The 61,878-nt window shown below is 48.0% G+C and overlaps 4 protein-coding genes and 1 long non-coding RNA gene across 6 annotated transcripts; 3 read left to right on the forward strand and 2 right to left on the reverse strand.

The window, feature by feature from the left end:
• The first annotated feature begins 6,726 nt into the window (after window positions 1-6,726).
• On the forward strand, window positions 6,727-18,950 carry LOC147965897 (uncharacterized). Its single transcript, XM_087530651.1, has 6 exons — window positions 6,727-6,773; window positions 17,914-18,087; window positions 18,180-18,288; window positions 18,372-18,440; window positions 18,555-18,659; window positions 18,769-18,950. The coding sequence occupies exons 1-6, from the start codon at window positions 6,727-6,729 to the stop codon at window positions 18,898-18,900; spliced, it is 636 nt and encodes a 211-aa protein (XP_087386777.1). The 3' UTR covers window positions 18,901-18,950.
• Window positions 18,951-31,651: 12,701 nt separating this feature from the next.
• On the forward strand, window positions 31,652-35,282 carry LOC125530654 (uncharacterized). Its single transcript, XM_048695043.2, has 4 exons — window positions 31,652-32,067; window positions 33,023-33,102; window positions 33,192-33,250; window positions 34,571-35,282. The coding sequence occupies exons 1-4, from the start codon at window positions 31,789-31,791 to the stop codon at window positions 34,873-34,875; spliced, it is 723 nt and encodes a 240-aa protein (XP_048551000.1). The 5' UTR covers window positions 31,652-31,788; the 3' UTR covers window positions 34,876-35,282.
• A 2,460-nt stretch (window positions 35,283-37,742) lies between these two features.
• Window positions 37,743-38,803, reverse strand: LOC125530655 (uncharacterized). Its single transcript, XM_048695044.2, has one exon. The coding sequence runs from the start codon at window positions 38,640-38,642 to the stop codon at window positions 37,935-37,937; it is 708 nt and encodes a 235-aa protein (XP_048551001.1). The 5' UTR covers window positions 38,643-38,803; the 3' UTR covers window positions 37,743-37,934.
• Window positions 38,804-46,486: 7,683 nt separating this feature from the next.
• Window positions 46,487-51,773, forward strand: LOC147965898 (uncharacterized). The gene has a single exon (XM_087526987.1). It carries the CDS (start codon window positions 46,627-46,629, stop codon window positions 48,571-48,573), a length of 1,947 nt encoding a protein of 648 aa, XP_087383113.1. The 5' UTR covers window positions 46,487-46,626; the 3' UTR covers window positions 48,574-51,773.
• Window positions 51,774-55,365: 3,592 nt separating this feature from the next.
• LOC125514411 (uncharacterized) lies at window positions 55,366-58,926 on the reverse strand. Of its 2 annotated transcripts, XR_007286431.2 has the most exons (3): window positions 56,440-58,807; window positions 56,248-56,354; window positions 55,366-55,991 (listed from the first exon to the last, which is right to left on the reverse strand). It is a non-coding gene; the product is annotated as an uncharacterized LOC125514411 (long non-coding RNA). The 2 variants fall into 2 exon arrangements; XR_007286430.2 differs by having other exon boundaries at window positions 55,366-56,354; window positions 56,440-58,926.
• Between the last annotated feature and the right edge of the window lie 2,952 nt (window positions 58,927-61,878).

Raw genomic sequence — 61,878 nt, forward strand, 5'->3', positions numbered from 1 at the left:
CGTAAAAAGGAAGTTTTATTTACCACACAAGGAACTGCTAGACGGAGTGGAAGAGGAGGCCGAGCAGTTCGATCGTCCATGCCCTAACTTGGTGACGGAGGACACCTACGGCGACGGCGGAGAAGACGATGTCCGCGGTCGGCGTGAAGACGGCTGTCGGTGTCAAAACCGGCGGATCTCTGGTAGGGGGTCCCGAACTGTGCGTCAAGGCCGGATGGTAACAGGAGACAAGGGACATGATGTTTTTTACCCAGGTTCGGGCCCTCTCGATGGAGGTAATACCCTACTCCTGCTTGATTAATATTGATGATATGGGTAGTACAAGAGTAGATCTACCACGAGCTCAAGGAGGCTAAACCCTAGAAGCTAGCCTATGGTATGATTGTTGTGTATGGAGTTGATTTCCTACGGACTACAACCCTCCGGTTTATATAGACACCGGATAGGGTTAGGGTTACATAGAGTCGGTTACAACGGTAGGAGATCTTGAATATCCGCATCGCCAAGCTTGCCTTCCACGCCAAGGAAAGTCCCATCCGGACACGGGACGAAGTCTTCAATCTTGTATCTTCATAGTCCTGGAGTCCGGCTGAAGGTATAGTCCGGCTACCCGAACACCCCCTAATCCAGGACTCCCTCAGTAGCCCCCGAACCGGGCTTCAATGACGACGAGTCCGGCGCGCAGATTGTTCGGCATTGCAAGGCGGGTTCTTCTCCAAATCTTGTGTACCTGGAGGAATAATGTCCGATTTTTGTAATGTAGCGCTCCTCAGCTTCCACGCCCAATAATGGTCGTTTTCCACGTGTCAAACGAATGCGAAAAGCCGGGGCGTTTTTACATCCACACTCCCAGCCGTATAAACGAGCCGCCTATTTAACGGGATGGAGATTTAGGTCCAAACCACATCTTCTCCTCTCCGTGAGTTATCATCAGAGCGCTTCCAGTAAAGGTCCATTCCAACATGACCAGCTGTCGCAGCTCCTCCCCTTGCCCCTCCAGTCCCAAACCCGGGGGCTGGGAGAGTTGCACCATCCCGCATAGCGAGTTAGCGTCGCTTCAGGCCAAGGGATTTCTCCCTCAGGCATACATGGTCCCGGTCCGAGCCGGTCTTGCCACCTATAATGGCGGAAAACAAGCGGAGAGCACCCCCAATCCTTCTAAAGGAGAGCGGGTGTGCCTCGTCCCCTATCTAATAAGGGGACTGGGATTTCCAATTCATCCATTTCTCTGCGGGCTTCTAGAGTTCTACGGCCTCCAGCTGCACAATCTCACGCCCGCCTCCGTATTGCATATTGCGGGTTTCGTCGCCCTTTGCGAGCTATTTTTAGGCGTTGAGACTCATTTCGCACTGTGGAAGAGGTTATTCTGCCTGGTGCCCCGTTCTAAAGAGGGGTCTATATACCAAGTGGGCGGAGCCAAAGTATGGCGCATCGCCGAGACCGGATACCTATCCGGAACCCCAAAGAAGGCGTCCGAGGACTGGCCTTCGGAATGGTTTTACATAGATGACGTCCCGCTACCGGACCCTATCCGGGTCGGTCTCCCTGAGTTCAACAGTGCTCCATTGAAGAAACGCTTGAGCCGGCATCCGCGGAGCTCTCAGAGAGAAAGCGACAGAGACGTCCTTTACCTGATGGGCCGGATAAGACTGTTGGCTCATTCCGGACTAACCATGATTGGAGTCATGGCCGCATGCATTATGCGGGGGGTGCAGCCACTTCAATATAGAGGCCACCCCATGTGGGATTTCAACGGGGAGGATGACGCCACCCGTTACGGTCGCAAGGGGCCGGCCTCAGCTGCTGCTCTAGTAAAGATCTTATCCTCTTTGTACAAGGGAGAAAAGGAGGAATTCCTCCGCGTCAACCCGCAGGCCGGATTTACTATGTACGATCCTCCAAGTTGGGTAAGTGAGCAACTGCACTTGCCCGTTTGTTTTATACTCCCACGGTTAGATATGTAGTCTAACGACTTCAATGCAGGAACTGCGACAGGTGGTAAAGGATATAAACAGCCGCCCTCCACAGCCCGAGGACCCAGAACGGTCCCTCGATCCGGACTCCGAAGAGGATCCGGACATATCAGTGGAGCTTATCGACGGGGTGTTCCATCAGCTAAGCAAGGACAATACCTTGGTAGCCATCACGGCTGATTACCCAGGGTTAATCCCGGCCTCCCAGGTGACAGAAACCGGAGTCTCATTCCCTTGAGAGAGATTCCACTCTCACGTATTCTGGTGTTTCTGACGACAACTGTGTTTTGCATGGGAGATTTTCGAGGCAGGAGGCCGAACCTGCGGCGGCTAGCCAACGAGGGGCCGCAGGGCCCCGTGGGGCAAAAAGGAATGTAGTCCGGACTGAGATGCCGGCGCAAAGGTATAGCGCACCCTCTGTTTCCCTGGTGTTATTCTGTCAGGGCATATTAACGTTCGTGCTATCTTCAGAACGAAGAGACCTCGCCGGACTACATCCGGAGAGGTTGCCAATCGCGCCTCCACCAGCCAGGCTCCAGCGTCTGGCCAGGAAGCGGAGGCGAGCACAAGGCGCGCACCGGACGCTCCTCCGACAGAGGATGCGGACATGCTGTCTGCCACAAATTCTGAAGTGGAGAGTGCCATGAACCCCAGGCGTCGCCGGACAGTTCTACGCGACGCTTGTTTCTCCCAAGAGGCTTTAGATGCCTTTAATTCGGGAGATGCGTACCTCCGTGCCGCTCAAAATGGTTTAGCCAGAGCCACGGAGCAGTATGTAAAAGACATACGGGTAAGAAAATTTTGGTCAAATATATATATACCAGTAGCCCCCGAGACTTGAAACAGTTAGAACAACTGATTTAAGGATCATTTAATATGCGGGTTCTTACAGAGAAGAATACTGTACTGTCCCAGGAGCTGAAAAAGTGCAAGGCCCAACTAGAGGCCGCACTAGCCGCAGCAGGGGAGCCCAAAGAGACCCCCTCAGGTAAGATACACTTCGAAAGATTAGTATTGTGCGGTGTGGGTGCAAATCTGACAAATCATGTTGCAGATGGCGCCGGACTCGATCCGGAAAAGCAACAACTCTTACGCCGGCTAAAGGCCAGTGAGAGTACGTTGACAAAGGTGAGGCGAGAGAAGAATGATCTTCAGGATGCCAACACCAGGCTGGACGTCGAACTTAAAGATGTTCGTGGCCAGCTGTCGGACTCCACGAAGGAGAATCAGCGGCTTCGACGCGGCATATTTAGTAAGTGCTTGAACGAACTTTGAAAGAAGAGTTCGGCGAGGAAGTCGACTAACAGAGGAATGTCTGTAGGTATGCTCACAGGTCGTCCTGCAGAGGAGATGCCCGGTTCTACGGGTGACCTTCTTCCTGAACTCATGCAACTGCACGAGCGAATTCGGCAGGCGATGCGAGGCGTTGCCCAAGCCTTATGGCCTGCCCACTCCATGCCCGAGGGCCTTGGAGATCTTGTGGAGAAGCTGAAGGGAGCTCGGCGGCGCTTCCGGTTGTGGAAGATATCGGCCTGTCGACAAGGCGCTAGGGAGGCCTGGGCCATGGTGAAGACCCGTTTTACAAAGTCTGACCCAAACCACATGGCCGAGGTCGGACCAGTGGGGCCTGATGGGAAGGAGATCCCTGTAAGCTTAGTATACGGCCAAGTAGAGTTAGCCGCGAAGTATTCCCAGCAGGACTGTAAATTAGACAACATGTTAGATGGTATAGAAGAGGAATACAATCAGTCAGAATGACTATGTAATTTTGAATTGACATGTGCAATGCCTTCTAGCCGGATTGTAGATTGTTTGTCGTTGCCGACCTTTCCGCTTCAACCTCGGGACCTGACGGTCCGGAGTGTGTCCGAATACCATAGCGATTATATAAGAACCGTGGTATGCGTGGAGACCAGGCGTAGGGGTCATTAGTGCTTTATCAGACAAGTGCCCAACTAGTTATGTTATATTACATGGTTAGTAAGAAACATCTTCCAGAGAGAATAGTTCCGTTAAGGGTTCCTTTCGCTGGGAGGCATGCCCTAAAGTGCATGTCCGGACTGCGTAAAAAGACGCAGAAAAAAGCATCTGGGGGCGCATAAAATGAGTAAAAAGATCATCTTTTATCTCACCGACCGAATATTCCCTTAAGAACGCTAGCTTTCGGCTTCACCCAGTCTGAGGTACACATCCGGCTGACCCGGCAGTAACAATCGCAAAGGTGCTCCCTTTACCGCCTAGCCGAACAATCGGGAACGTAGGGGTAAGCACAGGAGCCAGGCAACCCAGCTTGGCCAAAACTTAAGTCATATCGATGCATATAATGGTGAAGAAAAAGGTACATGCGGAAGTTTGACGCATGTGTTGGGCATGAAGCCCGTATAAATAAGCTTCTGTTAAAGAAGCCCCCAGGTTTAATGAGCGCGAGTGGCGCGTCACTAGATGAGCCTTTAAGGGCTATAAAAGAAAAGAGGGGAAGGAGAGAAATGTAAGACAGAAAAATGCAAAAAAAATGGACAGAGGAAGGAGACGAACACAGAGTCCGGCGCTAGGCATAGAATCTTCGGAGGCGGGTGGCGTTCCATGGGTTCGGCTCGAGTCGGTTATCCGACGCATCTCGCAGGCGGTACGCCCCGCCAGTCAGGACTTGGTCGATTATGAATGGACCTTCCCACTTGGGCTTGAGTTTGTCCTTTTTCTTATCCGGCAGGCGTAGAACTAGTTCGCCAACATTGTAATTTTTGGCCCATACTTCTCTGCTTTGATATCTTCGGGCCTGCTGTTGATAAAATGCGGAACGGGCTTTTGCCACGTCACGCTCCTCCTCCAGGGCGTCCAAGTTGTCCTGCCGATCGAGCTCGGCTTCTCTTTCTTCGTACATGCGCACTCTAGGTGAGTCATGAATTATGTCGTAGGGCAGAACTGCCTCTGCGCCGTACACCATAAAAAATGGTGTGTATCCGGTGGTGCGATTTGGCGTGGTCTGCAGCCCCCATAGCACGGAATCGAGCTCCTCTGCCAAGTGCGTGTTAGATTCCTTGAGGGACCGCACCAGTCTGGGTTTAATGCCGCTCATGATAAGACCATTTGCACGTTCGACCTGGCCGTTGGTTTGTGGGTGATAGACGGAAGCATAATCAAGCTTGATGCCCATGTTTTTGCACCAGAGTTTTACCTCATCGGCGGTAAAGTTTGTACCGTTATCGGTTATGATGCTGTGGGGGACGCCATAACGGTGTACAACCCCGGATATGAAGTCTATCACAGGTCTGGATTCGGCCGTTTTAACAGGCTTGGCTTCTATCCATTTGGTGAATTTATCCACCATGACCAGTAAGTATTTTTTCCTATCGGTCCCACCTTTAAGGGGTCCGACCATGTCAAGCCCCCAGACCGCAAAAGGCCAGGTGATGGGTATAGTTTGGAGTGCGGTGGGTGGCATATGGCTTTGGTTGGCAAAAAGTTGGCAACCAGCGCATCGTTGGACTAGGTCCTGAGCATCTGCCCGGGCCGTCGGCCAATAAAACCTGTACGGAAAGCCTTTCTAACAAGGGACCGAGCAGCAGCGTGGTGACCACCGAGTCCGGCATGAATTTCAGCCAGAAGGTTCCGCCCTTCCTCTTCGGAGACGCACCTTTGAAGGACTCCGGTAGTGCTTTTCTTATAAAGCTCTCCCTCATGGACTCTATAGGCTTTAGATCGCCGCACTATGCAGCGGGCCTCGTTTTGGTCCTCCGGGAGTTCCTGCCTAGTAAGGTAGGCTAGGAATGGTTCTGTCCACGGGGCGATGACCGCCATTATTACATGGGCTGAAGGTGTAATTTCATTGGCAGAGCCTCCAATTGTGTCAGATTGTTCGGCGTCGAGGGGTGCGGCTGGGTCCGGGCTGTTATTTGCGGGTTCCCCCTCCCATGCTACGGATGGCTTGAACAATCTTTCCAAAAAGATGTTGGGGGGGACTGCATCGCGTTTTGCTCCGATGCGTGCCAGGACGTCCGCTGCTTGATTGTTTTCTCGGGATATATGGTGAAACTCCAGCTCTTCGAACCGAGCTGACATTTTTAGGACGGCGTTGCGGTAAGCTGCCATTTTGGAGTCCTTGGCGTCGAAGTCTCCATTTATTTGGGATATCGCGAGGTTTGAATCCCCGCGTACCTCTAGGCGCTGGATACCCATGGATACTGCTATCCGGAGACCATGTAGGAGGGCCTCATATTCGGCTGCATTGTTGGAATCCGTGTACATGATCTGGAGCACATATTGGACTGTGTCTCCTGTGGGGGACGTCAGGACGATGCCAGCCCCCAGTTCGGCCAACATTTTGGAGTCGTCTAAATGCATAATCCAGTTTGAATATGTGTCGTACTCTTTAGGGAGCTCGGCCTCCGTCCATTCTGCGACGAAGTCGGCCAAAACTTGCGATTTAATAGCTCGCCGTGGCTTATAGGTTATATCGAACGGGAGAAGCTCGATGGCCTATTTTGCAATCCGGCCCGTTGCATCGCGGTTGTTGATAATATCGTTGAGTGGTACTTCCGAGGCTACTGTTATGGAACACTCTTGAAAGTAGTGTCGTAGCTTCCGGGATTCCATGAATACCATGTATGCAATCTTTTGATAATGCGGGTACCGTGATTTGCATCGAGTGAGGACAGTGGACACGTAGTAGACCGGCCTTTGAAGGGGGAATTTGTGTCCGTCTGTTTCCCGCTCGACAACGAGCACTGCGCTGACAACTTGGTGTGTTGCTGCAATGTACAATAACATTGGTTCACCGGTGATTGGCATGGCCAGCACTGGGTTTGTTGCCAATATGGCTTTTATTTCATCAAGTCCGGCCGTGGCGTCATCCGTCCACTTGAAGTGTTCGGTGCGCCGAAGGAGGCGATAAAGGGGTAGTGCCTTTTCTCCCAAGCGGGAGATGAAGCGGCTTAAAGCCGCCACGCATCCGGTTAATTTTTGTATTTGTTTGAGGTCCTTTGGGATATCCAATTGTGACAAAGCTCGGATCTTGGCTGGATTTGCTTCAATTCCTCTACCGGATACAATGAAGCCCAAGAGCTTTCCGGCTGGGATGCCGAAGACGCATTTTTCCGGGTTGAGCTTGATGTCATATTTTCGGAGGTTATCGCACTAGTAGAAAACAGGGCTATGGTCCAGGCTGACTCAGCCCATTAGTCCCGGTTCAGTGTAGAACCGGAACCAATGTGGGCATTGGTCCCGGTTCGTGAGCCTAGGGGGGCGGCCGGGCCACGTGGGCCATTGGTCCCGGTTCGTCTGGACCTTTTGGTCCCGGTTGGTGGGATGAACCGGGACCAATGGGCCTCGCTCCTGGCCCACCACCATTGGTCCCGGTTGGTGGCTTGAACCGGGACCAAAGGCTCCCCTTTAGTCCCGGTTCATGCCACCAACCAGGACCAATGAGGTGCCTATATATACCCCCTCGCGCAAGAGCAGAGCATAGTGCTCTGTTTTTTCTGGCCGAGGGGGAGAGGGCTTTGTGGTGCTCTAGCTCACCTCCTATGCACATGAGGTGTTCGATGGAATGCCCGAGCCACACTACTTAAGCTTTCTCCTCTCGAAGCTCGACCTCCAAGCTCCATTTTCCTCGAGATTTGTACACTTCTATTAATTTAGACACTTAATTATATATAATGCACGCAGATGAACCGGCAATGGATGTACGGTGACAGACACACCCGTGAGTACATTAAGGGCGTGCATGAGTTTCTCGATGCGGCTGAGGCAAACAAGCAGAATGGTTTTATGTGTTGTCCATGCACTGAATGTGGGAATACGAGGTCTTACTCTAACCGGAAAATCCTTCACTCCCACCTGCTTTACAAGGGTTTCATGCCACACTATAATGTTTGGACGAGGCACGGAGAAATAGGGGTTATGATGGAAGACGGCGAAGAAGAAGAGTACGATGATAACTATGTGCCCCCTGAATACGGTGATGCTGCAACGGGGGGAGCTGGTGAAGATCAAGAGGAACCAGACGATGTGCCCAATGATGCTGCCACGGGTGAAGCTGCTGAAGATCAAGAGGAACCAGACGATGTGCCCGATGATGATGATCTCCGCCGGGTCATTGTCGATGCAAGGACGCAATGCATTAGTCAAAAGGAGAAGCTGAAGTTCGATCGCATGTTAGAGGATCACAAAAAAGGGTTATACCCCAATTGCGAAGATGGCAACACAAAGCTCGGTACCGTACTGGAATTGCTGCAGTGGAAGGCAGAGAATGCTGTGGCTGACAAAGGATTTGAGAAGCTAGTGAAAATATTGAAGAAGAAGCTTCCAAAGGATAACGAATTGCCCGACAGTACATACGCAGCAAAGAAGGTCGTATGCCCTCTAGGATTGGAGGTGGAGAAGATACATGCATGCCCTAATGACTGCATCCTCTACCGCGGTGCATACAAGGATCTGAACGCATGCCCGGTATGCGGTGCGTTGCGGTATAAGATCAGACGAGATGACCCTGGTGATGTTGACGGCGAGCCCCTCAGGAAGAGGGTTCCTGCGAAGGTGATGTGGTATGCTCCTATAATACCACGGTTGAAACGTCTGTTTAGAAACGAAGAGCATGCCAAGTTGATGCGATGGCACAGTGAGAACCGAAAGAAAGATGGGAAGTTGAGAGCACCCGCTGACGGGTCGCAGTGGAGAAAAATCGAGAGAAAGTACTGGGATGAGTTTGCAAAGGACCCAAGGAATGTATGGTTTGCTTTAAGCGCGGATGGCATTAATCCTTTCGGGGAGCAGAGCAGCAATCACAGCACCTGGCCCGTGACTCTATGTATGTATAACCTTCCTCCTTGGATGTGCATGAAGCGGAGGTTCATTATGATGCCAGTTCTCATCCAAGGCCCTAAGCAACCCGGCAACGAAATTGATGTGTACCTAAGGCCATTAGTTGAAGAACTTTTACAGCTGTGGAATGGAAACGGTGTACGTACGTGGGATGAGCACAGACAGGAGGAATTTAACCTTAAGGCGTTGCTGTTCGTGACCATCAACGATTGGCCCGCTCTCAGTAACCTTTCAGGACAGACAAACAAAGGATACCACGCATGCACGCACTGTTTAGATGACACTAAAAGTATATACCTCGACAAATGCAGGAAGAATGTGTACCTGGGCCATCGTCGATTTCTTCCAACCAACCATCAATGTCGAAAGAAAGGCAAGCATTTCAAAGGCGAGGCAGATCACCAGAAGAAGCCCGCCATGCGCACCGGTGATCACGTGCTTGCTATGGTCAATGATTTACACTACGTAATCTTTGGAAAGGGTCCCGGTGGACTAGCTGTTCCGAATGACGCTGAGGGACACGCACCCATGTGGAAGAAGAAATCTATATTTTGGGACCTACCCTACTGGAAAGACCTAGAGGTCCGCTCCTCAATCGACGTGATGCACGTGACGAAGAACCTTTGCGTGAACCTGCTAGGCTTCTTGGGCGTGTATGGGAAGACAAAAGATACACCTGAGGCACGAGAGGACCTGCAACATTTGCACGAAAAAGACGGCATGCCTCCGAAGCAGTATAAAGGTCCTGCCAGCTACGCTCTTATGAAAGAAGAGAAAGAAATCTTCTTTGAATGCCTGCTCAGTATGAAGGTCACAACTGGCTTCTCGTCGAATATAAAGGGAATAATAAATATGCCAGAGAAAAAGTTTCAGAACCTAAAGTCTCATGACTGCCACGTGATTATGACGCAACTGCTTCCGGTTGCATTGAGGGGGCTTCTACCGGAAAACGTCCGATTAGCCATTGTGAAGCTATGTGCATTCCTCAATGCAATCTCTCAGAAGGTGATCGATCCAGAAATCGTACCAAGGCTAAGGTGTGATGTGGCGCAATGTCTTGTCAGTTTCGAGCTGGTGTTCCCACCATCCTTCTTCAATATCATGACGCACGTCCTAGTTCATCTAGTCGACGAGATTGTCATCCTGGGGCCCGTATTTCTACAGAATATGTTCCCCTTTGAGAGGTTCATGGGAGTCCTAAAGAAATATGTCCGTAACCGCGCTAGGCCAGAAGGAAGCATCTCCATGGGCCATCAAACAGAGGATGTTATCGGGTTTTGTGTTGACTTCATTCCTGGCCTTAACAATATAGGTCTCCCTAAATCGCGGTATGAGGGGAGACTGACTGGAAAAGGCACTCTTGGAAGAGACTCAATAATATGCAGGGACGGATATTCTTGGTCTCAAGCACACTACACAGTTCTACAGAACTCTACCTTGGTGACCCCGTATGTCGATGAACACAAGAACAGTCTGCGCTCCAAACACCCGGAGCAGTGCGACGACTGGATTACATGTGAACACATCAGGACTTTCAGCAGTTGGTTGGAAACACGTCTCAAAGGTGACAACACTGTTTGTGATGAGTTATACTTGTTGTCCAGGGGACCATCTTTGACTGTATTGACTTACAAAGGATACGAGATAAATGGGAATACATTTTACACGATCGCCCAAGATCAAAAGAGCACCAACCAAAACAGCGGTGTCCTCTTTGATGCAGCAACCGAGAGCGGAAAGGACACATATTATGGTTACATAGTGGACATATGGGAACTTGACTACGGACCTGATTTTAAGGTCCCTTTGTTTAAGTGCAAATGGGTCAATCTGTTAGGTGGCGAGGTACAGGTAGACCCACAGTACGGAATGACAACAGTGGATCTGAAAAATCTTGGGTACACTGACGAACCGTTCGTCCTAGCCAATGATGTGGCACAGGTTATCTATGTGAAGGACATGTCTACTAAACCGAGAAAAAGAAAAGATAAGGAAGCGAATACATCATACGATGAGCCAAAGCGCCACATAGTTCTTTCAGGAAAAAGGGACATCCTGGGAGTGGACGGCAAGACAGACATGTCTGAAGATTATGAAAAGTTTCATGAAATTCCTCCCTTCAATGTCAAGGCTGACCCAAGCATCCTGATAAACAATGAAGATTATCCATGGTTACGGCGCAATAAGCAAATGACACAAGCGAAGAAAAAGTGAAGACTTTCTCCCGCAACTATTATGATGATACCATGCCAAATTTGTAACAGACGAACATGCTACCATTGTCCGTTTTGTACATGCACATGCTATGTGGGTGAAATTATGATACCATCCCAACTTTCAACTTTTTCAGAGTTCATTTGAAATGCTTTCATGTCTTATGGTTCAAGGTTTTATGTGTTGAGGCAAATGGATCAATATGTCAGGAGGCGGGGTACAGGTAGACCCATAGTACGGTATGACAACAGTGGATCTAAACAATCTTGGGTACACAGACGAACCATTCGTCCTAGCCAATGATGTGGCGCAGTTATTGTCCGAAACTTTGATACTTCGAAAGTGATTGTCCATTTTGTACACGAAGTGCATCAAGTTTTTGTCATAACCCTCTCTACTTTTTGGAACATGCTATGTGGGTGAAATGATGATACCATGCCAACTTTCAACCTTTTCAGAGTTCATTTTTAAATGCTTTCCAATTTCAGAGTCATTTAGCTCAAAGAATGAATTAATAGCAAACAGAATGAACTACAAAACTTTTATGGAAATAAAAACAATCAATTAAAATATTATGTTATGATCAACTAAAATAAAACTATAATATTCTTCAATAGCAAAAAGAATATAATTTTTGTGACCCAAAATCAAACTATAAGTATTTAATTGTAAGTGTAAATAAAAAATAAATAGCAAAGAAGAAAAAAAATTCTATTTTTATAGTAAAGTTATTCATAAACTAGTGATTCACACAAATTTTTAAAAATTCAAATTTAAACTATTCAAAATTTAAAACTAATGGCACTAACAGAAAGTTTATAATTTTTGTGACCTAAAATCAAAAAGAAATCACTAAAAAACTATAAGTATTTAGTTGTAAGTATAAATAAAAAATAAATAGAAAAAAATTCTATTTTTCTAGTAAAGTTATTCATAAACTAGTGATTCACACAAATTTTTAAAAATTCAAATTTAAACTATTCAAAATTTAAAACTAATGGCACTAACAGAAAGTTTATAATTTTTGTGACCTAAAAGGAAAAAGAAATCACTAAAAAACTGTAAGTATTTAGTTGTAAGTAGAAATAAAAAAATAAAAAACCAAAAAAATGTAAAAAAGAAAAAAGAAAAAACCAAAAAAATGCCTCCTACTGGGCCTCCACGGCCTGAATACGACTAGAAACCCTACATGGGCCAGGATTCAGGCCCGCAGAAGGCCCAATAGGCCCACAGGCAGTAGCAAGTTTAGGCCCAAAAGCCTGCATTAGAGAGGAGCTCGAATGGGGAGGCACACCCGCGCTTATAAACTAGTGCCGGCGCCCTTCAGCTAGCGATGTGGAACTAAACTTTTGGGCGCGGGGCAGCAAAGGCCATTGGTCCCGGTTGGTGGCACCAACCGGGACTAAAGGTGGGCATTGGTCCCGGTAGGACCGGGACCAATGCCCACCTTTAGTCCCGGTTGGTGCCACCAACCGGGACCAAAGGCCGCCGCTTCCCGCCCTTTGGGCTGCTGAAAATTGGCCTTTGGTCCCGATTCGTGGCACCAACCGGGACCAAAGGGGGGCATTGGTCACGGTTCGTGCCACGAACCGGGACCATTGCTCTGGCTATATAAGCCAACACTTGCGAAATTTTGGCCAACCGCTCCCATTCGTCCCGACGCCCCCAGGCCGTTCGTCGTCGTCGTCGCCGCCCCCCGCTCCCCGTCGCCCCGTGCCGCCGCAGGCCTTGTTCCCGTCACTGCTTGCGCCGTCGCCGGCCTCCTCCTCGTCGCTGCGTGCGCCATCTCCGGCCCCGGCCCGCGCGCCCCGGCCCGCGCGCCCCCGTCATCGCCGTCGCCCTGCCCCGCCCCATTCCTCGCCGCCGAACGCGCGCCCCCTGCCCCGTCGCCGTCCTCGCCGCCGAACCCGCACCCCTGCCCCTCCCTTGGTCCGGCCGGCGCCGCCCCTCCCATGTTTTTTCATATGCTTGTTTTTTTCAGATTATATATATATATGTATATATGTTTGTATGTTCTCTGTGTATATATGTATATATGTTTTGCTTTTTGCTTTTTCATATATTATATGCTTGTTTTTGCTTCAGATTATATATATATATATATATGTATATATGTTTGTATGTTCTCTGTGTATATATTATATGCTTGTATTTTGCTTTTTTATAAAAATGTATATATGTTTTTATGTTCTCTGTGTATATATGTTCATATATGCAAAAGTTAGGTTTAAATATTTAGAAAAGGATTATCTATATATGTTCTCTGATTTAGTACATTTTAGGTTAGTTTCATTTTTAGAAAAGTTTTATATATTTAGGAGAGGAAAAAGGAAAATAAGAAGAGGAAAAAGGAGAAGAAGAGGAGAGGAAGAAAAGGAAGAGGAGAAGAAGAAAAAAATAGAAATTTTTTTCTATTTTTTCTTCTTCTCCTCTTTTTTTCTTCTTTTTTTTCTTCGATCTTCTCCCCCTCCCGATAGGAAAGTTTTATATAGAAAGTTACAATTTTAGAAAAGTTTTATATATGAAAAAGTTACAATTTTAGAAAAAGAAGGATAGGAAAGAAGAAAATAAGAAGAGGAAAGAAAGAAGAAGAGGAGAGGAAAAGAAGAGGAGAAATAAATAAGAAGAAGAAAAAAGAAGAAAAAGAAGAGGAGAAGAATAAAGGAATAGTGGAGAAGAAGAGAAATTCTCTTTTCTCCTCTATTCCTTTCTTCATTCTATTTTCTCTTTTCTCCTCTATTCCTTTCTTCTTCTCCTCTTTTTTTTCTTCTTTTTTTTCTTCGACACGTGGGGGGGGTCGAGAACGCCGGACATTCATGAGAGAGGCGAGGAAGAAGGGGAAGAAGAGGGAGAAGAAGAGGAGAGGAAGAAGAGGAAGTCTTCTCCTCTATTCTTTCTTCTCTTTTTTTTTCTTCTTCTTCTTCCTCTTTATTTTATCGGGAACGAGGGTCGTCGAGAGGTCGAGGAGTGGTAGAGGAGAAACCCTAAATAGAAAGTATCGTCGGTGTGAGATACATGTACCGTCGGTGTCGGACACTACACCCACATCCCACAAGTGGCCCCACGTCACTTGTGGGACGTGGATGTAGTGTCCGACACTGAAGGCCACATGTATCTCACACCCACGATACTTGCTAGCTATTTAGGGTTTCCTCTACCGAAAAGAAGAGGAGAAATAAATAAGAAGAAGAAAAAAGAAGAAAAAGAAGAGGAGAAGAAGAAAGGAATAGTGGAGAAGAAGAGAAAATAGAATATATTCTATTTTCTCTTTTCTCCACTATTCCTTTCTTCTTCTCCTCTTTTTTTCTTCTTTTCTTCTTCTTCTTCTTCTTCTTCTTATTCTTATTAGCCGGAAGTAGAGAGAGGTTTCCTAGTGTCAAAGTATTGAAGAAATCCATTCCTTCATCATTAGCCGGAAGTAACCAGGGCATGTTGGTATGAAGTTCTGCAAAGTTATTCTGGAATGGAGTCTCGGATAGAATAATCCGCCTTTTGGTACGAATTCAGCAAAGGCCTTCCAAATAGCGATATCCGGAAGGCTCTTGCTGAACTTTGTACCAAAAAGCGAATTATCCTATCTGGGACTCCGTTCCAGAACAACTTTGAAGAGCTTCGTACCATCATGCACATGTTACTTTCGCCTAATGATGAAGACATGGTTTTGTTGAATCCCTTGACACTAGGCAACCTCCCGACCCCTCGGCGATCCTATCGAACATGAGAGGAAGAAGAGGATAAAAAAAGAAGAGGAAGAAGAAAAAAAAGAGGAGAAGAAAGAATAGAGGAGATATTCTCCTCTATTCTTTCTTCTCCTCTTATTTTTCTTCTTCTTCCTCTTTTTTTTATCGGGAACGAGGGTCGTCGAGGGACATAGATGTAGTGTCGTCGTTGTCGATATATACCCCCTCCCGATAGCTTACTATGATTAGGTAGCTAGTTCTACGTTTGGCACTAATATATCCTAATATATCCATCTGTCATGTTTGAATAATAATTGCCATGTTGTAAATATTTGTAGAAACTATGGACACCGCCCTAGACGAAGCAACAAAAGAAGCGTTGTTGAGGGACATAATCGCAGAAGGAAGTGATGCCATCTCATTGTTTCTCAACAAAACCGATGGTCTGAAAGGAGAGGGTGAACAAGCTGGCTACGGTGACCTAATGCCGGTGCAAGAAGAAGAACATGAGGACGGCTCCGGTGACCCAATGCCGGTGCAAGAAGGAGACCGTGATGACGGCTCTGGTGACCGAACCGAGTCCGGCCAGGTATATATATTAGTTAAGCCTATGCTGACTAGCTGACTGATGCATTCATTGTTTTGGTATGTACACATATTAATTAAGTCTTTGTTCTTTTTTCTAGCCCTCCGAATCGAGCACAACTTCGGTAAAGAGACGAGGCCCGAAGAAAAAGTTGAGCTCGGATGAAAAGTTTGAGATCATAGCAATCGCGCCCGACGGCCAACCTATTGAACCCCTCCGGACAAAGAGCACATTTGTTGCTCAGTGCGGGGTTCTGGTTAGGGACAAGATCCCGATAAGCATCCAGCAATGGTTTAAGCCGGCTACAGAAGACCCTGAGGTGTCTTATGTCAATGATATGCAGAAAAATGATCTTTGGACTGAGCTGAAGTCAAATTTCACCCTACCGCCTGAGGATAATCCAGAGAACCCAGTTAAAGAGAAATTAATCAAGTCTTTTGCTCTGAAGAGGATGGTAGAACTATTCAGGAGGTGGAAGAAAGAGCTGAATAAGTTTGTCGAAAATAATGAGACACCAGAATTCAAGGGCAGATATGAGAAGATCAGAGATCACTGGCCCGCATTTGTGGCCCACAAGACATCAGAAAAGAGTAAGAAGATGTCGGCGACAAACAAGCAAAATGCTGCGAAGAAGAAGCTTCACCATCGCACGGGGTCAGGTGGCTACCTCGTAGCCCGGCCTAAGTGGTCCAAGACTGAGAATGATCTGGTTCATAAAGGGATCGAACCAGAGACAATTAACTGGCCAGACTGTTGCCGGACTTGGTTCTTCGGGGCTGGCGGAACACTGGACCCTGTAACAGGGAAGTGCATTTGGATGAACGATCAAATGGACATACCAGTCAGTAAGCTTAAGCAGTATATCGAAGCAGCGCAGGAAGGGGCATTCTTTCCAGACAAAGAGAACGACGAGCTCACGATGGCCCTCGGGAATCCTGAGCACCCTGGACGGACACGAGGCACGCCAGGCTCCATTCCGTGGAAGGTTGGGTTTCCGGACGCAGGCGGTTACAAATCCCATGAGAGGAGGAAAAAAGTGCAGCAGACCCAAATACAGGCGCTGCAAGCAAGGGTAGACGCGATAGAGGAACGAGAAGCAAATCGCAGCAAACGTACTGCCGAAGCCTCCCCCGAAGCTACCCCACCATCTCAGCGCAGAAGCAGCGTGGCTTCCACCGAGCTGCTTCAGCTGGAGCATGACTTGACGGCTCCTGCCAGCTATCCCGTGGATGCTATAACGGAGTCTCAAAACTGCCACCTTATGACGCAATGGATGAATTTGAAGGTCAAGGCGGCTGTTGGCTCTGTTTATCCTACTGAACCCGGCGCAACTTTTCACTGCCGGCCGATTCCAGAAGGATATGCTAGGGTGATAGTGGATGAGATAACAGAGGGATTTGAGGACCTCCAGCTTGACCACCCTACCGGTGAAGGGGAGACTCGGCTGGGGTCTGCTCTGAAGACTCCATGCCTATGGCGGAAGGAGCTCATCAACCTTCCGAACTGGACGCCACCGCCTCCTCCTCCTCCTCCGGCGAGTCAGGGCACTCTGCCTCCATCGCCTCCTCCTCCGGCGAGTGACGATCAGGGCCCTCGGCCGGCTCCTTCTCCGGCGCGTGGCGGCACTCCGCCTCCTTCTCCGCCTGCGCCGACGCGCCCGAGCAGCCAGCCTCCTCCTTCTCCGCCTCGTCAGCAAGGGCGGAAGAGACCTGCCGCCGCTCCAGCTGCTCCGGCGCGTCGTAGTCCTTCTCCTCCGCTGCTTAAGCAAGTAAAGAAGACAACCGCTCCGTCTGCTCGGTCGGCGTCTAGCAGTACAACCAGAGGCGGGAGGACATACAGATTCGGTCCTTCTCTGAAGACTCCAGAGAAGTTACCATATGAGAGGACCCTGGAGGAGAACGCCGAGATCGCGCGAGAAGAAGTGAGGAACTTCTTTGAAGGGGTGAAAGCAAAGAAACATCCACCTCCGGAGGAGAAGGTAGATCGGGTGAAAGTGAAGCGCACTCTGGCTGCCCTGACAAAACCACCGAAGTCTGATCCGCCGAAAGGAAACTATGACCGCATTATTGGAAAGGAATTTGCCGAAGCGGAGCGGTCGGGAAGTACTGTCAGTGATCAAAGGCTGAAAGAACGACGAGCTGGGAAACAAATTGCCCAGCTCGGCGAACAAGCGAAGCAATCGTGCCCCCCGCTCAAGGTGCCTAGCCACAACGTCGATAATGATCCGAGGATGGTGCCCGGTTATAGCAATCTTGCAGATTACCTGCCCGACGAAGTACATTATGAACCCATGGAGGTGCAGATACAAAGATACGAGTACGGGAAGCCTCTCGTCAAAGATGAAAGATCTCTATCAACGATGATGCGAAGATTGCACGATTGGTACTTGAAAATCTGCAGAGACTCTGGGGGGAGGAGTACTTTGTATGCGAGAGTTAAACCGGAGCATGACCTCGTTGGAATTGATCTGTTGCCTGTTCCATTTGAGGAGTTCTATCAGTTTTTCAATCAATTGGCCCTCGATAAAACAACGGTCGCCTGCTACTGTCTGTAAGTAGTACTACTTCTGTCATTAAGTTTCTCTATATAGCTTAGCTCTTTCATTGCATGTATTTATAATCATCCTCACTATATTATGCAGATTGAAGATCGCCGAATTGAAGAAAAGACAAGTCAGTGATATTGGGTTCATTAACACATATCTCATAGATGCAACTGAGGTTAAACTTCATGCCGCAGCTACCGAGGCCAACTTGCTACGATCGTTCATAATAAATCAAAACAAAGATATAATACTCTTTCCTTACAACTTCAGGTGAGTGTTACTGTCTTGTGCGTATTCGGTTTCCCTTATATATTAGTCAAGGTTATAGTAATGTAATTGATGAGTTATGCATGTGTGTGCAGTTACCACTATATTCTCCTAGAGATTAAGCTTGAGCAGGGAGTAGTAACCGTCTTGGACTCTAAACGAAAAGATCCCAAGGAGTATGCGGACATGACTGAAATCCTCAAGAAGTAAGTTAAATCGATCATTATCCACCATATCAGCAACTTTGTTCATTTCCTGATATCAAGTAATTGTTTTCTTTGTCCAGCAAGGTTTGGAGAAAATTCACCAAAACAGTTCCGGGACTGCCGAAGGAGCTGGAATTTAGACACCCGAAAGTAAGTACTATAGTAGCATGTTCCGCGCATCTCCTAGTGATTCAAGCGCTAGTTTCATCAATACCATTTAGCATTCTTGCTTATCAGTTTGATTGACCTCTATTTCTTGTAAAGTGGTTGTGGCAGGAACAAGGGAATGATTTCTGTGGATACTACATCTGCGAGTCCATCCGCCACACGACCTATGAGCGGGGCGGGTACTCTAACGAACAATATGAAGTACGTAAATAACAACATTCACAATTTTATTTTATTACCATCATTTGTGTTGAGTTTCATTCATTTATATATATATATATATATGTATTGACCCCCTTCTTCAAATTAGATGTTTCGGAAGCGGGATGAACTCCTAGCACCAGCTCGCATGCGAGCAATTCAAGAGGAATTGGCGGCATTCTTTCTTGACCATGTGATCCCTGAAGACGGAGAATTCTATGTGGACCCTGAGTCTGTATGATTATATTTGTAAGAGATAATTATTGTATATATGTAGCCGGTAGTGTCAGATAGATATACGAGAACTTGTTGTTCGACCAATCTCTTGGAGAAGGAGAGGTGGTCGATATCACTTCTCTCTGTATATATGCATATATGTTCATGACGATCTTCTGTTTCCTTCGTTTGCTTACTAGCTAGCTAGCGTGTCTAGTCCTCTCTATATACGTATGTATAGTACGTAGCGTCGACCAAGCACGGACATAAGAGAGGACACTTCTCTCTATTAATTATAACTAGCTAACACAATATATGAAACACCTAAATTAACCCCCAAAACCCCCAACCCCCCCCCTTTCAAAAAAAAAACAAAAACCCGAGCCACAGAAGTGCTGACGCGTGGATACCTATTGGTCCCGGTTGGTGCCACCAACCGGGACCAAAGGGTCGCCTGACTGGGCTCTGCGCACTGCCCACATGGAGGGCCTTTAGTCCCGGTTCTGGATTGAACCGGGACTAAAAGGGGGAGGTATTAGTACCGACACTTTAGTCCCGGTTCCGGAACCGGGACTAAAGGCCCTTACGAACCGGGACTATAGGCCCTTTTTCTACCAGTGTCGAATGCAAGCCTCAAGTCGTCTATTAGAGATCCGACATGTCTTGATTTGATGACCACATCATCCACATACGCCTCCACTGTTTTGCCGATCTGGTTTGCCAGACATGTCTGGATCATGCGCTGATATGTTGCGCCGGTGTTTTTCAGCCCGAAGGGCATTGTGTTGAAGCAGAATGGGCCGTATGGTGTGATGAATGCTGTTGCGGTTTGGTCTGATTCTGCCATCTTGATTTGATGGTAACCGGAGTATGCATTGAGGAAACACAATGAATCGTGTTCTGCGGTGGCATCGATAATTTGATCGATACGGGGGAGGGGGAAGGGATCCTTTGGGCAAGCCTTGTTAAGGTCTTTAAAATCGACACACAGGCGCCAGGGTTTGTCCTTCTTTGGTACCATCACCAGGTTTGCTAGCCAGTCCGGATGTTTTATGTCTCTAATGAATCCGGCCTCCAATAGCTTGGCTAGCTCCTCTCCCATAGCCTGTCTCTTGGGTTCGGAAAAACACCAAAGGGCTTGTTTGACAGGTTTGAATCCTTTTAGGATATTTAAGCTGTGTTCGGCCAGCCTGCGTGGGATCCCTGGCATATCTGAAGGGTGCTAGGCGAAAATGTCCCAGTTCCCTCGTAGGAACTCTCGCAGTGCGGCGTCTACATCGGGGTTCAGTCGTGCCCCGATGGAAGCTGTTTTATTGGGGTCCGTTGGATGGACCTGGAATTTGACTATTTCGTCAGCTGGCTTGAAGGATGTGGATTTGGATCTCTTGTCGAGTATCACATCATCCCTGTTAACCGTGGAGCGCAGCGCGGTCAGTTCCTCGGCCGCTAAGGCTTCGGATAGTGCCTCAAGGGCTAATGCGGCCGTCTTGTTTTCGGCGCGGAGTGCTATGTCCGGATCACTAGCTAGAGTGATAATTCCATTCGGCCCGGGCATCTTAAGCTTCATGTACCCATAATGGGGTATTGCTTGGAAGATTGTGAATGCCTCCCGCCCTAGTAAAGCGTGATATCCGCTCTTAAACGGGGCCACCTGAAACGTGACTTCTTCGAACCTGTAATTATCCGGCGTGCCGAACACCACATCTAGTGTGATTTTTCCTATGCAGCGCGCTTCCCGACTGGGGATTATTCCTCTAAAGGTTGTGCTGCTTCGCTCGACGCGGTTACAGTCTATTTCCATTTTTTGAAGGGTTTCCTCATAAATGAGGTTCAGCCCGCTGCCTCCGTCCATGAGCACCTTGGTGAGGCGAAAGTCGTCCACTATGGGACTGAGGACCAATGCGGCTGGTGCTCGGGCTGTTCGGAATCTAGGTTCATCACTTGCGTTGAAGGTAATGGCAGTGTCGCTCCATGGATTTATTGTTGCAACTTGATATACTTCGGCGAGGCTGCGGAGTGTTCTTTTTCGCACATTGTTTGATGCGAAAGTCTCGAAGACTGTGAGAACGGTACTGGTGTCCTTGGGCTGGCTTTCTGCGGCCTCCGGAATTAAGAGGTCCTCGCCGATTTTGGCCACCTGCCGGAGTATCCAACATGCTCTAAAGCTGTGAGTTGGTATGGCGTCCTCTGTACTGTGAATTCTACAGGGTCCATCAAGCCATCTTTCCAGTACGGTTCCATGCCCTGTAGAGGGTTTTGGCTTTTTGGTGTTTATCCCGGTGTCCTGTGATGATGCACCCTCTTAGTTCGGACGGGATTACTATTCAAGGCCGGATTATCCCAAAAATTTATTTCGGTTTTCCAGGCGCTTTCCATCGCACAGTATTTTTGTACTATGGACGCCAAGTCTGCGAAGCGTGTGATATCACGATGACTTACGGTGTTAAGGATTCCCTTGTCCGTGCAATTACCGCAAAAAATTGAGATTGTGTCTTCCTCGCGACAATCCTTTATCCTGTTCATAACCAGGAGGAATCTGGCCCAGTAATGATGTACTGTTTCCTCGGGCCTCTGCCTGATTTGGGAGAGATCGCTTATGATTGGGTGGGCGGGTGTCGTTGAATCTGAAACCTCACCCAATCCAAGATTCGGAGGCCGAAGAGTTTCCGAACTCTGAAGTTCGGATTCTTGGATGTTGTCCAGTGAATCTGGCCCGTTGCCTGATCCAAAGCTCAGGTCTTGAGTTATATCTCCCCCTCCGCGGGTATCCGGCTTGGAGGGGTCGGGAATTCGGACGTAGCTAGTCCTTAAAATAGATGAAGGGTCACCGCACAGCGTCTCTACCACGGCAACGTGGTGGGTGACTTGGGGAGAGTTAATTTCTCTTAGATCGGGTTTAAGCCCAACCTGGTCGTAATCCGTAGCGACCCCCAGGGCGGCGATGCGATCCAATAGCTCGTTTACGAAAGAGAGCTCCATTGGATCTAGCGTCGGAGAGGTTGCGGCAGTGAAGCGCTTCGTCGCCGGTGTCGTCGAGGGCTAGCGGTGGCGCTAGGGTTCGTGCGAGAGTGGAAGAAGAGATAATGACTGCGGTGAGGCGTGTATTTATAGGGACAGTGGTAGCTCAGTGTTATTACACAGGTGCCCCTGGCGATTCACATCTGAGGAACACGTGGCCATCATGCAGCATATCGCGGGTTGTTCCACGTCCCACGCACACCTGGATTGTCAGGCGGTCGTTCCCACTTCTCCGGGTTTCAGGTGAAGGAATGAGCATTGAAAACGGACTTAATGTTTGTCTCTGTATCTTCTGCTGACAAGGACGCAGAGAAGACATTCGACAGTTTCAATAGAATACATATGATTTGGAGAGATAGAGTTTGAGATAGAAAGCATAGAGAGGTTAGGGTCCGATCACATTCACTTAGTTCAAAAGATTCAACAAGAAGACATAGCTATAAGTGAATGCTGTAGAGGACAGAACACTAGTATATATATAATCAATATAGTGAAGGTAATCATGAAGACATGTTGCAATTGAAGCCAAACCAAATGTGAAGACATAGCAAATGTAATGCCATGAGTGAAACATTTCAAACAGAACCTTTGGTGGTGGCGTTACCCACCGTATAAGAAGTATTAGACCCAGACACGGCGCACAATTATCCTGGCGCTCCGAAGTCAAATTCCACATTAATGTATTCACACTTAGAATGTATGTCTTCATTGATTGAAGATATACTTTACTTCGTGTGTTGCACATCTAAGTCATCAATATGCATAAGTTTTAGGATGTGTGCCTGATCACAGGACATTTGAGGATTCCAAGATATTTAGCTCACACCGTAACTTGCAAAATCTCTTCTCATCCAAGGGCTTGGTGAAGATATCTGCCAATTGCTCTTCAGTGTTGACGTGTATGATATCAATATCTTCCTTCACAACATGATCTCTGAGAAAGTGATGACGAATTTCAATGTGCTTTGTCTTTGAGTGCTGAACTGGGTTGTTGGCAATCTTGATGGCGCTTTCGTTGTCGCGGTAGAGTGGCACTTGCTTCAGATGAATGCCATAGTCCTTGAGTGTTTGCTTCATCCACAGAAGCTGAGCACAGCAAGATCCAGCAGCAATGTATTCAGATTCAGCAATGGGGAGAGATACACAGTTCTGCTTATTTGAAGACCAACATACAAGTGATCGTCCCAGAAAATGACATGTGCCTGATGTAGACTTGCGATCCACCTTGTCACCAGTATAATCAGCATCCGAGAATCCAACCAGATCAAACTCTGAGCCCTTTGGATACCATAATCCTAGAGTTGGGGTGTGAGCCAAATATCGAAGAATTCGCTTCACAGCTAAGTGATGTGACTTCTTTGGTGCCGCTTGGAATCGAGCACACATGCAAACACTAAGCATAATATCTGGCCTAGATGCACATAGATAAAGTAAAGAACCAATCATGGAGCGGTATACCTTTTGATCGAACTCTTTACCATTGTCGTCGGGACCCAGATGATGTTTGGCTGGCATTGGCGTCGTGAAGCCTTTGCAGTCTTGCATACCGAACTTCTTCAGGTAATCTTTGAGATACTTCTCTTGAGATATGAAGATGCCATTGCGTTGCTGTCATATTTGAAGACCGAGGAAAAACTTCAGCTCTCCCATCATGGACATCTGATATTGCTCTTGCATCATATATCCAAACTCTTCACTGTACTTCTGATTGGTGCAGCCGAAGATAATGTCATCCACATATATTTGGCACACAAACAGCTCACCATCATATGTCTTCGTGAAGAGAGTGGGGTCGAGGGAACCAGGTATGAAGCCTTTGCTCTTCAGGAAGTATTTGAGTGTGTCATACCAAGCCCGAGGGGCTTGTTTGAGGCCATACAGTGCCTTGTTGAGCTTGTATACCATGTCAGGATGTTTTGGATCTTCAAAGCCAGGCGGTTGTGCAACATACACTTCTTCTTCAATCTTGCCATTGAGAAAAGCGCTCTTCACATCCATTTGATATAGAAGTATGTTATGATGATTTGCATAGGCCAGCAGTATGCGTATGGCTTCAAGTCGAGCCACAGGAGCAAATGTTTCATCGAAGTCAATGCCTTCCACTTGAGTATATCCTTGAGCAACGAGACGAGCTTTGTTTCTGACAACTTGACCATGCTCATCTTGCTTGTTGCAGTATATCCATTTGGTGCCTATTATATTGTGCTTCCGAGGATCAGGACGCTTAACCAGTTCCCATACATTATTCAGCTCAAACTGTTGAAGCTCTTCTTGCATGGCTTGAATCCATTCAGGTTCCATGAAGGCTTCTTCAACTTTCTTGGGTTCTGTTATTGAGACGAATGCGAAGTGCCCACAGAAATTTGCTAGCTGAGTTGCCCTTGAACGAGTGAGCGGACTGGGTGCATTGATGCTATCAATTATTCTCTCAATCTGCACTTCATTGGCAACACGAGGATGTACAGGGCGAAGATTTTGCTCTTGTTGATCATTGTCATTGTCATTGTTAGAGGGATTGTCTTCAGGCTGAGCATTGTCTTCAGGTTGATCAGGTGCGGAGATGATAACTTCCTCTTCAGGTTGAGCTTCAGAGGGTATGATTTCTCCAGTTCCCATTAGTTTGATTGATTCACTGGATGGAACTTAATCTAGCACATTTGGCAGGTGCTCTCTTTGTGAACCATTAGTCTCATCGAACCGCACATCCACTGTTTCAACCACTTTATAATGAAAGAGATTGAAGACTCTGTAGGAGTGCAAATCCTTTCCATATCCAAGTATAAAACCCTCATGTGCTTTTGGTGCAAATTCTGAAGTGTGATGTGGATCCTTGATCCAGCACCTGGCGCCAAATACTCTGAAGTAACTGACATTTGGCTTCTTGCCAGTAAGGAGCTCATAAGATGTCTTGTTCAGAAGCTTGTGAAGATAAACACGATTGATTGTATGGCATGTAGTGTCAATGGCTTCAGGCCAGAATTTTCTTGGAGTCTTGTATTCATCAAGCATCGTTCGGGCCATCTCAATGAGTGTTCTGTTCTTGCGTTCGACGACGCCATTCTGCTGTGGCGTGTACGGGGCTGAGAATTCATGTGTGATGCCCAAAGTATCAAGATATGTATCAAGGCCAGTGTTCTTGAATTCAGTGCCATTGTCACTTCTGATGTGCTTTATCTTGGTGCCATAGTTGTTCATTGCTCGATTTGCGAAGCGTCTGAAGACATCCTGCACTTCAGTCTTGTAGAGGATTATGTGCACCCAAGTATATCTAGAATAATCATCAACAATGACAAAGCCATAGAGACAAGCAGTAGTAGTAAGAGTTGAGTAATGAGTGGGACCGAAAAGATCCATGTGGAGCAGTTCGAAGGCTCGAGTTGTTGTCATGATTGTCTTCGAGGGATGTTTGGCCCTTGTCATCTTTCCTGCTTCACAGGCACCGCATAAGTGATCTTTCTTGAACTTGACGCCCTCGATGCCTATGACATGCTTCTTCTTTGCAAGGGTGTGGAGGTTCCTCATGCCAGCATGCCCTAGCCTCCGATGCCAGAGTCAGCATTCTGAAGCTTTTGCTAGAAGACATACGGAAAGCTGTGGTCCTGCTGAGAAATCTACCACGTACAAATCATCTTTCTGATACCCTTCAAACACTAGAGACTTGTCAGATTCCATTAGAACAAAGCAGTGATATTTTCCAAACATTACGATCATGTTCAAATTGCAAAGCATTGAGACAGACATTAAGTTGAAGCCAAGGGATTCAACAAGCATGACTTTATCCATGTGTTGATCCTTTGAGATTGCAACTCTACCTAGACCCAATACCTTACTTTTACCAGTGTCAGCAAATGTGATGTGACTCTTGTCGGATGGACGTAAGGTTGAGTCCATAAGAAGGCTTCTTTTGCCAGTCATGTGATTGGTACACCCACTATCAATAATCCATTGTGAAGACGCTGGTGTCGTACCCTACAGTGCAGTTAGGGGATAGGCTTCACGAAGAGAATTTTGAAGCAAAAACATTTGATGAACCAGTGGGTTATGAAAGCTTAGATCGAGATTAGGACTGATAGGGAGAGTAGCAAGCGATTCAGGAACGAAGTACATAGTAAGACCATTCGGGCATTTGATCTTGCGCCCTACAAGATGTTTAAGGTCCCCAGCAATAGCGTCAGACAATTTTGGTTTTCTGCTGGACACCTTTCCCTGTAAAAGAGAGTTAAGCTTTCTTAGCCACCCACATCTTCAAGGGTGGCTTAGAAGCAATAAGTCTAAGTGCAGCGTCTGAGAACTTTGGCTTTGGAGCCCTAGCAAAAAGTCTTGCAGGCGGACAATAGTACTCATAAGAATAAGCAGAATAGTTCTTGGTCTTATGAACATGGCGGTTTGATGAACCGTTCTCATATTCATAGGCCTGGGTCTGGTTTCCCTGCAAAACATTTGCGTTAGTACGACTCAGGTGAGTCCTCTGTTTGTATGAAGCCTTTGGACCGTATGAAGCCTGTGGTCTGGGGTTTGTCTTCTTCACCTGTGGTGTCATGATGACATTCACAGGAAGATTCTCTAAACACTTTTTCGGCACCCAGATCTTCTTCATAGGCGGCCCATTCCTGCAGTTAGTACCAATATACCTGGCAAACACTTCACCATTCTGATTCTTAAATAGTTTATAGTTTGCATCAAAGGATTCATCAATGACAATGGGGTTAGCACAAGTGAAGCCAAATAGAGTGGATTGATCTGCTGAAGGTTCCTTTGCAGCAACCCACGTGGTTTTGGAGTATTGCTCAGGTTTCCAGTAAGAGCCATCAGCATTCATTTTCCTTACGAACCCAACACCCTCTTTCCTTGAGTTTCGGTTCAGAATCTGCCTTTTGAGGACATCACATAGTGTCTGATGCCCTTTAAGACTTCTGTACATCCCTGTTTCAAGCAATGTCTTCAACCTAGCATTCTCATCAGCAATAGCAGTGGTATCCTCAGCAGAGGGCTTAGTTCCCACATCAACAGTTGAAAATATTGCAACAGTAGCAGCAGTAGAACATTCAGCAACAGAAGTAGCATTATCATGCTCAATGCATTTAAGACATGGTGGTTCAAATCCTTCCTGAGTTGAACTGATCTGTTCGGCGCGAAGCGACTCGTTTTCTTTCTGAAGATCTTCATGAGCCGCTCTCAATTTCTCAAGATCTTGCTTCCTTTGAAGATAATCATAGGAAAGCCTTTCATGAGCTGTTGAGAGCGTTTCATGACGACTTTCAAGTTCCTCATACTTAACGTGAAGATTTTTTATGTCTTCAATTAAGGAATGAGATCGAGTCATTTCAGCGTCTAACAGATCATTGCTTTTGTCTAACAGTTTTTGAATGTGTTCCATGGTTTTCTGTTGTTCAGTTGCAATTTTAGCGAGTGTTTTGTAGCTGGGTTTGGAACCACAATTAGAGTCATCGTCACTAGATGTTTGATAGTGAGTAGTGTGTGTGTTTATCTTGGCACTGTGTGCCATGAAGCAGTAGGTAGGAGTGGAGTAGTCTTTGTCATTTGCACAGGTGTCGGTGATGGAGTCATTGTCTTCAGTGTTGAAGATGGACTTGGCGACGTATGCTGTAGCCAGACTCGCAATGCCAGAATCGGACTCCTCCTCAGACTCCACCTCCGCCTCCTCAGAAGCGGACTCCTCCTCTGAATCCATTTCCTTGCCAACAAACGCACGTGCCTTGCTAGATGAGCTCTTCTTGTGTGATGAAGACTCTGAGGAGGACTTGGAAGAAGACTTTGAGTATTTCTTCTTCTTCTTGTCATCAGAATCATACTCCTTGCTATCCTTTTTCTTCTTGTTCTCAATGTCCCACTGCGGACACTCAGAGATGTAGTGGCCAGATTTCTTGCACTTGTGACATGTTTTCTTCTTGTAGTCATGAGCAGAAACTTCATCATTTCTTGAGCTTGATCGTGAAGACTTTCTGAAGCCTTTCTTCTTGGTGAATTTTTGGAACTTCTTCACAAGCATAGCAAGTTCCTTTCCAATGTCTTCAGGATCATCAGAACTGCTGTCAGATTCTTCTTCAGATGAGGAGACAGCTTTTGCCTTCAAGGCACGAGTTCGCCCATAGTTGGGACCATAGATATCTCTTTTCTCAGAAAGCTGAAACTCATGTGTGTTGAGCCTCTCAAGTATGTCAGACGGATCGAGTGTCTTGAAATCAGGACGTTCTTGAATCATCAGAACTAGGGTGTCAAACGAACTGTCAAGTGATCTCAGGAGTGTCTTGACGATTTCATGCTTGGTGATCTCAGTAGCGCCGAGGGCTTGAAGTTCATTTGTGATGTCAGTGAGTCGATCAAACGTGAGCTGGACATTCTCATTGTCATTTCTCTTGAAGTGGTTGAAGAGGTTGCGAAGGACACTGATTCTCTGATCTCTCTGGGTTGAGACGCCTTAGTTGACCTTGGAGAGCCAGTCCCAGACTAGCTTAGATATTTCCAAAGCACTTATGCGGCCATACTGTCCTTTGGTCAGATGACCACAGATGATATTCTTGGCAGTAGAGTCTAGTTGAATGAACTTCTTGACATCAGCAGCAGTGACACCTTCTCCAGCCTTGGGAACGCCGTTCTTGACGACATACCATAGGTCGACGTCAATGGCTTCAAGATGCATGCACATCTTATTCTTCCAGTAGGGATATTCAGTTCCATCGAAGACGGGGCACGTAGCGGAGACTTTAATTATCCCTGCAGTTGACATAGCTAAAATTCCAGGTGGTTAAATCGAATCACACAGAACAAGGGAGTACCTTGCTCTGATACCAATTGAAAGTGCATTATATCGACTAGAGGGGGGTGAATAGGCGATTTTTATGAAAGTCTTCAAAACGTGGAAGTTTCGAAGACAAACGATAGAGATAAACCTATTACCATGCAGCGGAACGTAGACTACACTAGGCAAACCATAGTCAAGTATTCAATGAAGTGAAAGCACAATGACTAATAGCAGCTAGGTAGTAAGGATCAGGTAGGAAGATATTATGAAGCCGATCAGAACAAGCTGTCACTCAGTGAAGACAGAAGATAGTGCAATCATACAATGACTTCACCAGGACCAACAGTAAGTAAAGGGAAGGGAAGGATGAAACCAGTGACTCGTTGAAGACAATGATTTGTTGGACCAGTTCCAGTTGCTGTGACAACTGTACGTCTGATTAGGGCGGCTAGGTATTTAAACCTGAGGAAACACAGACCGGGACACTCAGTCCTGAACACGCAGCTCAGGACACCCAGTCCTCACCGTATTCCCCTTGAGCTGAGGTCACACAGACCTCGCCCAATCACTCTGGTAAGTTTTCAAGGTAGACTCCCAAACCTTCACAGACTTCGTTCACCGGCGATCCACAATGTCTCTTGGATGCTCAGAACGCGACGCTTAACCGGCTGGAGGATTCACAGTCCTCAAGTGTAATAAGTCTTCAGATCACACAGACAAGAAGACTTAAGTGATGCCTAACACTCTTTGGCTCTGGGTGGTTAGGGCTTTATCCTCGCAAGAAATTCTCTCTCAAAGGCTTCGAGGTGGGTTGCTCTCAAACGACAAAAGTCGTACTCTAACTCTGAGCAGCCAACCGTTTATGGTTGTAGGGGTGGGCTATTTATAGCCACTAGGCAACCCGACCTGATTTGTCCGAAATGACCCTGTGTCACTAAGGAACTGATACGTGTTTCAACGGTCAGATTTCAAACACACACGGCAACTTTACTTGGGCTACAAGCAAAGCTGACTTGTCCGACTCTGGACAAGATTCGCTCTCATAGTCTTCACTCGAAGACATAGGTTTTGGTTAAGCATCACTTCAGTTATTCTGACTAGTTCTCTTGAACCCCACTTAACAGTACGGTGGTTCCTATGACTCAACAAAGAAGAAAGAGAACTACTATAGATCTAAGTCTTCGAACTCCATAGGCTTCATGCAATGTCTTCTCTTGTCATAGTCTTCGATGAGAATATCTTCATATACCACCTTTGACATCAATGTCTTTATACATTTTTAGGGGTCATCTCTGGTAGGAAAACCGAATCAATGAGGGACTTCTACCTGTGTTATCCTGCAATTCTCACAAACACATTAGTCCCTCAACTAAGTTTGTCGTCAATACTCCAAAACCAACTAAGGGTGGCACTAGATGCACTTACAGCAACTTTACTTGGGCTACAAGTAAAGCTGACTTATCCAACTCTGAACAAGATTTGCTCTCATAGTCTTCACTCGAAGACATAGGATTTTGGTTAAGCATCACTTCAGTCATTCTGACTGGTTTTTTTGAACCCCACTTAACAGTACGGTGGTTCCTATGACTCAACAAAGAAAAACACAGAACGACGAAACTGCTAAGTCTTCGCGCTCCATAGTCTTCACGCGATGTCTTCTCTTATCATAGTCTTCAATGTGAATGTCTTCACATACCACCTCTGACTTCAATGTCTTCATACATTTTTAGGGATCATCTCTGATAGGAAAACCGAATCAATGAGGGACTTCTACCTGTGTTATCCTGCAATTCTCACAAACACATTAGTCCCTCAAATAGGTTTGTCGTCAATACTCCAAAACCAACTAGGGGTGGCACTAGATGCACTTACAATCTCCCTTTTTTTGGTGATTGATGACAAACTAGTTGAAGTTTTCAACGGGGAATAAAATATGTGAAATTGTAAAGGATAGGTTATTATCTTCATAAGTGGCAAAGGCTCCCCCTGAAGATGTGCATATAAGTAATTTGCTTTTGGTATGCAAATGCACATGGCAGGTTGTACTTGTGGAGATCTTCTTCAACTTATGATGACAATTTATCATGCATGAAAAGTATGTGAAGATAATGATATGCATAATGAAAAATGGATGTCTGCAAAATGATCTAAGTGCGGAATTTATCGTCGCACATGCGGAATTTATCATCGCATCACAGAAAAGCAAATAAGTAGCAGACGACCATCGAGTTTGAGTGTTACAACTCAAAGAACCAAATGTATCAAAACGTGAGAGTTGTAAACACTAGGTAAAATATAAAATCACCGCCCATATGGACCCGCTTGAAGACTATCAAACTCATATGCTTTTTCCCCTTTTGTCAGTAAGGACCAAAAAAGTTTGAAGACATAGAGCATCTACTCGTTTCCATGAGAAGTAAGTGAAGCAGCAGGGTCGTTGGTGTTGTTTGGCGGTGCAGACGAACTCGATGCAGTGGTGATTCGCGCCGAAGGTGGTGAAGTAGCATCGTCTTCATCATCGATGACACGTGCATTCACTGTTGCAACAGAGGAGAACTCAGAGTCTTCAAGAGACGGAGTTCGTCGCAGCACAGTCCTTCTTGGAGGTGTTGAGTCAAACTTGAAGCGTTCAGAGAATCCATCCTCTTGAAGATCATCTTCAGAGCACATAAGCGTCAGCCCTTTTCATGTACGCCGACAGGTTTCATGGGTAACAAAGGCATTCTTGGTGGCAAGGTTGCGAATCCTGTTTACGTCCACCAAGAGGCTTTGCATGTGGCGCTATGAACCGTTTTTTAGAGTTCAATTTTTAAACTTGACATAATTTGTCCCACTGTACCTTAATTTCTTGATCATTTGCCCTAATTTATGTTTTTGTTGATTTCTTAACGTTTTAACCCAAACCATCAGTACGTTTTTTTTAAACATCAGTACGTGAGATGGCCCATATACCCTCGTGGAAATTTTGCAATTTACCACAAATCTTCTGTGCACCTGCCCCCGCAACGGAGCAGATCGATCGATTCTGGAGGGGTTCTTCACTTCTTCCTGTTGCTCCGGCTAATCCCGAAACGCTCCACCACCATCTGAAGAAAAAACCCCACCACCACTACCCTGCCTGCTGCTCCGGCTATGCGGCGGCTACCTCTGCGGATCCTGCGCTCCGCGGCGGCCGGATCTCTCCGGAGCCCCGCCCCCTCACGCGGCGGCTGTCCTGTCCCTCGAGCGCCACATCTGCCGGCGGAGGCAGCCGCCGCGCCGGCCGAGCTTGCCCGCTGGCTACCGCGGAGAGGGTACTCCCGGTTCGCGAGCGGATTCACCCCCCTGGAGCCGAAGAAGCTGGGATCCATCCTCGACGTCGAGCGCGCCAAGGGCCTCTCCCCCGAACACCTCGTCGCGGCATGGGATGACGTCAGTGCCCTTCCCCTTTTGCCGTACATTTTGTTTTCCTCCGTACTAGCGTTGAGGAGATCACATCCGTTGGCTGCCGTCTATAAGCGCACGAATTTCATTTTCTGTACTGGTATAGATAACAAACGGTTTTAAGGTATTTGTCCCCAAGAAAAGTTAAGGTGTCTGAATGATGTCTAAGGATGAAAACAATGGAACCAAATTATCATAGCTATTTGTAAATCTGGAACCATGAGATGTGCTCTCAGTGCCTTGCGCCCTAAAAGTGCTTGGATCACAATTGCTGCCCAGTGCTTAACAGACTAGCCCATATCATCCAATTGTTTGTACACTTGTATATCAGTTGCAGTCTTCAGGGTGAAAATCATTAACGGGGCATATTAATGGGCTGGATGGGTAAGATGGATTGTGTGTGGAGATAGGCAGGGAAAGCAAGAAGAGGGGAGGCAGATGGATATTTGTGGGTTGGTAGGAGCTGCGTGCTTCACTAGCTGTTGTTATAGAACGTTTTGCATCTGACAATCTGTCATGCCCCTACCTGAAGGCAAGACAAGTTTGTTGTATGCCTTTGTTTGGGCAAAGAATCGAACCCGCAGGTTGGAAAATAGCAGAAACAAGTGGGATATTAGACCATCCTGTTCCATATGATGCAAAAACCAAGCAATATTTGCATCAAGGGTGGGGAGGAACCTATATCTTCCATATGAACTTCTGTATTTGAAAGGCTAGTGCGATGGCCAGTAATCTCACATATTGTCCTGTTAACCCAGAAAATTAGCAAACTAAGTTTTGGCTTCGCCTAATTATCATCCAGTTACTAAAAGTTTTATGTCTTATGCTGTTGACATTACAGCATTATTTTGTATCTGCACATATTGCTTACTGCATTTGAGTCCATCCTGACATTACTTCTGTACAATTTCTTTGTGTCACTATTCTTTTCATGGAACATTAGTACCACCTGGGAAGAGGTCACATAGGTGTATCAATGAAAGCAAAGCTTTACCGTCTCTTGGAACAAAGATCGGCTACATGGTATTTGTTTGTTGATTGGAGTTTTGATTCCATCACCATGATTAATTTCTAAACTATTTATTTTCTTAACTAATTATCTTCTTTTGTAGTCCATATTTTGTTATTCCTTTGTGGAGAGGAAGTGGATATACCACCATGTTTATGCAAGGTTATTTCTCGGCTCTACCACAGATATTCGATTTTCACAAGCCTTGTTGACTGCTTTCCTTCTCACAAATTTCCATTGAAATTGAACTTTGTTACAGTCTATAAGTATGTTCTTTACTAAACATATATTTTTGAATATTCATATCAATGGGCTTTGGTCAGTCTGACATTCTTAATATCCTGTGCATGTTATTGTTCAAGTGTCCAATTGTATGTTTTGTTGATTATCAGTAAATGAAACGGGTTATTATAACCCTTGGAAAACAAATCTGTTTATTCTAGATGGGGCTGTTTGAACCTGATATCTAAGGCAAAATTTGCTACATGACACTCTATATCCGTGGTATTTACTCTATTGTACTATAAATTCAAAGCTTGCCAGACAAACTTTAAGCTTGCATCAATTTGCCAACACGCACTCCACCTACTATAACAACATTATCTGACTTGGGAGTGGGAAAACGCGTGAAAAGTCTGTTTTGCCATTTTGTTGTAATTTCTTTTGACAAATTAATAGCTGCACAAAGTAGACATGCACAACAATCTATATTTACGCAGAAATTAACTGATTCATATTTTGGCCAAATAGATGGCATCACAAATAATTGAATCTCTAGATCACTAAACACGCATCAGTGTGTTTACAAGTTCAAAGATGCCGTACTCATGAGAATAAAGCAGACTTTGCCTGCTCTGTCTCCTTTTAAGCCAAACAATATTATTACAATTTGGTGGTGTGTTCGGGTGACACAATGTTAGAATGCTTTAGCAAAGTTGCAAATTTGGAGTGTGATGGAGCAAATGTCATGAATTTGTAGTGTCCTGTAGCCAGTTTGCCTCTCAAGAATGGTAGATGTACTCACACTCATACCAAATGAACATCGACAAACTACTGTTCATGAGAAATATATTTGAACATAACAAATGAACCAAGCATCCATGGTGTATCATCACGCTAACTTCAGGCCGTGTCAGTTAATAGCTTATAGTACTGATGTATTTACACGTAGATGTATCAGTAACTAACTAATTATATTTTGAACACCCCATCCAAATGTTGGGTGTGCTGGGGTAGTATATTACTTGTAACTCTATGTCTGATACCCTTAATATTTATGCCTAGTATCTTGTCCATAAATGCAAGGCAGTGAGGCTGCAGAGACTAAAAGTTCGGTAAATTTTGGTGAAATTAATGAAGGGGCTGGTGTCGAAACACCGTTTTCTGCATGGCCATTTATTTGTTCAAACCCACCTGTGGGAATTGACAGTGTTTGTTTTGTTTTGAGCTAACTGCTCTATTCTCTGTCGTTCAACATTGCAGTCCAGCTGCCACACATGATCTTCACAGGGCTTGAAGATTACAAAGCAAGAGGAACTCAAGCAAGCCCTTACTATACAGTCACTCATTTCACAGAGTTTGCAGAAACCAAGGATACAGTGCTTGTCCGAGGAGACGTTGTCTTCACCAGCAAACTAACCGATGCAGAGGCAAAGTGTCTTTTAGAGACCGCCCACTCGTTCTACCTGAATGATGTGCGGTACAAGCTCGTGGAGCGTTTCAACAAGGAAACACATGATTTCGAGTTCAAAGATGTCCTTCAGGCGCTTGAAATGCCGTCCATGTGAGCAGAGATGTGAAGCCATCATGCGACGACAAAGCTTCCCAGCGCGGTGAACCTGAAACTACTGCCGAGATTGGAACTACGAGTTCTTTCTTCCCCACATTTTTTTGTGGCAGCTGTGTCCTGGAAAAACAACCCTGAGTTGATATCACCCTGACTTTGCTGAGTGGTTGTTCATCCTACTTGTTTTGTTGTAGCCGTAGCAAAGAAGAGAACCAAGTTCCCAGGACTTCTCTAATAAGCAGATCCGGGCAAAGCTTTAATCGGCATTCCGTAGCTATTTTGCTGTCGTTTCTCTTGGCCTTTTTGGCTAAAACTTTCATAATAATATGGTAGATTCAGAAACACGCTATACTTGTTTTGGATCCTGGTGACAATTGACAAAATGTTTGTTTAAATTATGGATGGAAACCAGCTGTGTGGTGTTTTGGTGTTTTCCGTTTGATCTGATGGCTGTAAATCGGAAAATGGTAGTATCTCCTTGCATATATAGCTGAAAATTGGCACGTGTAACTGTTAATATAGCTGAAAATTGGCTCCCACACTCTACTCCTAGATGATACCTTGACGCGGTAATTGATTGCAATATGTTTAAAGAAGATTTGGTTGTAAGAAACATAAATCTTTGGTTTGAGAACTAAAACTGAAAATAGATGAACGGGTGGCTGAATCGGCTCCGTGCAATCAATTCCTGCACTTAGTCGTAGATCGTCCAGGTGAATTGATTGTAGATCGTCAAACTAAAACCGTTCTTTGGTTTGAGAACTAAAACTGAAGATTGATCTGCTCCGTGATGGCCCTTAGTCGTAGATCGTCAAGGTGAACCAAGGACGCATGATGGCCCTTGTGGTATCTTGTCATGTTTAGGCATTTGCGTGTTAGAGCTGGCCGGCACAAACTTGATCTTACTCCTGATGCACACATGACTGTTTAGCTCTATTAGGGAGTATAGATGAGTTGGAACTTGCTGCCGTCTCTAAGCTTCAGGAAGAAGATGTATGCTAATGGTACGTACCGTGCTGTTGCTGCTTTGCCACAATTGCACCTCGGTTCAACCCACACGTCCTGGTACTCGGCAAACCTTTTCATTTTTGGCAAACGTGTTGGTGATGCTGTGTCGCGGGTGGTGTCTGCGTCCGAGCCATTATCGATCAGGCCAACGACGCCGTGCAAAACCCAAGTTCATGCTTGCTTAAACGGGTGGCTGAACCGTGCAATGCAAGTGCTGTCACGGAGCAGATCAGGTGTATATATGGATAAAACCAAACGGCCAAACGATATATAACACACACCTACGTGACCGTGTGTGCGCATTCGTGTGACAACCGCAAAAGAAAAGAAATGAAAAAGACAAAACGTCAACAAGTGCGACCCGCCAACCAGATCATACATCGTACGGATACGGAACAAGGCAGAAATACCATATATACTTTCTTTTTTCAGAAGTTGCCTACATACGCATGAAAGTAACCTCCACGTACAGAACAATTAACTTGGTTGCAATCACCTCAGTGCAGTACAAGGAGGTTCACACCGGACGAGACTTGCCTGTTTCCCGTCGTGTGTTTATCCGTGCTTCTGTCTACTGGCTTGATTTGAATGGAATAAAATAAGATCCGGTCCCATCCTCTTAAAATCAGGGGAAAAAAAAGATGATTAGATTAGAAAGAAAAAAGAAAAAAAGACAGCGGTAAGATTAAGTGGGAGCACGGACGGGAGCATAGGGACAAAGCTGGCAAGCCGAATCCGTTCACACCAACGCCAAAAAGGATCGTAGATCACAATTACTGGATACTCTTAAAATATATACTCATAGTACTAAAATACGGAAATGTTAACGCCCATACGTGTGGGCGTTTGCATCTCGCCCACATGCGTGGATCCACGTCCGTTCGTGAGCGCACGAATCTTGGCATGTTTCTAGTGCTACGTAGGACTGGCCTGGTGTGTGGGCGTTCAGCCGGTCGCTCACATGGCCGTTTCACCACACAAGAGGGGCTGGTGTGTGGGCGTTCAGCAGTTCGCCCACACGTCACTTTGCACGCACACACAAGGGCTACTGTGTGGGCATTTGGCATCTTGCCCACACGCCCTTCTCCTCTCTCACACCCAAGCTGCTAGTTGCCATGTGTTTTTGCACTACACATGGCAACTGCCCCTAGTGTGCTTTTATAAGCAGGTGGCAACTCTCTTTTTTTACCCGAGTTTGCCATGTGTTTTGCAGGGTACACGGCAACTGCCTAGTGTGCACGTAAGCAGATGACAACTCTCTTTTACCGAGTTGCCATATGTTTTTGCATGGTACATGGCAACTGCCCTAACGTGCATGTACATGGCAACTGCCTTAACGTGTACGTAAGCAGATGTCAACTCTTCCTTTTTACATGGCAACTGCCCTAGCATGCTTGTGAGCACATGGCAACTCTCTCAACTGCCTAGTGTTAGTATGTGGCAACTCCTAAAGTTATGAAATCATGGCAACTACATTAGATCAGATCATACATGGCAACTGCAGTTGAGCAACCATGGCAACTGCAGTTATCCGACATGGCAACCGTAGTTCAGCGATATGGCAACTGCAATTAAACGAACATGGACGAGGGTCTGGACCATGGCAACTGCGGGCGCACGGTGACCGTCACGCGTGGCGTGCGGGATCAGGAGGTACGAGACCTGACATACAGGCGTGTGGGCGTTATCAACTTCGTCCACACGCACGCGTGTGAAAGGGATCGGGAGGGAAAAAAAGAGGCGTGTGGGCGCTAATTGTTTTGCCCACACGTAAGTGTGTGGGCTGTTCCTCTTATACACCACACAAAATATGTGGGCGGACTCCCTAACGCCCACACGTGTGGCATTTATCGGCGTCCATAAAATAAGGATCATATTATAGATCACCAAACATGACTAGTAATTGAGACAACCCACTCCATACAAATTACGAATTACTACTAGATACTCAATGGACATCGTCCAAGCATTCTTCCGGTGAACTTAACTTGTGCTAGTCTTATCCAGCATCATCGCGGTGCATGCATGAGCATGACTGAACACATGCACGTACTAGATGGCGCCGAGGAGGCGGCCCCCGAAGAAACGCCATTTCCCTGCTCCGCAAGAACGACGGCGTGCCACTGCCCCACTAATCGCCGCCTCATCCAGCAGCTCCTCGAACAGCTCCATCCCCGCCGGATAGAAGGAGACGACCGGCGCCGAGGCGTACCTGCGGGTCCAGCGCCTGGCCTTCTCATCATAGAGACCCCGCTCGCGCTTGTACAGCCGGGCGGCGTCGTGGCGGACGGGGTCGTAGAGGACGGAGACGACGGACAGGAGGACTGTCCTTATCGTGAGATTAGGCCACCACCCCCTCCCGAAGATGTCCAGCGCCATCTTCCCCTCCGGGCCGATGTTGGGATGGTACACCCGCAGTGCAGAGACGCGTACGTCAGGATATCGTTTGGCATGAACACGAGCAGTCAAACAAATGCCGATCGACCGAGCGATCTTGTTTGGAGGAAGCATGCAGCTAGAGGCCAGTGCCGACTCACCTTGGTTTTGAAGGTGAGCTTGATGGGCTTGAAGGGGTAGTCCTTGGGGTAGGCGACGTCGACGGGGAACGTGCCGCCGGCGTAGGGGCTGTCGTGGGGGCCTGTCCCAGTGAAACAGGTCCGTCACGGGCGTCGCGCCGGGCCGGCAGAACGCCGGCGGGTCCATCCAGAGCTGTTTCAGCTCCTTGCGGATCCGCCTGATCACCGGGGCAGGCTCCGGCATGGTCGGTGCCGGCGGTCGTGCGCACCTCCTCCCTATTCCCGTGTGCCCAGCCTCCGTGGGAGCTGTCAGCTGTGTGGCGCAAGGAAAATCTACACTAGCGCTAGGTAGATGCTCACAGCTCCGGCTCGGATGCTTTATATGGATGGGTTTGGCCACTCGCGACTTCGGGAGACAGAGCGCTGCGGCATGCTAAACCTCGTTGTAATTCTGTGTAGGTTGTCAGAGCAGTCTGTTAGCATCACCGAGCCGGTTACAGAGGATGACGGCCAGGGCAGCCAAGACCCAGTCAACAAGCCACTGACGTCGGGGTCCATAGGAGGGTCAGGCGCCCATCCACACGCTACGCTGGCAAGGAATAGACCACGAGGTAGGATAAATAAGGAGGACAGCTTCCTTGTGAGGGCGGCCAGTTTGGCAGGGCAGTCCCCCGTTTGCTTGTAACTCTCTTCCTCCTTTCTTCTTGCTTGTAATTTCAAATTAGAGCTACAAATCTGAGTGATGTTCATCAATAGAGAGATATCCTAGCCTGTTGCTAACAATTGGTACTCAGAGCCAAAATTTTCCACCATCCACGCTGCTGTCGGCGTTCTGAAAACGGGGGTCCCCAGACTTGCCTGCCTGCGGCCTGCGGCGTGGCTCAAAGGGGGACCCAGCATGACCCATCTTCATCAACACAGACCCAAGACCCTCGCGAGGGGCCAAGCCTCGCGGGGCGGACGACACGGAACTTCCTCAGGCACGGCCTCATCAGGCTGGCTCGCGAGGAGGCGGAGAGATCAAGACGGGGTACCTCACGAGGTGCCCGTGACGCAAGCCATGACGACCAAAGGCGCCAGGCGGGCGCCAGCCGCGCAGTGTCCTCCTTTTCTCTTTGGTGCAAAGGGAGCAAGCGCAGGCGAGAGCATCAAGCAAAGGCACCCATTTCGGTGCAACGAGACCAAGACCAGTCCAACGGCAGGGAGGAAGTCATTGTGGAGCCCAAGTCAGCGTCACCACCAGAGCCTTTGGCAGGCGAGGACCAACTTTAGTCAGGATAAGTGTACCAGATGTTCCCCTTCAAAATGGCCAATTGTTGGTGCCCTTCCCGCTCAATATTTGGGAAGAGGCCCAGGGCCTTTGCCTATAAATAGGACTAGCCACCCCCACTGTAGAGGGGCAATGAAGAAGGGAGAATCTAGAAGCCAAGAGAGAAACTAGTTAGGATCGGATCGAGTAGCATCACACACACAGAGAGAGAAGGGCGACTGAACTCCTCCTAGCAGTTCATCCCCCCAGCCAAGAGCAGACCCTCGCGAGGCTGTTCTTCCTTATATTGCTCATCATCATCAGCCCAAGAGGCAATCCACCACACCACACACTGGAGTAGGGTATTACACCACAACGGTGGCCCGGACCAGTATAAACCCTGTGTCTCTTGTGCTGTTCTTTCCATAGCTTAGATCTTAGCGAGGCGGAGGGGTGCAGGTAGGTAGAAGGCGAAATCTCCGCGCGCACCCCAGTGTTCGAACCTCAAGGGTCTGCCGGAACCCGAAATCCGACATTTGGCACGCCAGGTAGGGGTGCGCCGGAATCCACCTTCTACCGCTTCGTGTCCCGTCGCGTCGTCATCACCATGTCCGGTGATCAGGCGGGCAACCCAGATCCATGGGCGGCGTGGCCCGCCCGCGCAGAGCCGCTCGCCTCGGGCGACCCCGTGCCCCAGGCAGCTCGCGGTCCGCAGGGCGCTGCGGGCCGCGGGCGACGCGGACAGGCTTCGACAGCTCTCACACCGCGGCAGGCACGGTCGGCAGCAAGGGCCTCCAATCACGCCGCGACCACGACACCGTACACCCGCCGAGAGCAGGCGAACTCGAGGGCCGCGCTCACGGTGGCCCGAGAGCTGCTGCAGTGCAGGCTGTTGGAGGGCGGCCGCGACGTGCTACTGGAACGGGTGGCAGAGCTCCTGGGCTTCGCCGCCTCAGGGGTTCACCGCTTCTGCACCCAGCTCCCATCTCAAGCCTAGGGCGGCCCGCGCGGGGGCTCCGCGCGCGCCCGCGGGCTCCAAGGCTACCCCAACGCCGGCGAAGCTGTTGGCACCGGACCGGCGGCGGCGGTGCCCCCGCTCCCGGTCCGCGAAGAAAAAGGACTCGACGTGACCCACGGCCCCAGTGGACAGCCGCGCTACCACTCCACGGTGGGCGCGTCAAGCAGGACTGCGTGGCACGCGGAGCACTACGGCATGGCCTTCGGGATGACGGCGCCAGAAGAATACGTGCCCCTCATGATGGACCAAGGACACCCTCACGAAGGCGAACAAGGCTCGCTCCTCAGCCCAAGCTGGGGGGACGAGGCGCCAGAAGCTGAGCCCTTCCAGGAGCCCCGGGACGGTCCCACTGGCCATGCTGGAGGCAACGATTATTGGGTATCGCTAATTCCTCAGAAGCAGACATACGCTAATCATGGATCGCAGGAGGTGCAGGTCGCCACAGCGAGCAGCTGCCCCGCTCCCACAGTCTCCTACCCCTCGGGAGGAGGGCGCAGGGGGCTGCAGGAGAGGGGCCGAGATCCGACATCACCACCGCGGCGTTCGGAGCAAGGTGTTTTCAGGAGGTAGGCCCTCTGCTGGGGAGGTGCCTCAGGGCCTGCCCCTGGCGGAGGACCCGTGGTCGTCGGGGGAACCGCTGGCGACCGCTCTACCCCATCGGTGGCGTCCTGGTTTCCGGTCGTCGTTGATGGCACTAGAGTGTGGCGCAAGGCGGGGCCCTCGTCTGGCGATATGAAGTAAGGCCGGTACCTGTGAAGAAGGCCCAGTGCCTGTGAAGCTCGCCGCCCCGTGACACTCTCACGTAATAATGAGTGGGGCTGTACATGCCCCGGAGTCTCAAGGGTGCCGGCCTCAGGCCCTGGGGCTCCCTCCCACGCCCAATGGCAGCACTTAGCTCCGCGCTGGTGAGAAGACGCCCAAGACTAGATTAGGTGCTGGACGCGGCCTTTTGTCTGTTTTCGTTGCTTTTCTCTTTGGTTGTCACTTTCCCCCGCTGGATTCAAGTTGGATTCGAATTTGAGATTTGCGTGTGTTCGGGGAAGGGGTGCTTAGTCTCGTTCGAGCAATTTCTCGCGTTTTGATAACCACTTCGCCTCAGCTGCCTCCCCTCGTGAGTCCCTCGCGAGCCGGGTCAGGCCTAGCTTGCGCGCAGCCCAGACTGCCACCGCCGCGTCCTCTCAGGAGGGTTTTTTACTGCAGACTCGGGACACCACAGCTTCCCACAGGCTACCTCAGGGCCCGCACGGGACGAAGGTAAACTAGCCAACCAGCGCGTCGCTTAGCCAACCACTTGGCGCGGGCGCATGTGCAATGTAACATCTACTAATACGATGAACGCAAGTTTTACATGAGGGGCTCCCCCTCCCAAAATGCTCTCACGGCCCTCAGGCCAAAACATGAGTTCTATTCATGCAGGGTAAGGAAACAGGAACGATGCATGATCAGTCGGATAAATCCCCCAATGCGTCCTCAGGAGCACCACCCGAACCGTTGCTGGCGTCGCTGGACTCGCCATCGCTGTCTGCGTCGCCGCCAGCGGCGTCAGGGTCGTTCACCACACCGCCCTCGTCGGCAGCCACGATCACGCCGTCGTCGTCTGAAGCGAAGGCCCTGACAAGAGCATCCACATTGTCTTCCACCCAGTGCGCCAGGTCGTCTTGGACGGCCTGGGGGACTGGGGCGATGGCGGCGTCAAAATCGAAGTGGGGATCCATGTTCCGGAGATGGCTGAAGACGTGAGAAAAGGCGTGCCCGAGCAGGGCGCGGCTCCTCCCCTCCACCAACCTGTCGGCCCTGACCGACCGCGCCTCCAGCTGCGTCACCACGTCGGTGAAGAACTGAAGGTTGCCGGCGTAGTTGACTGCGTGCGGCTCGCCAACAGCCGCCTCGCAGATGTTTCCCAAGGCTGTGTTGGCTCTCTTCCGGAGCGTGGTGAGCATGGGGCCGTGCTCATGCTCCAGGATCCGCCGCTGACGTATCTCGTCCGCATTCTGGCGTGCGACGGCTTCAGCCTCCTCCACCCAATGGCGAAGAAGGAGCACCTCGGCCTGGGAGGTGGTTGACTCCCCTTACGCTACTTTAAGGGCGTCCGGAAGAGCATCGGCCCGCTGCGTCGCTTCCTCCAGCTTGGCCCTCAAGGCAGCAGTCCTACCTTCAGCCTCGGTCCGGATCAACCCCAGCCTCTCCTCGGACTCGCGCTCGAGGTCCAAGCGCGCCATCGCCACCCGACGTCTGACCTCCTCCAGGACACGGGCTTCCCGTGCAGCGACATCATCCTCCGCCTGCGTCATCAAGCGCTCCCTCGTCTCCAGACGCTCGTACTCGCGGGTACGTTTGGGGGCTTCCAGCGTCAGCGCCTCCTCACGCTTCTGGAGTTCTGCTGGGTCGCCAGAGGCCACCTTCATCGACGCGAGGGCTGCCTCGCGCAGCTCCACTTGCTCCTCCAGTGAGTGGCACCAGGCCAGGAGCTCCCGAGCCCGCTCCTCCGCCGCCTCTCGCCGCCGGTCAGCTTCTCGGGCCTCCTCAGCGGCCCAAGATCGGGCCTCTCGAGAGGCCACCAGCGACGCCTTGGCCTCTTCGTCATCAAGATCGCGCTGATGGCGTGCAAGGGCGATGGCGCCCTCCAGCTCGCGCCTCTCTGTAGCCAGGCGCAGGCCCTCGGCCTCAAGGCGCGCGTCTTCATCAGCAAGCTCCTCACCAAGCAGGCTCACCGCGTCAGCCGCCCTTCGAAGGAATCCTTGGCGAAGAGCGCGACGCTCCTGGGCGTGCTCGAGCACGTCTTCCACACCATCATCTGCCCCAAGCAAGCGCCGGGGGCCACGGATCAGCACTCCCCTCCGGGCAGGGGGCTAGGGGCTGGCACCCTCGCGATGGCCGGGTACGCCACGCCAGAAGCCCGGCCTGGAGCCAGCCCGTCCCCAGATGAAGAGCGCAGGGAGCGCCTCAGCCAGTCGCAGTCCACAACCAAGCGAGAAGCCCACGGCAGGCTGGCTATGCCACGAGAAGGCCCGCGAAGGAGGATCGCGAGGTGGGCAGGGCCTCGATGCGCCTCGGGACGGTTCGCCTCTCCGATCGCCCTCACCATAAGGGCTCTGCTGCTCGGAGCGCTTGAGAATGGTAGAGGGGGTGAAGCCAAGGGGGACGACACCTCAGCCATCTCCGCGAGCTCGGCTGGAAGGGGCCTGCGGAGCAAGAATCAGTAAAAGCAACAGAAAGATCGGGAGCTGGAAAAGGAGAAGGCTTACTCATCAGTGGCGAAGTACTTCCTACGCTTCAGCAGCGACAAGGGTAATCGTCGCCCAGGGCCTCCCTTCTCTTCCGGAGGGCCTCAAAGTCCACGCGGAAGCGGCCCAAGAGTTGAGCGCAGGGATCAACCTGCGACGAGGACGAAGCGTCAAGGCGATCCGCGTCAGGGGCGCCTGCCTGATGCGCACTGCCAGTCGCCTCGCCAAGAGAAGCGGCTGGAGCTTCAGGGGCCTCAGCCGCAGGCGCTGAGGGCAGCTGCTTGCCGCCCTCAGCCTCAGCGGCACGGGCCCCAAGAGCTGCTCCCTCATGAGCATCGCCCGGCGCTGTCACCCCGCTGGGAGCCCCCTCGGCCTCTGGCGCCTCACGCCTCCCTGCTCCGCCACTCGAGGAAGAGTCGCCTTGGCCAACTGAAAGGGCAGTCACCATCACTGGGTTCTCGCAAGGCCCCGGAGGCCGGCGGAGCGCGGTCCCCACTCATCAAAGATAGGCATCTGATTCACAAAATCGCCCCTGTTCTGGCAGAGGTACAGCAAGGCCCCTCCCTGCTGGATGCTGCCAGGGTTGGGGTCCCCAGTCAGGATCAAGAGCACTGTCCTCGGCACTTCAGGCGTCAGTTCCTCTTCCTGGAGCCTCATACGATCATCACGCCCGCTGAAGGCCCACATCCGGCGGTAGTGGCGTTGGAGAGGAGCAATGCGGCGAAGCAGGAACTCCTTCACCACCTTGGGCGCTGTCACGCCAAGCGACCTCAAGAACGCGAAGTGGTGCCAGACGAAGACGAGCCGGGGGCTCTCAAGCATCTCCTGGCCCCAGCCCGAATTGGGGACAGCAGGCGAAGTTGGCTCTGAGAGCAGGGGACTGGGCACCCCTGCATCCACATATAGCCACCGCTCACGGAACCCATCCGCGGGCAGAGGGAGCCTGAAGTCAATCCCTGAGGCCGCTGTCTCAGACGCGGCAACGAAGCTCACGCACGCCCAACATTGGGTAGGGTCGACAAGGCGTAGAGAGAAGAAGTGGTGCAGCAAGGCAACCGAAGGAAGGATGCCCATCATTGCCTCGCAAACAAAGGCGAAGACCGAAAGGAGGGTGATGGATTCAGGACCCAGATGCATCATGTGGATCTGATAGTGGGAAAGCACGGCATTGAAGAAATCAGAAAAGGGGGGAACTAGACCCGCCCACAGGGCGTCGGCAAAATACTGGACCTCGGTGACTATCCTGTCGATGGAGAAGTGGGACGCGGGCCAGGCCGTCGTCCTCCCGCATTCGTTAAAGATAGTGGCCATAGCCGAGCTGACCTTGCCCAAGCCCTCGGCGGAGGCCGCCAATGGCGGCGAGCAAGGCGGAGGCATGGGTTTCTTCCCTCTTCCCTTCTTCGTCGGAGCCATGGCGATGGGAAGGGGGGGAAGATTCGAGATTGGGTTGAAAACAAAAGCTGGAGTTCGAGAGGAGGAAGGACAGAGGGCGGTCGAGCAACAGAAAGGGGAGCGGCTGTGTACGACTACGAGTCCGCCTAGCATGGTGCAAAATAAGGGGGCGTGGGGAAACAGTGCCGCCCACGTCCAATCAGCCGCCACGCGGCGCCCAAGGCCGCAGGCTATTAGGGCTCGCGGCGCTTCGCTCTTGCCCTTTCGCCTCCCTGCATGGCCAAGTCCGGGCGCGCCTTGGGCCCGGGGGCTACTGTCGGCGTTTTCGGAACGTGGGTCCCCAGACCTGCCTGCCTGCGGCCTGCGGCGTGGCTCAAAGGGGGGCCCAGCATGGCCCATCTTCATCAACACAGGCCCAAGACCCTCGCGAGGGGCCAAGCCTCGCGGGGCGGACGACACGGAACTTCCTCGGGCACGACCTCATCAGGCTGGCTCGCGAGGAGGCGGAGAGATCAAGACGGGGTACCTCGCGAGGTGCCCATGGCGCAAGCCATGACGACCAAAGGCGCCAGGCGGGCGCCAGCCGCGCAGTGTCCTCCTTTCCTCTTTGGTGCAAAGGGAGCAAACGCAGGCGAGAGCATCAAGCAAAGGCACCCGTTTCGGTGCAATGAGACCAAGACCAGTCCAACGGCAGGGAGGAAGTCATTATGGAGCCCAAGCCAGCATCACCACCAGAGTCTTTGGCAGGCGAGGACCAACTTTAGCCAAGATAAGTGTACTAGATGTTCCCCTTCAAAATGGCCAATTGTTGGCACCCTTCCCGCTCAATATTTGGAAAGAGGCCCAGGGCCTTTGCCTATAAATAGGACTAGCCACCCCCAGGGTAGAGGGGCAATGAAGAAGGGAGAATCTAGAAGCCAAGAGAGAAACTAGCTAGGATCGGATCGAGTAGCATCACACACACAGAGAGAGAGAAGGGCGACTGAACTCCTCCTAGCAGTTCATCCCCCCAGCCAAGAGCGGACCCTCGCGAGGCTGTTCTTCCTTGTATTGCTCATCATCATCAGCCCAAGAGGCAATCCACCACACCACACACTGGAGTAGGGTATTACACCACAACGGTGGCCCGAACCAGTATAAACCCTGTGTCTCTTGTGTTGTTCTTTCCATAGATTAGATCTTAGCGAGGCGGAGGGGTGCAGGTAGGTAGAAGGCAAAATCTCCGCGCGCACTCCAGTGTTCGAACCTTAAGGGTCTGCCGGAACCCGAAATCCGACAGCTGCGTTGGAACATCACCACGGCGACGCGGGTGGCGGTGGCGCCGGCGCGCCGGCGACGAGAGCTGATGGAGAACCTCTCTGCAGAGGGCAAGGCACTGTACGAGACACTCACGTCCGCGGCGACGATCGCTCACCAGCAACAGAAGAAAGAGCTTGAGGAGCTCATCATCGCGGCGGTCGGCCACGCTATCGACGCGGCGATCTCCAAGTCTGTTCCGCTCGCGGTCGACCAGACGTTGGGATCCGTGGTCGAGGACTTGCAAGCCTACACGTATGGCGCCGAGCAGGACCTACACAAGCAAATCAGCGACCACCGCGCCTCGATTGGTCTCGCCTCCAACTCGGGCACGACGACAATGCGGCTGCCTGCGTTCAAGGGAGTGGCGGAGACCGGTCCCGATGGGCTCCGTGGACATTCGACTACACGGGGGTCGGTACCTGGGGCCTCGCTGCCGTACGTTCCGCCTCCGGCACGAGGTATCACCGATCCGCCCCCATCGTCCCCGTTTGCCCGTCTGATACATCGCGAGCGCCGCGCATCTCAGTATCAATCCCAGCCTCACCATAGAGATTTTCCCCATTTCGACGGCGACAATCCTAAATTCTGGCAGGCCCGGTGTGAAGATTACTTTGCTCTATTTGACACTGACCCTGCGCTATGGATAGTGATCGCCACGATGCAGTTTAAAGGGCCTGCAGCGTGTTGGCTGGCATCAGTTCTGTCTAAATTTGCACACGCCTCTTGGCAGGAATTTAGTGCTGCTGTAGTGCATAGGTTTGGTAGGAATCAACACCAAACCCTGATTCGTCGCTTGTATCGCTTACATCAAACTGATTATGTAGAGGATTATATCCTTGAGTTCTCGGCTCTGATGGATCAGCTTGCGGCATATGAACCTAGTCCTGACATGATGCACTACACTACTCGTTTCATAGATGGCTTAAAACCTGCTGTTCGTGTTATTGTGGCTGTTCAACGCCCCCCAGATCTCGATGTTGCATATTCTATTGCATCTGTGCAGGAAGAGGTGGGTGAAGGTGGGACGGAGCTGAATTCCTCTGGATACAGTCGGCGGCCAAATTCATCTGCTTCAAGCCGGCCGTACAAAGCCAAACATTCCGAGGACACTCATGATCTCACTGTCAAACCAGCTCAAACAGATGACAAGTTAGCCACATTGAAGGCATACCGTCGTGCCAAAGGACTCTGCTATGTCTGTGGTGAGCGTTGGGGTTGTGATCATAAATGTAATACAACTGTCCAGTTACATGTGGTGCAGGAGATGCTGGAATTTTGTGACCTCAATTCTCCAGATTCTGATGATAGTGCTGATGATCTGATGGTACTCTCAACAGAAGCTCAGTCTGATAAATCTGAACCCAGTGCTATCAAGCTCAATTGTCAGTTGCAAGGGCAATGGTTTGTGTTTTTGTTGGACTCCGGCAGCTCCCATTCCTTCCTAAGTACTAAGGTAGTAGCAACTGTTCCTGGACACACACTACTAGCTCGTAAGCAACAGGTTCGATTCACGGGAGGGGGTCATCTTGAGTGTACTCATATGGTACCCAATTGCACTTGGTCAGCTGATGGGCATACCTTCCAGTCTGATTTCAAAATTTTGCCGTTGAAGTTTTATGATGGGATTATTGGTATGGATTGGTTGGCAGCGCGAGGTACTATGCAGGTGAACTGGGACCAGAAGTGGCTTTCACTCGAGCATTTGGGGCAACAGATTCTTCTCCAAGGGCATCCCCCTGCTGTGTTTGATCTTACAGTTGTTGAGCTCCAGTTAATTCAAGGGCAACAAAATCTAGAGCTTCCTGTTGAAATTCAATGCCTACTGGATGGGTTCTCTGCAGTGTTTGAGGCTCCCACTGGACTTCCGCCTCGTCGTGCTTGCGACCACAAGATTCCGTTGATTCCCGGCGCACAGCCAGTGAACATCTGCCCGTATCGTTTTTCTCCTGAACTCAAGACTGAAATCGAGAGGCAGATCACAGAAATGTTGTAGTCGGGTGTCATCAAGCCCAGCACTAGCCCGTTTGCCTCGCCCATTATCATGGTCCGGAAAAAAGATGGAACATGGCGCCTATGTGTTGATTATCGCCATCTGAATTTGTTGACGCTGAAGAGCAAATATCCAATGCCTGTTATCGATGAACTATTGGATGAATTATCCGATGCATCTTGGCTTACCAAGCTGGATCTCCGCGCCGGTTATCACCAAATCCATTTGGCCCCTGGGGATGAATACAAGACAGCGTTTCACACACACAATGGCCATTTTGAATTCTCAGTCTTGGCTTTTGGGCTCACTGATGGACCTTACACTTTCCAATCCGTTATGAACACAGATTTGTCACCTGTTCTACGTCATTGTGCTGTGGTGTTTTTCGATGACATCCTTATTTTTAGCAAGAAATATGATGAGCATATCAAGCACTTACGTCAGGTGCTTCAGATCCTTGAAGAGAAGCAATGGAAAGTCAAAGGGTCCAAGTGCACGTTCGCCCAGAGATCTGTGCAGTATCTCGGTTATGTGGTGTCGGAAGAAGGTGTTGCTACTGATCCCCAGAAAGTGACTGACGTTCAGAACTGGCTGGTCCCTACTTCTGTCAAAGAACTGCGTGGGTTTTTGGGTCTGTCAGGTTACTACCGTAAATTTGTCCGTCAGTATGGTGTTATCATCCAACCTCTGACACACTTGCTTAGCAAGAATGTTCCGTTTGTCTGGACAGCTGACTCTCAATTAGCCTTTGACACCTTGAAGCAAGCTTTAGTGAGTGCCCCTGTGTTGGCCTTGCCGGATTTCAAAGTTCAATTTGTTGTTGAGACTGATGCAAGTGACACGGGCATGGGCGCTGTACTGATGCAACACGGCCACCCGCTGGCATATGTAAGCAAGGGACTGGGTCCAAGAACTAGGGGTCTGTCGACTTATGAAAAAGAGTATATGGCCATATTACTAGCTGTTGAACAGTGGCGTCCATACTTGCAACATTCAGAGTTTTTGATTATGACAGACCACTGCAGTTTGGCGCATTTGGGCGACCAGCGTCTGCATACTCTGTGGCAACAGAAGGTCTTTACCAAGCTACTCGGCTTACAATTTCAGATCAAATACAAAAAAGGGATTAGCAATGCAGCAGCTGATGCTTTGTTGCGCAGACCTGCACCTGACACTTGTTTAGCGACTGTTAGCCATGGCCGTCCTGCTTGGATGATGGACATCGTGGATGCTTATACTTCGGACCTGCAGCACAAGAGTTGCTGGCTCGCTTGGCTGTCTCGACTACAACGGATGATCATTACTCCTTGCGCAATGGGTTGATTCATTACAAAGACCGGGTCTGGATTCCGGATTCTCCTGATCTCAAACAAAGGATTCTTGCTGCTCTTCATGATTCTCCAATTGGTGGGCACTCTGGTATACCTGTTACCTTGCGCCGCATTAAGCAGAGTTTTTATTGGAAGGGTTTGCACGCTTTTGTCCATCAATATGTGCAAGAATGTTCTATCTGTCAACGCGCTAAGCCTGATCGCGCTCGCTACCCGGGGCTACTGGAACCATTGCCGGTCCCCTCGCAATATTGACAGATGCTCACAATGGATTTCGTGGAAGGTTTACCACGCTCCGGCCGTTTTAACTGTGTGATGGTGGTAGTGGATAAATTGTCCCGTTATGCTCATTTCGTCGGCCTGTTTCATCCGTTTACTGCACCAGTGGTGGCTGCCGCGTTCATGGATAATGTGCATAAGCTTCACGGGATGCCTGAATCCATTGTGTCTGATCGTGACAGGATTTTCACCAGCCGTTTCTGGCGCGAATTGGCTGCTCTTTCCGGAGTCAAACTTCGCATGAGTTCTTCTCAACATCCGCAGACAGATGGCACTACAGAACGAGTGAATCAGTGTCTGGAAGGGTATTTGCGTTGTTTCACCCATGCCTGCCCTGTCAAGTGGGCGCAATGGTTATCTCTTGCTGTATTCTGGTATAATACTAGCATGCATTCTGCCCTGGATGGTAAATCGCCCTTTGAGGTCCTATACGGCCACTCTGCTCGTCAGTTTGGGATCACTGCATCTGATGCCTGTTCAGTTCCTGAGCTTACATAATGGCTTGGAGAACGTGCTTTAACACTTTGTCTTCTTCAACAACATTTGGAGCGCATCAAAAATCGTATGAAGTACCAGGCCGATAAGAAAATATCTGATCGCGTGTTCTAGGTGGGCGACTCTATATTTCTGAAACTTCGGCCATACATTCAATCTTCTGTCGCTCCACGTGCTCACCATAAGCTGCTGTTCAAGTACTATGGACTGTTTCCGGTGCTTGAACACATTGGTGCCACGGTCTATCGTCTTCAATTGCCGCCCAAGTCTCGCATCCACCCTGTGATCCACGTTTCTCAACTAAAGAAAGTGCTTGGGGAGCACTGTCAGGTAGAAGCTGCTTTGCCACCTACTGATGACATTCTTTCTGTGCCAATGAGAGTATTGCAGCGCAGATTCCGTCGAGTGGGTGATATAGCTGTACCACAAGGCTTAATTCAGTGGTCTGGGCAAACTGAAGACCTGGCGACTTGGGAAGATTTACAGGAACTGCAGCAGCGTTTTCCTCGTGCAACAGCTTGGGGGCAAGCTGTGTTCCAAGGGAGAGGGAATGTTAGCATCACCGAGCCGGTTACAGAGGATGACGGCCAGGGCAGCCAAGACCCAGTCAAGAAGCCACTGACGTCGGGGCCCACAGGAGGGTCAGGCGCCCATCCACGCGCTATGCTGGCAAGGAATGGACCACGAGGTAGGATAAATAAGGAGGACGGCTTCCTTGTGAGGGCGGCCAGTTTGGCACGGCAGTCCGCCGTTTGCTTGTAACTCTCTTCCTCCTTTCTCCCTGCTTGTAATTTCGAATTAGAGCTACAGATCCGAGTGATGTTCATCAATAGAGAGATACCCTAGCCTGTTGCTAACAAGGTCTCCAGCTCTTCCCTTAAAATTTTACCCTTTCAATGGCTCCTTAAATTTGAGGGGTCATTCATCCTGTCTGATTTTTCATAGCCAAGTTCAGAGGACTTCTCTAGGCAGATTCAGGCAAAGGTTTAGGAGGCATCCCATAGCTAGTTGCTGGTGTTTCTCTTTTCCTTTTGGCTAAAACTTCCCCTAATAATGTGGTGGAAACAGAAACATGCTATCTATGCCTTTGTTGCACATCCTGACTACAAAAAATCTTGTGTAAATTATGGATGAAAATCAGCTTTGTGGTTTTTTCCGCGTGATCTGATGGCTGTCGATCGGGAACTATGGAAAAGTGCCATGTGTAGGCGTACCTATAATATAATATACTTGTATAGAGCTTGTGTCAATTAATTCGAATCGGTGGGAGTAGCTTACTTCTTTGCAGGAAATTATAGAGGTGAAAATTGGCTCCTACAGTTAAGAAAACTAAATGCTACCTTGCGTATTATTACGTAAATTGGTCGCAATATATTTCGATGAGAATTGGTTATATGAAATATCACGAGAACTAAAACTAAAATAAATTATATTTATTGTATATTTATTAAGTACAAGTAACATAATAGAATAGAAATGCTTGGGTATTTTCACATGCATGATTGCTTGTAGTGGCAGACTTTTTCTTCTCAAAAATAACTTCAGGTGTGACTCTCAAGTCATTGTCATATACTCGTTGGGAGAGTTGTGTTGATAGTGTTAAGGCTATAAGGATTCAGCTACCAGAAATAAGGGAGGCTTTACTACAAGTGGCTGGAAATGATAAAGATCCATCGACAAATAGTGAAGCTCAATCATCGGCACAAAATGATCTTTGTGACTTTGAATTCTTAGTGTCAATAATCATATGGTATGAAATATTATCAGCTGTTAATTTGGTCAACAAAGAGTTACAGTCAAAGGATATGCTTATTGATAATGCAATTGAGTTTGTAAAAGGCTTGATTTCCTTCTTCACTATGTATAGATAAACTAGCTTTTCAAAAGCATTGGAAGGTGCAAAAATAGCAATGGAGATGGATATTAATCCAGAGTTCCGCAAGCGTAAAACTAAGAGAAAAAGGCAATATGATGAGGGCGCGGATGATCCATCCATTTTTTCACAATTGGCAGAGGAGTCATTTAGGGTCAATATTTTTTTGCATATTGTTGATCAAGCTATAGTTTCACTTAACACAAGATTTGAATAGTACGAGGGGTATGAAAAAATATTTGGTTTCTTGTTTACTAAAATATTTGGTTTCTTGTTTACTTTAGCTGGCTGCGATCCTTGGATGACAAGAGTTTGTTGGTTGCCTGTGTTAATCTTGAAGATGCACTTAAGAATGGAGAACATAAAGATATTGATGGACTTGAATTGTCTTGCGAGCTACTTTTTCTCTAGGACTCACTTCAGAAATCTATGGGCCCACTTGATATTCTGTTTTTTAAGAAGTGCTCCTTAATCTATCCTAATGTTGTTATTGCATACAAAATTTTGTTAACCATTCATGTGACATTTGCATATGTGAAAATGACTTTTTCTAAACTCAAGTTGTTGAAATCCTACTCGAGTTCTACTATGACACAAGAAAGACTCAATGGATTGGCAACAATAGCACTTGAAAATGATGTCTTGGAGAAGATTAATAGATATGAAGATTTGATCAAAGATTTCATTTAAAGAAATACTTGAAGAGTGCTGCTTTTTGGTAGAAAATGAGGTTAGTTTATTGCTTTAGTACCATCTTTACTATATTACCGTTAGTATTTGATGTATTTCCTAAATACTGTACCAAATAAGACATATTTGAAGTTAAATAATTAAGTGAGAGTATGTTGTACTTACATTTTCGTTTTAGGCCCCCAAATTTCTTGAGATGGCCATGGGACCATGTACTGGCATTGCGAGTTGGAGCAGTCGTTGCCTTCCATGCCGAGCTGTGTGCACGCCATGAAGTCGCACGAAAACGAGGTGTAGGTGGTGGAGTTGTTGGGGTCGACAAGCACCGACCTGACCATGGAGTTGTAGTGTACCCACGACACGTCGTTGCCAGTGTCCATAATCATGGCCTGCTACACCGTCGGCGAGTCGATGCCGACTGTGATGATGTACTCCAGTGTGCCTAAGGCAGAAGCTAGTTCTATCGACACCTTGACCTACACCAACTACTAGAGCCCATCGAGGTAGTGCTGGACGTAGGCAACTCGGATATTGTCACGACGGAGCACCTCTTCGAAGGTAGGCTCCTCCTTGGTGGGCACCGGCGAGCATATGACATACTGTCGTTCAAGGGAACCTTGGCTCCATTGGACGCCGATGGAGTCGGACTCACTGCAAAATCAACGCACGGATGGAACAATCATTAACCAAGTTTTGCAGAAACTGCACCCATTCATCCACACTACTGATCTAGTACATACCTTTGGTCACCAAATAGTTTGCGGAGGGGGTGAGGGGCATTGGCCCCCTCATCTTAACGCATAGCTCTATCTCTGTTAGTATGCCGGTATGTTGTATTTGTGGTGTAAATATATATTTTATATTAATTAGACAACCCTAACCGAAAATCCTGACTACGCCACTGGACGAGAGCATGGCAGATAATGCACAACATGAGGCGGAGCTAGTTTGAGACGAACGTCATGGCTTCTCCTTACATCCCAGGGGATCTTGAAATCCGCTTGGTGCTGCGCGACGGGAGATGGGTCTCTAGGTGGCAAGAGAAGGGGGATTCGCGAGAGGAATTGGGGAGAGACCGAGAGAGACAGAAGCAACTGGTGTCCAACCTGGAGGGCAGATGCAGCGGCGTGTCATGTTTGCCTTGCTACTAGTGAGTGAATGCTTGCAGTAGCTAAGCAAATAGTGACGACATTGCTTGATTTGTTACTAGTGCTTTGCCAAGGGGCAGGGCTACTTATAGGAAATGCAACTTCAGGAGTAAGTAATTCCTAAGCTAGCATGGATGAAAGTTTGCATGTGTGTTCTCAGAGGGAAAAGGAGGAAAAGAAAACATCGTGGACCGCACACGCCTGCTAACCTCAATGACATGTGGTCTCATTATATGTTGGAGCGTACTCTACAATCGGATGCGCGATTCTAATTCATTTTCCTTTTTTTCTTTTGCAATGAAAAGGTGAATATATTGAGTGACAATCAGAGATACACTTGGAGTATAATCGAAAAAAAATATACACTCGTTGAACACATTTTCCTTTCATAGCTAAGCAACACAATTAAGGTCACTAATGAAGTGTCTTTTTTCTTTGGTACGTACCGCGCTGCTGTTGCTTTGCCGCAATTGCTCATCGGTTCACCCCACACATCTAGGCCCTCAATTGTTTTCGGCAGAACATTTCATTTTTGAGAAACGTGTTGGTGATGCCGTGCGTCGGAGCCATTATCGATCGGGCCAAGGACGCCATGTGAAACTGAAGTTCATGCTTGCTTAAACGGGTGGCTGAATCGTGCAATGCAAGTGCTGTCACGGAGCAGATCAGGTGTGTACATGGATAAAGCCAAACGGCCAAACGACGATACAAGGTGCCAGATCGGAATGTATGTATGTGGTCAGATGCTACTAGCCCTCGGAGACTACAACCGACGTACGTGATGATCGGTCTTTTTGCTACTTGTTGGCTTTGCTTTGTTTGCTCACTTGTTCTTGTAACATACTAGCGTAACCCGCGCGGCGGCACGCCGCGCTCGATGATCACTTGCAAATGTGCAATCTATTGATTCAAGAGTGGATCAGTGCATGCACATTTAATCTCAGAACAGTGCATATAGACATTATATTAAAGAAACCGAGCATATAAAGCTATTAAATGTTTTCAAATGTAGGGATACAAAGATACAAATTAAAAGTGGCACACTTCTAAGGCAAACAAACTATTTAAACTACATACAGTTCACTGTAGGCAAAGAACTGTATATAGAAACACAAACACACTACATAAATGAGTTAGAAGTAGTTGTTGGTGGATTAGATCATCCTAGTATACCCTCCTGCGGGATTGGTGCTTGTGACAAAGTGATAAAGTGATTTTGCAAATTCCCGCACACGTCCGACGGGAGGGTTCGCGCCTGTGTATGTGATAATGGGATCGTCGTTGTTTGGACGCTGGGGATACATGCGAAGTGATAATATATCAAAGAAGTTGTTGCATATCTTTGCCAGAATCATTGTTTGTCTTGTAATTTCATTTTGCTGTGCAGTTACTTGCTGGCGGGCCATGTTGAACCACCATTGCTTTGTTTGAGCCTTCTCTCTTGCTGTAAACAATCTTTCCTTTGCGACTTCAAGGGCATAGTAATTATGGTCTTCGATAGAAATATTATAGTCTGCACAGATGCATTGTAACGCCACCTGAGCTGCCTTTTCCATTGCTTCATCTTCTATATTAGCTGCCTCTCCTTCATATGCAGTGGCGAATCTTGCACAAAATTGAAGGGTAGGCTCAAAACATCAAGTTTCTAAGTCTACTGAGCAAATTCATTGCAGTTTACATGTTAAACACCTCAGTATAATTCTCAAGTTGCATGTTTAGCTGAAATATGATTTTTGAAGGGTAGGCTTCAGCCTATTGAAGCCCCCCTAGTGGAATCGCCACTGTTCATATGTAATGGAGGATTCTCTGAAACTATATCTCTGTCATGGCAGAGCAATTAGTACGGACGCTTGTATCATACCTTCATGTACATACCAACAGGTGTAGCCTTGTACTTTTAGGCCAACTGTTCACTCACTGTTTCAAGTATTGGTCGTCTTGGAATGTATATACTAAAAGATTCTCCTCCTGCATGGTAGAATTTGTAATATGATAAGTTGCTACTTGCAAGGGATAAACGAAGACAAAAAGTTAGGTGAAGCCAAGAGCTTACCGAGCTGCTTCCGCTCCCATGATCAAAATTTAGGACTGGATGTTTGCCCTTCTTAATTTGCTTTGCTACGGAGGATGCTCTTTGGGGGCGGTAAGCTTCGTCCATTGTGGTATACTGAGCTGATCTTGCTCGTGAATGCACAACCGGTAATATATAGAGCATGTACAGGTAAGTGAGTCAACGTTGCGCTTCGTTGAGGCCGCCAAATGGCATGGATTTTCTACACGCTACTTCAGTAGGTGTCACACCTGGTTCTACATGGAGATAAAAGGAAAGATGGACCGAGTAGGCATCACTCAAATACCAACCATATATACAATATAGAATCAGATACAGAAGGAAATTATCAGTAGCAGCAGCGGCACAGGCACAGTAAAAAAGGTGAACTTACCAAGAGGAGTAGGCCTTCCTTCAAACAAAAAATACAAAAATAATAATATGATTGTGCGGTTGTGCCTGCGGTCACCACATCTTCAAAATAGTGAAAATTCATGAAACGACAAAAGCTCAATCTGCAAAAACCTTAAACACTAAATGTAGTACTATGTCCACACTTCGTTTCTGATTCATTAGATTGAGCTCCGCATGTTATCAACTAATACTCCATCCGTTCATAAATATAAGCCTTTTTAGAGATTCTATAGTAGGAACTACATACGCTGCATTATCAAACTTGCTTGTAGATTCCTGCACCTCAAGTACATCAAAAGATGCATAAATAATTAGTGCAAATTGGAAGGCTCACTATACATAGGAATTTGATTTCTCTCATACTTCAAACAGAAGAACTCAAACAGAGTAGCACGTCAGCGGAGCTGCATGCATGAAACACGTACATCAAAAAGCAAAAGGAGAGAGAGAGAGAGAGAGAGAGAGAGAGAGAGAGAGAGAGAGAGCCGAATTTATTTTGATTCCTGTACGCCGTCTCGTTCTCTATTGATCTCTCACACCTGGTGGAAGCAGCTAGCAAACAGCACACGGCCCGCAAACGACGGTCTGTCCTTCAGATGACTGGTTTTTGACGGATAATCATGCAGCTAATCTTGAAGGACAAACAGTGCAGCGGCATAGTGTACGTGCTGTGGTCCGTGCTCTTGTTGACGGAAAGCACGTACGCTCGGTGATGGCGGCATGCGGCGAACTGCAACCGGGCCTTGAAAGTGCGCTGCCCGCACGCGGAGGCGTTGCCGGTCTCGTCGCGACTGGCTGCTACCACAGTGCGGCGCCGTCCGAGATGGGTCGGAAGGGGTGAAGCATGGATGAATGCACCGCGGCGTACCTCGTCCCCGGTAGAGGGTGGAGGATGGACGACCTCCAGCGCAGCAAGGATAGGCTGCATGTCGTCATCACCATGGGATCATCATCGGCGGCATGGTGCCAACCGGGAGTGTGGTGGAGGGTAGCGCGAAGCACGCCGATGGCAGCACTGCGGCAGTGAACAGGATGCGGGCAGCGCACACGGGGGACCCAGGCAGCGGCAGCTCGGCCCAGCCTTCAACGTGGAGCTCCGAGAGGAGGTCTGCCACATCGTCGTGGAGATGGCCGCGGCGGCAGAAGCGGGACGGCGCCGCGGCGGTGCCTCGGACGACGACGCCGGGGGAGGGATCCAGTGGCCAGGGGCACCGGCAGCCTGGATGGGCGCTCCTCCGCATGGCTTCCACAAAGAGGAGATGGCCAGATGGGGATTGAAAGAAGATGAGGCGAGAGCCTGCCGGGGGTCCTTTTATATGCGCAATGGGCGGCCAAGCGGTGGCGGAGATTGGACTCAATACTTCTCGACAGAAATATCTGGAGAGACCGAGCGAGGCAACACGGGCGAACACACGTATCTACAGGAAAGGAGAGGAAAAAATCTACAGGAAAGAAACTTACCAACCCGTGCAGGACGCAACGGCCGGCGAACAGCACGGCGGCAACGCCCCTAAGGGCATGTACAATGGTTAATAAGATAGTTTTATCTTAAGTTTTACATGTAATTTAAAGATGACAAAGAAAAATATCTATAATGAATCATCTCTTAGCCTTATTTTCAATAATTAACAATTCCTAAAAATGTGGTGAGACATATTGTGTTAAGAGATCATCTCTTGTCTTATTTTAAATAAGAAAAGATAAGCCTTCTTTTATGAATTCTCTCTCCTCCACCTCATTATTTATCCTACGTGGCACTTCTAAGATAACATCATTGTACATGCCTAAATGAGCCGCAGGAGAACGACCGCCGTCATTACGCACACGGCCGATAACAGCCGCCCGGATCCAGGAGGACACCCCCGCCGGCCTCGACCAGACCGGATAACAGCAGGAGTAACCATCTCCACCTCTAATAAATTATACCGCTAAATGCAGTGACGAACGCGCAAGTGACCGAAACGAAGACAAATGAGAGCCCCGTATTTATAGCATCCAACGACGAAGCGAAACACAAGTTGAAGACAACCACTCAATGCAGAAGAGAAGCAGCTAGAATGACGGAGAAAAGCGACCTCACGCCTGGAAAGCACGAACGAAGCGGCGGCTGATTTAAGAAGGGAGTCCGTGCCGCAGGAGAAATCCAAAACCGAAACAACCACAGCATGAAAGCACAGCCGAAGCGGCGACCGGCTTCAGAAAAAGCACCCGTGTCGTAGGAGAAATCCAAAATCAAAACAGCCACCAGTATGGAATTCACCTATGGCACCAGAACCCACGTTCAAATGCAGGCCCACCTAGCAGTCCCGCACCAGCGCACACAGGCATAGACAGACAAACGGGAGAAGACAAAGCACATCGAGGAAAGAAAAATACAAAGCGGCAGTCTAGGGAGAAGCATGCAGAGCCAACCACAAAACGCCAATAACGATGTAATCAAATCGAAACTGAATACAGACCACGCATGCAAGCCAATGAGAACTGCTCCATCGTGCATGCATGCAACCAATAGCGTGCTGCAGCCAGAATCCCACCCACAAACGCTAAACGCACACAGCCGTAGACACCGCCAGGTCCCCCAATAATGCACGTGTCCCATCCTGGTTGGTCCGGTTTTCACTGATAAGAAAAAGTTAAAAAAACAAGATAAACTAAACCTGGCCAGGTTTAGTACATGTATAATACATTGGCTACATTCATGCTATACATCCGGGTGTGTGCCGTGTGTGTGTGTTCGTGTGATGACAGCAAAAGAAAAGAAATAATAAAGACAAAATGTCAACAACTGCGACCTGCCAACCAGATCATACATCGTACGAATACGGAACAAGGCACAAATACCATACTTTCTTTTTTCAGAAGTTGCCTACATACACATGAATGTAACCTCCACCTACAGAACACTTAACTTGGTTGCAATCAACTCAGTGCAGTACAAGGAAGTTCACACCAAATAAGGATCTTACTGTAGATCACAATTACTTAATACCCTTAAAATAATATAAAATAAGAATCATATCATAGATCACCAAACATGACAAGTAATTGAGAGAACCACTCTATCGAAATTACGAATTACTAGCTAGATACTCAATGGACGTCCAAGCATTCTTTCGGTGAACTTTGTTATGATTAGAGAATAATGCTCTACACCCTAATACAGGTGTGGCTATATATATAGGGATTGACTATTGGTCACCCTGAGTGAGGAATAGTTATTTTTCACCCCCTCTATTTTACCATCAATGGACCGTAATTTTACGTTCCGTAAAGTGTCTTATTCCCGATGTGAAAAGAGACTGTAATAAAATATAGAATAGTCGTAAAAAAACATTTTATGTTATGTAAAATTACAAACGTAAAAATATAATGTAAAATACACATAAACTGCAAATTTCTTGTCTTATGACCTATATTTCTTATGCCAAATTTTACGTAGTGAATCAATAGGAATGTAACTATTTGAATTCCAAACGTAATTTAATTATGAAATGATCATAAGATTACCTCGGGTGAAGAATAACTTATTCTGCACTCTGGGGGATGAATAGTATCACTGAGATTGACTATTCGTCACCCTGGGTGAGGAATAGTTATTCTTCACCCCCTCTATTTTACCATCAATGCACCATAATTTTACGTTCCGTAAATTTTGTCTTATTTCCGACGTAAAAAGAGACCATAAGAAAATATATAATCGTCATAAAAAATATTTTATGTTATGTATAATTACAAACATAAAAACATAATGTAAAATACACATAAACTGTAAATTTTCTTGTCTTATGACCTATATTTTTATTTTCTTTTGTCTTATTTCTGCACTCTGGGGGATGAATAGTATCACTGAGATTGACTATTCGTCACCCTGGGTGAGGAATAGTTATTCTTCACCCCCCTCTATTTTACCATCAATGCACCATAGTTTTACGTTCCGTAAATTTTGTCTTATTTCCGACGTAAAAAGAGACCATAAGAAAATATATAATCGTCATAAAAAATATTTTATGTTATGTATAATTACAAACGTAAAAACATAATGTAAAATACACATAAACTGTAAATTTTCTTGTCTTATGACCTAGGGTGCAGAATAAGTTATTATTCACCCGAGGTAATCTTACGATCGCTTCATAAACAAATTACGTTTGGGATACAAATAGTAACATTCATATTGATTCACTACGTAAAATTTGATATAAGAAAACAAAAAAAAGTTATAAGACCAGAAATATCGCATCTATATATGTTTTACACTATGATTTTACGTTCGTAATTTTAAGTAACATAAAATATTTTTTACGACGAGCATATATTTTCTTACGTTCTCTTTTTACGTATGAAATAAGACAAAATTTACGAAACTTAAAAATATGGTGCATTGATGTCAAAATAGAGAGGGGGTGAAGAATAACTATTCTTCACCCAGGGTGATGAATAGCGCGACCGAGGGTCGCGCTATTCATCATCCTGGGTGAGGAATAGTTATTCTTCACCCCCCTCTATTTTACCATCAATGCACCGTAATTTACGTTCCGTAAGTTTTGTCTTATTTCCGACGTAAAAAGAGACTGTAAGAAAAAAAAAAATCATTGTAAAAAATATTTTATGTTATGTAAAATTACGAACGTAAAAACATAATGTAAAATACACATAAACTACAATTTTTCTTGTCTTATAACCTATATTTTTATATTCTTATACCAAATTTTACATAGTGAATCAATAGGAATATAACTATTTGAATTCCAAACGTAATTTAATTATGAAATAATTGTAAGATTATCAAGAATAACTTATTCTACATCCTAGGTGATGAAAAACCAACCAACCAACCAAATCCACCCCTCATGTAAACCTCCCTCCTGTAGTAATTGGTGGTAAAAGGATCCATGGGTATTATTACTGGAAGCTAAGTGTATTACGATAGAACCTAAACCTAGAATTAAATTGTAAAAGAGTCTACCACATTCACTACAAACTGCAAAGCGTTTTACCATCAAGTTTAATGCCAGATTAAATAGTAAA

This window comes from Triticum urartu, chromosome 6A (genome assembly GCF_056163025.1).
Source record: "Triticum urartu cultivar PI428250 chromosome 6A, HENAU_Tu73, whole genome shotgun sequence".
Taxonomy (NCBI): Eukaryota; Viridiplantae; Streptophyta; class Magnoliopsida; order Poales; family Poaceae; genus Triticum; species Triticum urartu.

What these genes read in the sequence shown, in the direction of transcription:
- LOC147965897 (XM_087530651.1), top strand. Translation starts at nt 6,727, where the DNA reads ATGTACAATAACATTGGTTCACCGGTGATTGGCATGGCCAGCACTGG. An exon ending in TGGAATTTAGACACCCGAAA is followed by an intron (nt 18,441 to 18,554) that starts GTAAGTACTATA and finishes TTTCTTGTAAAG; the next exon opens with TGGTTGTGGCAGGAACAAGG. An exon ending in ACTCTAACGAACAATATGAA is followed by an intron (nt 18,660 to 18,768) that starts GTACGTAAATAA and finishes TCTTCAAATTAG; the next exon opens with ATGTTTCGGAAGCGGGATGA.
- LOC125530654 (XM_048695043.2), top strand. Translation starts at nt 31,789, where the DNA reads ATGCGGCGGCTACCTCTGCGGATCCTGCGCTCCGCGGCGGCCGGATCT. An exon ending in GAACAAAGATCGGCTACATG is followed by an intron (nt 33,103 to 33,191) that starts GTATTTGTTTGT and finishes CTTCTTTTGTAG; the next exon opens with TCCATATTTTGTTATTCCTT. An exon ending in TACCACCATGTTTATGCAAG is followed by an intron (nt 33,251 to 34,570) that starts GTTATTTCTCGG and finishes TCAACATTGCAG; the next exon opens with TCCAGCTGCCACACATGATC.
- LOC125530655 (XM_048695044.2), bottom strand. Translation starts at nt 38,642, where the DNA reads ATGCCGGAGCCTGCCCCGGTGATCAGGCGGATCCGCAAGGAGCTGAAA.
- LOC147965898 (XM_087526987.1), top strand. Translation starts at nt 46,627, where the DNA reads ATGGAGAACCTCTCTGCAGAGGGCAAGGCACTGTACGAGACACTCACG.